This window comes from Vicugna pacos, chromosome 36 (genome assembly GCF_048564905.1).
Source record: "Vicugna pacos chromosome 36, VicPac4, whole genome shotgun sequence".
In the NCBI taxonomy this organism is placed as follows: domain Eukaryota; kingdom Metazoa; phylum Chordata; class Mammalia; order Artiodactyla; family Camelidae; genus Vicugna; species Vicugna pacos.
This window is the reverse complement of record NC_133022.1, coordinates 8730177-8789780: the sequence shown is the minus strand read 5'-3', so window position 1 is coordinate 8789780 and position 59604 is coordinate 8730177. Positions and strand designations below refer to the sequence as shown.

At 58.7% G+C, this 59604-nt stretch overlaps 1 protein-coding gene across 1 annotated transcript; it reads right to left on the bottom strand.

Annotated features, from left to right (window-relative positions):
* Positions 1-11415: 11415 nt before the first annotated feature.
* Positions 11416-40971, bottom strand: LOC140691686 (uncharacterized). The gene is made up of 22 exons (XM_072955537.1): positions 40968-40971; positions 35786-35859; positions 34076-34187; positions 33459-33532; positions 31749-31860; positions 31132-31205; positions 29422-29533; positions 28805-28878; positions 27095-27206; positions 26478-26551; positions 24768-24879; positions 24151-24224; positions 22441-22552; positions 21824-21897; positions 20114-20225; positions 19497-19570; positions 17806-17898; positions 15460-15571; positions 14843-14916; positions 13572-13646; positions 13120-13288; positions 11416-11572 (listed from the first exon to the last, which is right to left on the bottom strand). Exons 1-21 carry the CDS (start codon positions 40969-40971, stop codon positions 13145-13147), a joined length of 1878 nt encoding a protein of 625 aa, XP_072811638.1. The 3' UTR covers positions 11416-11572; positions 13120-13144.
* Between the last annotated feature and the right edge of the window lie 18633 nt (positions 40972-59604).

The window sequence follows — 59604 nt, the reverse complement described above, 5'->3', positions numbered from 1 at the left end:
GTAACTTATAAATGAAGACTAGGTGTATCAAAGGAAGTTCGGTTGGGGATTAACAGACACACGTTACTTCACATAAAACAGATAAACAAGGACCTACTGTAGAGCTCATGGAACTATATTCAGTTTCTTGCAATAACATATAATGGAAAAGGGCCTGAAAAGAAAATGTATATATGTATGTATACGTGTAACTGAATCACTCCACTGTACACCTGAAACTAACATTGTAAATCCACTACACTTCCATAAAAATAAATATAAATAAATAAAATTTGGGGTACTTAGATTATGTTACACCTCTGGGGCCATATCCTGGCCTCCATACTTGCTAACCCTATGACAGAGGGTAAGTTGCTTAACTTCTGTGCCTCATTCCCCCTCTTTTTTATTGACTTAGAGTCTATTTACAGTGCTGTGTTGGTTTCAGGCATACAGCATGTTGATTCAGTCACACATACACATATATATATACTCTTTTTCATTACAGGTTACTACAAGACACTGAATATAGTTCCCTGTGCTATGCAGCAGGACCTTGTTGTTAATCTATTCTGTACATAGTAGTTTGTATTGGTTAATCCCAAACTCCCAGTTATCCCTCTCTCCTCCCTCCCTTTTATTTCTCATGAAAATGGAGTCACAATAATACCTACATTATAAAGTTTTTAAAAAAGGATTTGTGTGATCATTTGCACAGGAAAAATAGTGCTCAGAAAAGTAACTGCAAACAGGGAGAACTTACACATTAAGTGTTGTCAGGTGTGATGCCCAAAGTCACAAATGTGGGTCTATTCAGGGATGTAAACTGGCTTGCTCTGGGCTCGCTAGTACCCTGTTCATCCCAGAACTCTTCCCTCTGGGTAAAACATCTCAACATGTTCAAGAAACAACAATGTGGGAGTTTTTGTTAAACTAGTGCAGGACGAAATATTTAGGAAGTGGGATACTGTGTTCTGGAAAGCTGCGTTTAAAATGTACATGAAGAATAAAATAAAATAAAATAAAATAAAATATAAAATAAAATAATATGCACATGGTTGAGAGCATGATCCAAAGCCCCCTTTCTTCCTCCCAGAGCTTGCTGGTCTCTCCCACCCAAGGCTGGGGCAGAGCTGGTCCACTGAGAGCTACACAGTTTGAAGGCACTGAAGCAACAGGTGTCAGGAGCTGAGACTTCCTGCACCCACCACTCTTGTGTGGGCTGGAGTTTATCCTGGGAGTCTGGAATTCTTTGCCGAGGGGTGCCAGTTCATGTGCCAATCATTTGCATTTTAGATTGTGCAGATGGTGACCAGAAGTATGTCGAGGTGAAGACTGGGACCGATGTTCAGCTATGACTTAGCTTATGGGCTGTTTGCCTTCCTCAGAAAGATTATAAAATAAATCATGCCTACCATCTACCCATGAAAAAAATGACACAGAAGGGCTGCTGCCTCAAAATGGTGTGTTTTCTCCCTTGAGATGAGCTTGACTGGTGATACCACCATGTGACACATGTCCTGTCTTTTCTTTTCTTTTTTCTTTTCTTTTCTTTCTTTCTTCCTTTCTTGAGTTATAGTCAGTTTGCAATGTTGTGTCAATTTTCAGTGTGGAGCACAATTGTTCAGTTAGACATGAACGTACGTATATTCATTGCTTTTGTTGTTGTTGTTCTATTTATTTATTTAGTGAGTTAGTTAGATACATGTCCTTAACTCTTCTTCAGATGAAAACAAACATACTTTACAGGTCTTTTCCCTCTTTCAATTGAAACCACTCTTCCACCACCATCCTTTGAGTCCCAGTCAGGCCAGCTCCACGTCTTCACAAGCACCTGCCCTCACTCTGCTCTTGGCAGCGGGATTCCCACGGGACACCTCCCAGTCTCCCCGAAACACTCCATCTATGGCCTGAGGGCTACTTCTCCTCTTGTTCAAAGAATGTCAGAAACATTTCAAGATTCAGTTAAAATTCTTCTGTTTTAAAAATCCTCCAGGGGCCAGTTATTCTGTTTTGAACTTGTGTACTTAATTCCTTTCCTACTGGCCCCTTGGTTTGTTTGAATTTTGCCTCCGACCTGTTTCCCAGGGGCTGTGGAAGTTATTGATCATTCTGGTCATGCCAAGCTGCTTTCTCTCATCTCACTAAAGTGTCAGTTTTCTGCCTCAAAAAATAAAATCAAAATAAAACACTGTTTTCTTCTCTTCTGTTAATTAATTTACTTCTCTTCAAATAGTAGCACAACCGAAGCTTCTACATTATGGTTAGTATCTTCCACATGAAAGATGATAGAGGGAAAAAAAGTGGAAAATAGAAAGGTAGTATGGTTTTAATAAAAAGTTTTAGAGACAAAGAGGAAAAGACAGGTAGAAAGAAGATGGAATAGCCTTAAAACTTCCCTACAAAATGGCCTTAATCACAAATAAATCAAAGTAAGGCTAATAATAGCTACCCCAAAACAGAGAGGAAACAAAACCTAAAACTCAGTATTATTCTCAAATTTAGTCATTGTTATCATCAAGCCACAGTAGAGTGGGAAATAAAATCCAGAATTCCTTTAAGCAATTAGTAGTATTTCCAATTAATACATGTATCAAAATAATGGAAATAGAAAATCTTTTTTTGGCATATACCACTGTAATAACTTTTGCAGGAAAAAAACCATCAATGGATGCCAAAGTTTGTGGCCAAAATTTCTGTATAATGGGGAAAAGGATATTTTCACATGTTTGTGTCTCCCCCCAAAATACTTCATAAATAGAAAAACTAATTTTGTAGTGAAGAAACCTGCTGGATATCATTTTAGTCAAGCTTTCATTTAACAGCACAGATAATGAGACATATCACTGTCACACACACCTCAGTATGAGGCACTGAGGAGGGCACAGAGCCACGTCTCTGGTGTTTTTGAAAAAAAAGGCAATTTAAACATAAAACTGAGGAATGTCAGACAAACCCAAATGAGGGAAAATACACAAAATGGCCTCTCTTCTTCCAAAGTGTCAAGTTCATGAAGGACAGGAGGGCTGGGAACTGCCCCAGATTGGAGGACACTGAGGACAGCTGATGACTAAACCCAGTGTGTGTCCCGGACCAGAGAAGGGACATTGGTGACTGAAGGGTGAAGCTCAAATAAAGCCTGTAGGTTAGTCAGTGACGTCTCGTTACTGTTAACTTCCTGGGTCTTGATGACTGTGCTATGACTTTATAAGACATTCGTCTTTGGAGAAGCTGCGTAAAGGCTAGATGGACAATATTTGTAATATTTTACCCTTTTTGAAAGTCTAAAATTATTTCAAAGTAAAATTAAAGTGTGAAATAATTTACAGTACAGGTGACCTCTAATTAAGAATGGAGGTTTAAAGATAAATTCAGGATCTCCAAATAAAACTTTTGGAAGTGGCCTCTTTCTTCTTTTATTAGTTACAAAGTTATAACAGACTTGTCCAGTCAGCAAAGAATGAACTCTCTGGGTGTGTATTTAACTAAAGAAGATTACATGGTTTATGGGGTGTCTCTGGAGCTGTAACGGTCTTGGATGACACTTGGTCAGCCTTCTATTTTTATTTTGAGGTTGTTTTGTTTTCTGCATCTAACACCAAATTAGAAGTTTAAAATTTCATTTTCATCCCAGAAGGAATGGCACACTGATGTGAGACCACTCACCTGTCCTTTTAATCTCTTCCTAAACTAGAAATACACACACACAACATATACCCTGAACATCCAGTTGCTTGGTATCCAAACTATATTTAGAAAGGTGTGACCCTAGAATTTTTTTCTCTCAGACTAACTTCAGAGGAAGATAACAGGCTATTTGTACTCAAAAGGACAATAAATATTTTTGAACATTGGTAATTACTTCCAGAACCTAAAATTTAAATTGTGAAAAATCCTACAATGTAGATACAACCAGTAGCTTAGCTTTTTATAAGTCATCTGTATCTAGGGAAACTCTCCAGGGTATTTCTTAAACCTGATGTTTAAAAATTTATCTATTTACTTTACAGTTGGAGCGCTGTGATTCGGATTTCGTAGGAGTGAGCACAAGGACCCTGCCGAGCGCCCCCTGGAGGACGGGTTTAGGATGGCCACGCGCTGTCCGGCCGTCCCTCCCGCAGGACGGGGCGTCTGTATCCCGCGTCTCTTCTCTTGCATTGAAGGCTTGTCATGTCAGTTTCGAAGTCTGATTGCTAAGAGCTCGACAGCTTCCCTTTGACATGGATCGCCCACTCGGCATCTAAGCCACCAGGTAGGAGAGCAGCTACCCGCGGGGGAGACTGTGTGGAGAAGCCCTGAGAATACGTGGAGAGGGACAGTGCGCCCACCCAGCCGACCTTCATATTGCGCCCACCAGAGTCTCGGGCACGTGGAAAAAGCCTTTTCGGGCTAGGGACTGGCTGCTGCCAGCTGAATGCCACCGTGTGACCCGAGCCAACCCTGGGAGCAGAAGCATCACTCAGCTGAGTCCTACCTAAAGTCCTGACCCATGGATCCTGAACACAGAGAGGATCATTGCTTTGGGATGCTTTAGCGTGTAGCCACAGGTACCCAGAACACACGGGTGTGAGGAATGCTCTTTGATGGGCGTTTAAGACTGTGCTTTCTGAACTAGTCTCACCTCACCTTTAGAAACTGAATCTCAAATACAAGTCTCAATACACCCAGGTTAAGACAGAGAAAGACAAACACTCTATGGCAAATACTATATGATATCACTTATATGTGGAATCTAAAAAATAATAGAAATGAAACTATATACAAAACAGAAAAAGACTCACATAGAAAACAAATTTATGGCTACCAGAAAGAGGGATGCAAATTGGTCATATGGGATTAACAGACACAAACTACCGAACATAAAATGGACAAGCAATAAGAATTTACTGTGCAGCATGGGGAATTATACCCAATATCTTGTAATAATCCATAATGAAATATAATCTGTAAGGAAAAAGCCAGCAAACAGAATCCCTATACTGTACACCTGACACTAACAAATATTGCAAATCAACTCTACTTCAATTTTTAAAAAAGGAATCATAATTTCCAGACTCCTTTGAAGGTCTCTGTATGTGGTCAAGTGACAAAAATTCCCTCAGAGATAGAAATGGAAACGCCGTTTGCACTCTCAGGAGAATGTCCTTAAACCATCTCTTCTCCCTTCTCTGCGAGGGGGTGTGTGTCGATGGGATTATTGGTGTCACAGCCTCATCAGGAGCCTTGAAGACAAGGACTTCGCCCTTAAGGTGTGAGAACTTAGTGCTGCCAGGATCACAAAACTTGGTGAGTTCAAGAAGCTAGTGCAAGACAGGAAGCTGGGTGCCCCAGAGCGCCAAATGTGTCTTCAGATGAATGAATGTCTGCAGAGAAGGCACAGGCGCTACCCCCGAGCTGATAGCATCACCTGGTCCCGTCCCGAATCCTCCTTTCCTCCATTTTCTTTTTCATTTTCCCCCTTCCCCTTGCCTCCCCCTTCCTGCTTCCTTCCTCCCCTCCCCCAGCCCATCCACAAGGACTGGCTGTTGACCCTGCTCAGGCCTGGGTGCGGGTGTGGGGGGGTGGTGGGGACCGGAGCCCCGCAGCGGCCCAGCAGTGCCCTCTGGCGAGACGGCTGCCTTGTGCTCTGTGAAAGGGCGGCCACAGGCTCCGCAGCCCAGCCGCACGGTTCTCCCCATCACTGATGGAGATGAAGGGGAAAGACAGTGTCCTTTGCCTGTGGTTGTTAGCTGAGGCCACCATCCAGGGATGCGAGAGGAGCTCTGCAGGCGAGGGTGGACTCCAACATGAAGCCAGCCCCCAGCTGTCAGGGGCTGCGGGCAGCGCGCACCTGTGACAAGGAGAAGCCGAGGGACAGCTGGCCCAGGCTGCAGGTTGAGGTGACTGTTGAAAAAAGCATTTAGATGCTGGATGGGGTGTCCATGCCCACCCCTGCCTTTGTGAATCGACTGCACTCTTCCCCAGCCTTCCTGCCCCCAAGGGTGTTGTTCAAAGCCGGAACCACCTGAGGTGGGGGTGAGTGGATTGTGCTGTCAGCTTAAGCGGAAGAGACAAAAGTTGAGGGTCCCCCACACCCTGCCCTTTTCAGGGAGTCAAATAGAAACTTTACTCCCTAGAGAGGACAATCTCTGTCCTCCAGAGATTTGGGGAAGCACCTCTAAAAAGGTGGGGGTGAGGCTCTCCTTCCTGATAACAAAGCTTCCTACTCTGCTGCGTCCTTCTCGGGCAGCAAAGGAGAGGGATCCTAAGCTTTTAGGTCACCCAGCGAACGGCTCCATAAAGTTCTCTGTCGCCAAATCCCATTCGGGACTGTGGAAGGACAGTCTCATTTGCTCCCAGCAATGGAGAAGCAGGCCTTGCTGCCACTGCTGCCGCCAGTTGGAGGCCCTCGGCTTCCTGGCAGCTGTGCTCCATCGTTGGTCATTTCTCTCTGCACCAGCCAACCCCTGGTACCAGGTGTTTCGAGTGCTTGGGAAGTTAAGAGTATTCAGGGACACACAGCAGTGACTAGGCACGTGGGCTTTGTAGGTGAGCTTTTTGGGTTCTGTTCTTAGTTCTTCACAGATGTATTAACGTAGCAGGTGGCTTAAACTCTGTGTCTATTTCTTTATCCCTGCTTGGTGGGGGCAGATTAATGATAGTCCCTGACTCTCAGGTTTGTTTTGAGGATTAAATGAGCCAATCTAAGAGATTTAGCAGTTCCTGGCACGTAGTAAATAATGGTCACTCAAACATTAGTAACCTTAGGAGCTTGACTGAGACAAGTTATAGCAAAAAGTCACGGTGCGTAACACTTCCATGTATAATTCCATTTCAGATTACTTTCAATGCTTAGTTTTAGAGACATTAAGGTGTGGCTGTACTTTAAAGAGTTAGGTTTCGTTTCTGAGAGTTTTTAATGTCTTTCTATGAAGTCAGTGGATGGGGGAGCATTTCCAAACAATGAGATTACCTGGGTAGTAAACAGAACAAAAACATTAGTGTTTCTCCTATGCTAGGTCCCTTCTACTTCACTCTTAAGGTCTGCATTGTGGTGAAGAATCATTTGTGCTGCCTGGTTCTAAAACAAATTGTAAGGAATGGTCATCTGAGAGGTTTGTAGTTAGTTCTGCTTTGCAGTGTCTAATTTTAATTTATTCTCATTCTAGGCTTTTGGTTACTCCCCTTCCACCCTATCCCTTAATTTTATTTTTTTGAAAGAGTCTGCATTTCAAGCTGCCAATGAGAGAATGTGATTACAGAAGGGAGGGCTCCTCATTCCAGGTAACTTACTCTGTAGCTGTCACTAGGAAAGCCATTCGGAGTCAGGCTCTGACATGAGAAGCCCTTGCTTACTCAGTAGTGAAATCATAAAGTTTAAATCAAAAGTAGCTTTATTTAGGTAGACACAAAATGTGAATGCCTTAACTTATAAAGCCAGCATTCTTTAGAGGTCCTAAAACTTGCATTACCTTTCCATTTAATTATGCTTTTTAAAAGCTGTTCTATGAGGAATAAACCTATTAAAATGAGAGATTTTGTTTTCATTAGGTCTTCATTTAGCCCTCAGTAAAAAGTAATGGGATGCAGAGTAATCAGTAAAATATATACATTACTTTCATTGAGTTTTATTCTGTATACTGTAAATATTTATGTAATTTTAAGTCCAGAGAAATAGTAACTAACTTTCAGTTTATAGTTTATTTTTCAATGTGAACACACAATAATTAGGATACAGCAGAATTTTGTGTCTTGCAAAACTTTGAACTATGTTTGTGTGTTTTTGACTTAGCTCATCAGAACAGCTGCTACCCTTGAAAGGAGCCTTCAGATGTATAATGGTGTCAACAACGAGTGTGTCTAATGGCAGCAGGCAGCAGAAAGCTCAGAGAGATTCCAGGACACTGTATCCATGAAAGGGGTTGGTAAATTTTGGCCCCATCCTGGTTTTGTAAACAGATGTATTGGGACACCCCTGTGCTCATTCTTTACCGTATTGCCCGTGGCTGCTGCCACAGCTACAAAGCTGGGTTGTTGCAACACAGACCGTGGGGCCCAATAAAGTAAAAAACATTTACCGTATGTTCCTTTACAGGAAACGTTTGCCAGCCCCTCGAAGTCCCTTCCTTAAAAATACACTTATGACCTCTTCATTATTTCTTAGCCCAATGGTTCCCAAACTGTCTTCTGCACAATATTGTCTAATTTAATAAGTGTTGTGGGGAAAAGATCCATGCTAACAGTAGTTTTCCCTTTGTAGTTTATTTTAAAATAAAATTTAAGACTACCAAACTCATTGCTATGGCTTTTATTTTTATGTGATAACCTACCTTTATGAAAAGATGTCCCAAGCCTGAGAGCACCAGGACATCGAGTGAGAGATCGCCCGATATATGAGCATGCGGTGCTCCACCTGTGCCTTGGTGCCCAGGCAGCACTCACACAGACACTGACGAGATGCTTGGTAGCATCTCTTTGATGATGGCTCATCCTCTGTGTCCTGTCTTATAATTTCAACACATTTGTGATACTCAATGTTTATTCTAAATTAACCTTGTTTTGTACCACAAACACATTGCCTATGGATGTGTTGCTGAAACAAGGAAGTCTTAAACAAGAAGTAGAATATTTTTTGTTATCAAATTGTGTCTGAATCAAGTGATCAAAAGGTCAGAATATTACAAAGTAAAGATGAGCACTGCAGCCTTCCATTTCAAAAAATTCAGGAAGTGAGATTTCCAGGACCAATTTTATGTCCAATTCCAACAAAATAACATTTAGTAAGAAACCACTAAGAAGAAAATATGATGAAAGTTATTTGTCTTTTGGATTTACATACATTGGAAATAGAGTTACACCTCATGCTCAGTGTGTGTTATGTAAGGAAATTTTATCGAAAAGCTCTTTGGCCCCTACTAAGCTTCGAAGACATTTGGAAACCAAACATGCTGCATATAAAGACAAAAACATAATCTTTTTCAAGCAACATCTTGATTCATCTGAAAACTATAAACCCCCAGCACCTAAAATTGTCGATACAGATCATGGAAGCACTAGAGAAGCATCATGCAGTGTCAACTACCATGCAGCCCCGAGCGGAGAGGCTCACACATCAGAGAATTGCTCACCAAGCCTTGTGCAAAAGACATCGTGATGCGGGTGTGTGACGGACAGTATAGTAAAAACAAATAGACGCGGTGCAGCTGTCAGACAGCACTGCTGTTGAATTAAGGATCTAGCTGCTGCCACTGAAGAAGGAAGGGCCTGTTTGTCGACAGAAAACTTGCAGCGCATTCTCACTGCAGCTACATGAACCAGCCAAAGTCTCAGGACGTGCTGTGCTGCTCATGCTTGTTCATTGCAGGTTTATCGAGTGCACTGAGGACGACCTGCTCTTACGTGGATCTTTGCAGGGAATGCCGTTGGTGAGGACATTCTCAACTGTGTCCACAGCTTTATGGAAAAATGTGAAATTGAATGGGGAAAATGTGCTGGTGTTTGTAGTGATGCTTCTAGGGTGATGGAAGGGAAAATTGCTGGGGCTGTCACCTGGATAAAATATGTGGCTCCCGAAAGCACCTGTTATACAGACATGCACTTGCAGTTAAAATAATACCTGCATCTCTGGAAAACGTGCTTGATCAGGCAGTCCAAATCATCAATGATATTAAAGCTCAGCCACATCGGTCCAGACTACTAACAATTTTATGTGAAGAATTGGGTGCCCAGCATACAGCACCTCTAAATACAGAGGTGAGGTGTCTTTCCCGATGTAAAGTTCTTGTAAGATTTTGTGAGCTTCGTCATGAACTATTGGTTTTTGTGGATTCTGCTTTTTGAAGATCTGATTAACAAATTCATAGTGGTTGCTAAGACTTGTATATCTTGCAGATATTTTTACTAAATTATATGAGGTTACTCTGTCAATGCAAGGGGGAAATGTGACAGATTTTACAGTATTTGATAAATTATCATCAAAAGAAAGCTGTTTTCCTACACTCAGTGACTAGTCCTATGGTTGATGGAGACACTCGCAGGGCTGCTGTGCAGCACCCCAGAGGTTTGTGTTCTGTTTTGTTAATATTTTCCTGTAACAAAGGATAAGAGTGCTTGGGTTAGAAATCCATCTACAGTAACTTAAACCAGCCTCATTAGTGGCATGGAAATTTGAGAGCCTGATTGATTTAACATCTGATTCCCAGGTGAAGCAAAATTTCACTGAACTTTCAGGAAATGATTTTTGGAGCACCCTGAGTCAGGAGCAGCCAAGCGTTGCAAGGCGTGCAGGTTGTGTACTGCTTCGTTTGCTACATGTACCTGTGTGAAGCAGGATTTTCCTATTATGCTGCAAAAAAAAAAAAAACACCCTGAAAAAACAGGAAAAGACTTGATGTGGACCTTACTTAGCAACACCACACTTAACATTAAGTGGATATGCCTCCTCATGTCCGCTTCCCCCTACCTGGTGTTTCATCACCTCCTGTCCCTCTCTAGGACTTAACCCCCACCTCTCTATCACTCACACCCTCTCTCTCCCTGCCTGTGTCTTTCTGTCTCTCCCCCAGGCCCTCCGGCCCTGAGCTCAGGTTCAGCCCTGTCCAGGGTCACAGGGCCCCAGCTCTCCCAGCCCTCCCACCCTCACGGCCAAGTTCGAGCCCTGGCCCTGCTCACAGAGGTGGAGCCGGTTACAGAGCTGCTCTCGCTGGCATTTACTGCTGCACCGCTGTTCCCCCCCTTCCCAGGCAGTGCAGTCTCACCTTGACCTGTTGGTGGCCCAGCCTGGACCCTAGAGCTGCTGCAGGGCTGGCCGCCTCCCCAACCTGGAAGGAGGGAGGGCCCCGTGGGCTCCAGGGACAGCTGGTGCAGAGTGGAGTGGACTCTTTTTATACCCAACACCACCTCCCTGGCAGTGGTGGTGCCCCACCCAGTGACCCTGCCCCGCCCACCTCAGAGTCAGGAGGCTGTGGGAGGATGAAGGGCACTCACGAGCTCACTGAGAGCACTGCCGCCCTCAGCCCCCCTCAGGGCCTGCCTGGAGCCGGGGCGGCCGGGCAGATGACACGCAGCGTGGGGACACGGGCCTGGTCAGTGCGGGGCCTCTCGCTGGATGCCCGTGGCCCCTTCTGCACCTCATCTGTTCCTCATCATGAGACACGGCCACTTCATTCTGATCATCTGGCTCACGACCAGATGCCCCTGTGACTGACAGGCCCACCTGCCCAGTGAGTGTTTGCAGACTGAAGCTGCACAGCCGTCACTGGATCAGACACAGGCTGTGCCCGCAGCCCAGAAGCAGCCCTGGGGCCCCTATGGTCACTGCTGCCCCACAGGGGTGACCTTGCATCCGCCCTGTCATCCTAGTTCCTGCTGGTTTGTGAATTGTGTGCCTGTGAATCACTGTGTGCCCTCGAGAGGGTGTGACCACTGGTCCTCCAGGAAACAGACACTGACACAGAGAACTGTGACAGATTCATTAGGGGTGACAATAGGAGACAATAGCAGAGGTGGCAGGATGGAGCAGGGAGACATTTAGGCCGTAATGCACCTCCGACATCGTCTCTAAACACATCGTTGCCACAGCTTGGGGTCCCCTTCAGCTTTCAAACTTACTGGGCTGTAAGGCAAAAAGAAATATTTATTTTAATAGGAACTTATTTTTTCCCGATTTTGTCTTCTCTAACGTATGCATGGCCTCTGACAGACACTGCAGTCTGTGGGTGCAGCTCCATGTCTATATATAATGGAAATAATTGATTTCACATCTCGGACACAGATCTGAAAATGTGCACATTCTCATTATTACATTTCCTTCTTTAACTTGTAGGACCAGAGGTTTAATAGAAGAAAGTGACCCTTCACCTTATCTCTAAAGCAGAGAATGGTAAGCTCTGGGCCTGAGCTCTTAGATCTTCAGTTTAATTTAATGTACTTCCCGAGGTCTCTTTTGATGATTCTGTGTGCAGACACTTTCTTTTAAACTATGAGAATGCTGAGTGAGAAATATGTCCCAGTCATATTGCAAAACAATGTGTGTGCTTCACCTGATCCTCCTGACAATGACATCAGGAGCCAGTGTTACCCCCGGCTCACAGACAACAAAGCTGAGACCCTGTGGGGGCCCCAATGGGTCTTGGTGTTGGGGGCTGAACTGCAGGATTTCAAACAAAGAATCAGAAATTGGATCTTCACACATAAACATAGAGATGCTAAGCTGGCAGTGGGCATGGTGACAGGAGGGAGCAGGGGTGTGGGGACAGGGTCTTGGAGGGGGTCCCCTGACCACTCCTGACTTCCCCTAAAGAGCCTGCCTCATGCTGAAGGGCAAGGCACCTGCTCAGCTGATCTGAATCCTGCCTGTACTTTTCAAATCACCAGGGCAGAAGAAAACTTTAGCCACACAAAATATTCTGAAAAAAACAAGCTAAATTTCACTTTCTCTGATATCCAGAGATTTCTTTCATCCAGATCTAGGACTTTCAGAAACCCAAGAGAACAATCATTTGTATATGACGTTGTGAACTGAGGGCTTTCTGGAGGCAGTGGGTTCTGACGGGGATATGTGCATGGCTGCACTGAGTCCCCTGCACACACACGTGGCTCTGAGTGGACCTCACATTGCATTCAGAAAGCCTGCCTGGACTGCCCTCCCAGCTGGGAGTGACCTTCCAGCTCCAACAAACCCTCACTGGGCACCTCAATTTCTTTCTTCCCCTTCACACCGTCCTATTCACTCCTGTGTGGCTCACGTGTCCCTCTTTTGCACTTTGGGGCTTTGTATTGGCACGTCTGTTATGGTGATGACAAGCTGAATGTCTCTCTCCCTCAACCCTCGAAGGAACACCCTGAGACCCCAAAAGTTAGTGGTGTGCTTCATCAAAAAAAAAGTACATCACATGGTCCAAGCCGGAGGCACATCTGCCAAACAGGGACTTAAAATTCATTTGATATTCTGTCAAAAGTCTCTTGTACTATACAAGAGACACCTGCTTCCCAGGATAGGATGGGGAAATGACAAAGCCCATCAAATGTGTGTGCTAGGAAACTACATGAACATTATAATGTCCCAAGATAGGTTTCCTCAGGCAACGCAAGGCCCTGGAGTGCAATCTCCCCTTCAGAAAAGACTCAACAATGGAAAAGGACAACATGCTCTCATCTTACCAAGTGGAGAAACTGGTGGCTCTGCCTATGCCTGAGGACCCAGAGGCCACGTGGGTGATCCAGGTGGAGGTGGCGAATAGCCCATGAAGGGTGACGTTGGGCCACTCATACAGGGGGAAACATGAGCTGGCCCTGAGTAAGAACGGGGCGCTTTGCCATCCACAGTGCCCTGTGGAACAGAAGAGAGATCTGCTGAATGACAGACAAAAGGATAAACACAGACAAAACCAGAAACATAATGCAGCACCTGTCAGCACCTGTCACCCTCACCTCCACCAGGTGGCCAGACAGCAGAGCACTACCACATGCTCCACCCAGCCTGGGTCGACAGAAGGACACAGGGATACGACACGGAGGCTGCACGTCACCAACAAATTCTGTAAGTTCATGCAGCCAAGGGTCCTAACCGATAAAAAACTCATAGAGGTTCCAGCAAATTGACTAATATTCACCTTATGAAAACGAAACTTCTCCATGGAGAACAAAATTTTAAGGAATCTTCCAAAGCTCCAACGACACGTAATGTTCTGCAGAACAAGAACACAGAGAAACAAAGAATGTTAAAACACATTCTCCACACGTGCAGAGTCACACCTGGGTTACTGCTCTGCCTGCAGCACCCTGCCAGGCCCTTTCTGCCCCCTCCTCATGTAGGGTCCTCCGCCACCCTGCAGGGGCTGCCCCTGGGTGCAAAGAGCCCTGGGGAGCTTGGCAGCCTGGAGTCCTATGGGGGAGCTGCTCAAGTGATCCTGAGGAGATAAGGCTGTCCTTAGGAGGTAGTCAGGCTCCGCTACAATCTCCGCTATCCCCAGGGATGTCTGGGTTTTAACTGTGCTACGAAGCACACACTACATGTGTCCTTTGGGAAATTGAAGAGGAAAGTCTTGATTTCACAACTGACACCAAAGGGACCCTACTAGCCCGTGCGAAAAATCCCGCGGCATCTCATGCTGAATCAGAAGATCAGCTCTGACAGCTCCCAGGGCAGGACCAACTCGGCGCAGGGTGGGGAGCACAACGGGAGGATGCTGCTGAGCGTCGCAATTCCCCTGCAGGGAAGTAGGCCTCTTCACTGTGTGCTATTTCCCTTCAAGCCTCTACATCCTACTACAAAAGCAACAACTCTGAGAGTCAGGCTTTTCTACCCAGAGTACAACTGGAGGCAGCGGGCCAGGCACATCTCCCTCCCGAGAAAAGACAGAGGTGGGTTGTGACATTTACCCCACCCAGGAAGACTCAAAGCTGCACAAAGCCCACGGAACAAAGCTGGAGGGAAACCTCTGCACTTTCCCAGTCATGAGGAATTGAACGGCCATGCAAAACAGGAGAATCACCTGGCATGAGCCGGGAAACCAAAGAAGGACAACAGGAATCTTGATAACTTAACCAGCAACAATCAGAAAAGAAAGTGTTAGGGAAGCAACAGAAAAGCGAGGAGACATAAGTGTGGAGCAAGGGCTCACACTGAAGACCCACATTCGACAAACAGACAAAGTCTACGATACTCAGCATGTAAGAACTCTGATGCTTCCTGAAGGCACCATCGAAGGTGATAGGGCTGAGGGGAGAAGACAACTGCGCCCGTGGGCAACAGTTTGAACTTCTAATGACAAAAAAACTTGTCTAAAAACACATGTCTACAGAAGAGGCTAATAAAACGGCAAGGGAAAAAAAACAACACATTCCCTAGAGAGACATCAAAAGGTATGAACACTCACTTTACCTGAGCCTCCACATCGGAATCAGGTGTCAGGAAGGGGCCAGGCCGAAGTTCAGACGTGTCAGTTCCTGCGTGGGCTGAAAACCACAAAAGGGAGGGAGGATTAAGCTCGCCTGCCAAGACTTTGCTGAAGCCACACAAAACCTGGCGAGCCTTCCTTCCCCGTATCCCACTCGTCCCCGCATCCGACCGAGTGGGAGACAGGTCTCGTGACCCTGAGCGAGACACCACAGGCCACGGGTTCAGGTGTCTCTTCCATAGCCGATCAACGGCCGTGGAAGGTCAGGGCTCCACACGCTGCACACAATGGCAGGGGTGGGCTTCTCCTTCGGGGAGCCCGGAACGTGCTCCCTGTTGAAGCCCCGTGTGCAGAACTGACACGCCTGCCTTCTGCCACAGGCCTCTTACTCCTTACCACTCTACAAGAGACACCTCCTCCCCAGGGCAGGGTGGGGGAGGGGAAGACGCGGTCCATCAATTGCGTCCGCTAAGGGACCAGGGGAGCACGGCCGACAGCCCAGTCAGGGTGGCCCATGGCCTGGGAGGGACCTGGAGAGCGATCTGCCCTTCTCCTGCAGTGACGCAAGGAACAAACAGAGGAATGGACGCTTTCGTCTTACCAAGTGGAGCATCCGGTACTGGTGAGCGAGGCTGCACAGGGCCCAAGGGGGGCCCAGGTGCTGGTGGCAACACGGGCCGGTCCCTGCAAACGCCGGGACGCTGCAAGGTAACCTGCAGGGCAGAAGGGAGAGCCGTGTCAGGCGACAGAAACGGAGCGACCACCGACAAAAGCCGAAACCCAACGCATCAGCTGTCGGCACCGGGCACCCTCCCCACACCCCGCCGGGTGCCCACCCAGCAGCACAGTGCCCCACGCTCCACCCAGCCCTCTGGGGCCTGCAGCCGGCAGCCCGGGCCGCGCAGCAGGACACGGGGGGACAACAATGGCGCCACACGACGCCGCCGCTGTCTCCAAGTGGACGAAGCCAAGGGTCCTGCCTGCGAGGATGCACACAGAGCTGCCAGCACTCTGACGAAAGCAGCGCCTTCCCAACAGGCAGCCCCTTTGGGCAGGACAGCCCTCCTCGCCACCACCCCAGCTCCACGGGAGCTGGCCCGGCGCGGACCAGGAACACGCAGAAGGGACGGACGGGAAAAGCTCGTCCTCCACACGTGCAATCAGAGCCGCACCTGGGTCACCGCTCTGCCTCCAGGACCCTGCCTGGCCCTCTCCTTCCCCCCAAACCAAGTAATCTCCTCCGACCTGCAGGGGCTTCCCCTGGGCGCAACGTGCACTGGGGAGCTGGGCACCCCGGAGTCCTGCGGGGGAGCTGCCCAAGTGCTCCTGAGGGGACAACGCTGCCCACAGGAGGTAGTCAGGCTCCGCTACAATCACCGCTATCCTCAGGGACGTCTGGGTTTTCAGTGCGCTACGAAGCGCGCACTACTTGTGTCCTTCGGCAAACTCAAGTGGGATGTCTGGATCCCACAACTGACACCAAAAGGACCCTACAGGCCCGTGCGCAAAATCCCGCGACGTGTCAGGCTGACGCACACGAGCAGCTCTGGCAGCTTCCGGGGCAGGCCCGACCCGGCGCAGGGGTGGGGAGCACGACGGCAGGACGCTGCTGCGCGTCGCAATTCCCCTGCAGGGAAGTAGGCCTCTTCACTGCGGGCTCTTTCCCTTCAAGCCTCTATTTCTTACTACAAAAGCAACATCTACCCAGAGTACAACTGGACGCAGCGGGCCAGGCACATCTCCGTCCCGAGAACAGACGGTCACGGGTTCTGACATTTACCCCACACCAAACAGGTAGACTCAAAGCTGCACAAAGCACACAGGACAAAGCTGGAGGGAGGGCTTTGCCCCTTTCTCAGTTACGAGCATTTCAATGGCCATGCTAAACAGGAGAATCACCTGGCCTCAGCAAGGAAACAAGTCAAACGAGTGACGACACAGGACTCTGCCTCAGTGACCCAGGAGCAACCCCAGGTGCAGGTCGGCAGGAAGGAGTCAGCAGAGCCAGGAGAAGCCAGTGTGGAGCGAGGGCTCACCCTCCGCACGCTATCTCGACAAACCCACAGCCAAAGTCTGCGGTCCTCGGCTTCTGAGCACTCCCTCATGGCTTCTGCAGGCACCAGCCAAGGTGACGGGCTCCAGGGACAAGCAGCCCACTGGCCCCTGGGGAGACTGAATTGGAAAGCGAACGACATGCCAGACCCGTCACAGGACACACAGTCTGGAGATGAGGGCGGGAATGGCTTCCGGGAAAACAGGAAGCTCACCTTTCCCAGGACGACGTCCAACGGAGCACGGCCACCCCACTTACCTGGGCCTCCGGGGCCGCCGCAGGCGGGCGGGAGCTGCCGGCCAATGCCGGGGCCGGGCCAGGTCCTACGTGGGCTGAAAACCACAGAAGGGAGGGAGGATTAGGCTCGCCTGCCAAGACTTTGCTGAAGCCACACAAAACCTGGCGAGCCTTCCTTCCCCGTATCCCACTCGTCCCCGCATCCGACCGAGTGGGAGACAGGTCTCGTGACCCTGAGCGAGACACCACAGGCCACGGGTTCAGGTGTCTCTTCCATAGCCGATCAACGGCCGTGGAAGGTCAGGCCTCCACACGCTGCACACAATGGCAGGGGTGGGCTTCTCCTTCGGGGAGCCCGGAACGTGCTCCCTGTTGAAGCCCCGTGTGCAGAACTGACACGCCTGCCTTCTGCCACAGGCCTCTTACTCCTTACCACTCTACAAGAGACACCTCCTCCCCAGGGCAGGGTGGGGGAGGGGAAGACGCGGTCCATCAATTGCGTCCGCTAAGGGACCAGGGGAGCACGGCCGACAGCCCAGTCAGGGTGGCCCATGGCCTGGGAGGGACCTGGAGAGCGATCTGCCCTTCTCCTGCAGTGACGCAAGGAACAAACAGAGGAATGGACGCTTTCGTCTTACCAAGTGGAGCATCCGGTACTGGTGAGCGAGGCTGCACAGGGCCCAAGGGGGGCCCAGGTGCTGGTGGCAACACGGGCCGGTCCCTGCAAACGCCGGGACGCTGCAAGGTAACCTGCAGGGCAGAAGGGAGAGCCGTGTCAGGCGACAGAAACGGAGCGACCACCGACAAAAGCCGAAACCCAACGCATCAGCTGTCGGCACCGGGCACCCTCCCCACACCCCGCCGGGTGCCCACCCAGCAGCACAGTGCCCCACGCTCCACCCAGCCCTCTGGGGCCTGCAGCCGGCAGCCCGGGCCGCGCAGCAGGACACGGGGGGACAACAATGGCGCCACACGACGCCGCCGCTGTCTCCAAGTGGACGAAGCCAAGGGTCCTGCCTGCGAGGATGCACACAGAGCTGCCAGCACTCTGACGAAAGCAGCGCCTTCCCAACAGGCAGCCCCTTTGGGCAGGACAGCCCTCCTCGCCACCACCCCAGCTCCACGGGAGCTGGCCCGGCGCGGACCAGGAACACGCAGAAGGGACGGACGGGAAAAGCTCGTCCTCCACACGTGCAATCAGAGCCGCACCTGGGTCACCGCTCTGCCTCCAGGACCCTGCCTGGCCCTCTCCTTCCCCCCAAACCAAGTAATCTCCTCCGACCTGCAGGGGCTTCCCCTGGGCGCAACGTGCACTGGGGAGCTGGGCACCCCGGAGTCCTGCGGGGGAGCTGCCCAAGTGCTCCTGAGGGGACAACGCTGCCCACAGGAGGTAGTCAGGCTCCGCTACAATCACCGCTATCCTCAGGGACGTCTGGGTTTTCAGTGCGCTACGAAGCGCGCACTACTTGTGTCCTTCGGCAAACTCAAGTGGGATGTCTGGATCCCACAACTGACACCAAAAGGACCCTACAGGCCCGTGCGCAAAATCCCGCGACGTGTCAGGCTGACGCACACGAGCAGCTCTGGCAGCTTCCGGGGCAGGCCCGACCCGGCGCATGGGTGGGGAGCACGACGGGAGGACGCTGCTGCGTGTCGCAATTCCCCTGCAGGGAAGTAGGCCTCTTCACTGCGGGCTCTTTCCCTTCAAGCCTCTATTTCTTACTACAAAAGCAACATCTACCCAGAGTACAACTGGACGCAGCGGGCCAGGCACATCTCCGTCCCGAGAACAGACGGTCACGGGTTCTGACATTTACCCCACACCAAACAGGTAGACTCAAAGCTGCACAAAGCACACAGGACAAAGCTGGAGGGAGGGCTTTGCCCCTTTCTCAGTTACGAGCATTTCAATGGCCATGCTAAACAGGAGAATCACCTGGCCTCAGCAAGGAAACAAGTCAAACGAGTGACGACACAGGACTCTGCCTCAGTGACCCAGGAGCAACCCCAGGTGCAGGTCGGCAGGAAGGAGTCAGCAGAGCCAGGAGAAGCCAGTGTGGAGCGAGGGCTCACCCTCCGCACGCTATCTCGACAAACCCACAGCCAAAGTCTGCGGTCCTCGGCTTCTGAGCACTCCCTCATGGCTTCTGCAGGCACCAGCCAAGGTGACGGGCTCCAGGGACAAGCAGCCCACTGGCCCCTGGGGAGACTGAATTGGAAAGCGAACGACATGCCAGACCCGTCACAGGACACACAGTCTGGAGATGAGGGCGGGAATGGCTTCCGGGAAAACAGGAAGCTCACCTTTCCCAGGACGACGTCCAACGGAGCACGGCCACCCCACTTACCTGGGCCTCCGGGGCCGCCGCAGGCGGGCGGGAGCTGCCGGCCAATGCCGGGGCCGGGCCAGGTCCTACGTGGGCTGAAAACCACAGAAGGGAGGGAGGATTAGGCTCGCCTGCCAAGACTTTGCTGAAGCCACACAAAACCTGGCGAGCCTTCCTTCCCCGTATCCCACTCGTCCCCGCATCCGACCGAGTGGGAGACAGGTCTCGTGACCCTGAGCGAGACACCACAGGCCACGGGTTCAGGTGTCTCTTCCATAGCCGATCAACGGCCGTGGAAGGTCAGGGCTCCACACGCTGCACACAATGGCAGGGGTGGGCTTCTCCTTCGGGGAGCCCAGAACGTGCTCCCTGTTGAAGCCCCGTGTGCAGAACTGACACGCCTGCCTTCTGCCACAGGCCTCTTACTCCTTACCACTCTACAAGAGACACCTCCTCCCCAGGGCAGGGTGGGGGAGGGGAAGACGCGGTCCATCAATTGCGTCCGCTAAGGGACCAGGGGAGCATGGCCGACAGCCCAGTCAGGGTGGCCCATGGCCTGGGAGGGACCTGGAGAGCGATCTGCCCTTCTCCTGCAGTGACGCAAGGAACAAACAGAGGAATGGACGCTTTCGTCTTACCAAGTGGAGCATCCGGTACTGGTGAGCGAGGCTGCACAGGGCCCAAGGGGGGCCCAGGTGCTGGTGGCAACACGGGCCGGTCCCTGCAAACGCCGGGACGCTGCAAGGTAACCTGCAGGGCAGAAGGGAGAGCCGTGTCAGGCGACAGAAACGGAGCGACCACCGACAAAAGCCGAAACCCAACGCATCAGCTGTCGGCACCGGGCACCCTCCCCACACCCCGCCGGGTGCCCACCCAGCAGCACAGTGCCCCACGCTCCACCCAGCCCTCTGGGGCCTGCAGCCGGCAGCCCGGGCCGCGCAGCAGGACACGGGGGGACAACAATGGCGCCACACGACGCCGCCGCTGTCTCCAAGTGGACGAAGCCAAGGGTCCTGCCTGCGAGGATGCACACAGAGCTGCCAGCACTCTGACGAAAGCAGCGCCTTCCCAACAGGCAGCCCCTTTGGGCAGGACAGCCCTCCTCGCCACCACCCCAGCTCCACGGGAGCTGGCCCGGCGCGGACCAGGAACACGCAGAAGGGACGGACGGGAAAAGCTCGTCCTCCACACGTGCAATCAGAGCCGCACCTGGGTCACCGCTCTGCCTCCAGGACCCTGCCTGGCCCTCTCCTTCCCCCCAAACCAAGTAATCTCCTCCGACCTGCAGGGGCTTCCCCTGGGCGCAACGTGCACTGGGGAGCTGGGCACCCCGGAGTCCTGCGGGGGAGCTGCCCAAGTGCTCCTGAGGGGACAACGCTGCCCACAGGAGGTAGTCAGGCTCCGCTACAATCACCGCTATCCTCAGGGACGTCTGGGTTTTCAGTGCGCTACGAAGCGCGCACTACTTGTGTCCTTCGGCAAACTCAAGTGGGATGTCTGGATCCCACAACTGACACCAAAAGGACCCTACAGGCCCGTGCGCAAAATCCCGCGACGTGTCAGGCTGACGCACACGAGCAGCTCTGGCAGCTTCCGGGGCAGGCCCGACCCGGCGCAGGGGTGGGGAGCACGACGGGAGGACGCTGCTGCGCGTCGCAATTCCCCTGCAGGGAAGTAGGCCTCTTCACTGCGGGCTCTTTCCCTTCAAGCCTCTATTTCTTACTACAAAAGCAACATCTACCCAGAGTACAACTGGACGCAGCGGGCCAGGCACATCTCCGTCCCGAGAACAGACGGTCACGGGTTCTGACATTTACCCCACACCAAACAGGTAGACTCAAAGCTGCACAAAGCACACAGGACAAAGCTGGAGGGAGGGCTTTGCCCCTTTCTCAGTTACGAGCATTTCAATGGCCATGCTAAACAGGAGAATCACCTGGCCTCAGCAAGGAAACAAGTCAAACGAGTGACGACACAGGACTCTGCCTCAGTGACCCAGGAGCAACCCCAGGTGCAGGTCGGCAGGAAGGAGTCAGCAGAGCCAGGAGAAGCCAGTGTGGAGCGAGGGCTCACCCTCCGCACGCTATCTCGACAAACCCACAGCCAAAGTCTGCGGTCCTCGGCTTCTGAGCACTCCCTCATGGCTTCTGCAGGCACCAGCCAAGGTGACGGGCTCCAGGGACAAGCAGCCCACTGGCCCCTGGGGAGACTGAATTGGAAAGCGAACGACATGCCAGACCCGTCACAGGACACACAGTCTGGAGATGAGGGCGGGAATGGCTTCCGGGAAAACAGGAAGCTCACCTTTCCCAGGACGACGTCCAACGGAGCACGGCCACCCCACTTACCTGGGCCTCCGGGGCCGCCGCAGGCGGGCGGGAGCTGCCGGCCAATGCCGGGGCCGGGCCAGGTCCTACGTGGGCTGAAAACCACAGAAGGGAGGGAGGATTAGGCTCGCCTGCCAAGACTTTGCTGAAGCCACACAAAACCTGGCGAGCCTTCCTTCCCCGTATCCCACTCGTCCCCGCATCCGACCGAGTGGGAGACAGGTCTCGTGACCCTGAGCGAGACACCACAGGCCACGGGTTCAGGTGTCTCTTCCATAGCCGATCAACGGCCGTGGAAGGTCAGGGCTCCACACGCTGCACACAATGGCAGGGGTGGGCTTCTCCTTCGGGGAGCCCGGAACGTGCTCCCTGTTGAAGCCCCGTGTGCAGAACTGACACGCCTGCCTTCTGCCACAGGCCTCTTACTCCTTACCACTCTACAAGAGACACCTCCTCCCCAGGGCAGGGTGGGGGAGGGGAAGACGCGGTCCATCAATTGCGTCCGCTAAGGGACCAGGGGAGCACGGCCGACAGCCCAGTCAGGGTGGCCCATGGCCTGGGAGGGACCTGGAGAGCGATCTGCCCTTCTCCTGCAGTGACGCAAGGAACAAACAGAGGAATGGACGCTTTCGTCTTACCAAGTGGAGCATCCGGTACTGGTGAGCGAGGCTGCACAGGGCCCAAGGGGGGCCCAGGTGCTGGTGGCAACACGGGCCGGTCCCTGCAAACGCCGGGACGCTGCAAGGTAACCTGCAGGGCAGAAGGGAGAGCCGTGTCAGGCGACAGAAACGGAGCGACCACCGACAAAAGCCGAAACCCAACGCATCAGCTGTCGGCACCGGGCACCCTCCCCACACCCCGCCGGGTGCCCACCCAGCAGCACAGTGCCCCACGCTCCACCCAGCCCTCTGGGGCCTGCAGCCGGCAGCCCGGGCCGCGCAGCAGGACACGGGGGGACAACAATGGCGCCACACGACGCCGCCGCTGTCTCCAAGTGGACGAAGCCAAGGGTCCTGCCTGCGAGGATGCACACAGAGCTGCCAGCACTCTGACGAAAGCAGCGCCTTCCCAACAGGCAGCCCCTTTGGGCAGGACAGCCCTCCTCGCCACCACCCCAGCTCCACGGGAGCTGGCCCGGCGCGGACCAGGAACACGCAGAAGGGACGGACGGGAAAAGCTCGTCCTCCACACGTGCAATCAGAGCCGCACCTGGGTCACCGCTCTGCCTCCAGGACCCTGCCTGGCCCTCTCCTTCCCCCCAAACCAAGTAATCTCCTCCGACCTGCAGGGGCTTCCCCTGGGCGCAACGTGCACTGGGGAGCTGGGCACCCCGGAGTCCTGCGGGGGAGCTGCCCAAGTGCTCCTGAGGGGACAACGCTGCCCACAGGAGGTAGTCAGGCTCCGCTACAATCACCGCTATCCTCAGGGACGTCTGGGTTTTCAGTGCGCTACGAAGCGCGCACTACTTGTGTCCTTCGGCAAACTCAAGTGGGATGTCTGGATCCCACAACTGACACCAAAAGGACCCTACAGGCCCGTGCGCAAAATCCCGCGACGTGTCAGGCTGACGCACACGAGCAGCTCTGGCAGCTTCCGGGGCAGGCCCGACCCGGCGCAGGGGTGGGGAGCACGACGGGAGGACGCTGCTGCGCGTCGCAATTCCCCTGCAGGGAAGTAGGCCTCTTCACTGCGGGCTCTTTCCCTTCAAGCCTCTATTTCTTACTACAAAAGCAACATCTACCCAGAGTACAACTGGACGCAGCGGGCCAGGCACATCTCCGTCCCGAGAACAGACGGTCACGGGTTCTGACATTTACCCCACACCAAACAGGTAGACTCAAAGCTGCACAAAGCACACAGGACAAAGCTGGAGGGAGGGCTTTGCCCCTTTCTCAGTTACGAGCATTTCAATGGCCATGCTAAACAGGAGAATCACCTGGCCTCAGCAAGGAAACAAGTCAAACGAGTGACGACACAGGACTCTGCCTCAGTGACCCAGGAGCAACCCCAGGTGCAGGTCGGCAGGAAGGAGTCAGCAGAGCCAGGAGAAGCCAGTGTGGAGCGAGGGCTCACCCTCCGCACGCTATCTCGACAAACCCACAGCCAAAGTCTGCGGTCCTCGGCTTCTGAGCACTCCCTCATGGCTTCTGCAGGCACCAGCCAAGGTGACGGGCTCCAGGGACAAGCAGCCCACTGGCCCCTGGGGAGACTGAATTGGAAAGCGAACGACATGCCAGACCCGTCACAGGACACACAGTCTGGAGATGAGGGCGGGAATGGCTTCCGGGAAAACAGGAAGCTCACCTTTCCCAGGACGACGTCCAACGGAGCACGGCCACCCCACTTACCTGGGCCTCCGGGGCCGCCGCAGGCGGGCGGGAGCTGCCGGCCAATGCCGGGGCCGGGCCAGGTCCTACGTGGGCTGAAAACCACAGAAGGGAGGGAGGATTAGGCTCGCCTGCCAAGACTTTGCTGAAGCCACACAAAACCTGGCGAGCCTTCCTTCCCCGTATCCCACTCGTCCCCGCATCCGACCGAGTGGGAGACAGGTCTCGTGACCCTGAGCGAGACACCACAGGCCACGGGTTCAGGTGTCTCTTCCATAGCCGATCAACGGCCGTGGAAGGTCAGGCCTCCACACGCTGCACACAATGGCAGGGGTGGGCTTCTCCTTCGGGGAGCCTGGAACGTGCTCCCTGTTGAAGCCCCGTGTGCAGAACTGACACGCCTGCCTTCTGCCACAGGCCTCTTACTCCTTACCACTCTACAAGAGACACCTCCTCCCCAGGGCAGGGTGGGGGAGGGGAAGACGCGGTCCATCAATTGCGTCCGCTAAGGGACCAGGGGAGCACGGCCGACAGCCCAGTCAGGGTGGCCCATGGCCTGGGAGGGACCTGGAGAGCGATCTGCCCTTCTCCTGCAGTGACGCAAGGAACAAACAGAGGAATGGACGCTTTCGTCTTACCAAGTGGAGCATCCGGTACTGGTGAGCGAGGCTGCACAGGGCCCAAGGGGGGCCCAGGTGCTGGTGGCAACACGGGCCGGTCCCTGCAAACGCCGGGACGCTGCAAGGTAACCTGCAGGGCAGAAGGGAGAGCCGTGTCAGGCGACAGAAACGGAGCGACCACCGACAAAAGCCGAAACCCAACGCATCAGCTGTCGGCACCGGGCACCCTCCCCACACCCCGCCGGGTGCCCACCCAGCAGCACAGTGCCCCACGCTCCACCCAGCCCTCTGGGGCCTGCAGCCGGCAGCCTGGGCCGCGCAGCAGGACACGGGGGGACAACAATGGCGCCACACGACGCCGCCGCTGTCTCCAAGTGGACGAAGCCAAGGGTCCTGCCTGCGAGGATGCACACAGAGCTGCCAGCACTCTGACGAAAGCAGCGCCTTCCCAACAGGCAGCCCCTTTGGGCAGGACAGCCCTCCTCGCCACCACCCCAGCTCCACGGGAGCTGGCCCGGCGCGGACCAGGAACACGCAGAAGGGACGGACGGGAAAAGCTCGTCCTCCACACGTGCAATCAGAGCCGCACCTGGGTCACCGCTCTGCCTCCAGGACCCTGCCTGGCCCTCTCCTTCCCCCCAAACCAAGTAATCTCCTCCGACCTGCAGGGGCTTCCCCTGGGCGCAACGTGCACTGGGGAGCTGGGCACCCCGGAGTCCTGCGGGGGAGCTGCCCAAGTGCTCCTGAGGGGACAACGCTGCCCACAGGAGGTAGTCAGGCTCCGCTACAATCACCGCTATCCTCAGGGACGTCTGGGTTTTCAGTGCGCTACGAAGCGCGCACTACTTGTGTCCTTCGGCAAACTCAAGTGGGATGTCTGGATCCCACAACTGACACCAAAAGGACCCTACAGGCCCGTGCGCAAAATCCCGCGACGTGTCAGGCTGACGCACACGAGCAGCTCTGGCAGCTTCCGGGGCAGGCCCGACCCGGCGCAGGGGTGGGGAGCACGACGGCAGGACGCTGCTGCGCGTCGCAATTCCCCTGCAGGGAAGTAGGCCTCTTCACTGCGGGCTCTTTCCCTTCAAGCCTCTATTTCTTACTACAAAAGCAACATCTACCCAGAGTACAACTGGACGCAGCGGGCCAGGCACATCTCCGTCCCGAGAACAGACGGTCACGGGTTCTGACATTTACCCCACACCAAACAGGTAGACTCAAAGCTGCACAAAGCACACAGGACAAAGCTGGAGGGAGGGCTTTGCCCCTTTCTCAGTTACGAGCATTTCAATGGCCATGCTAAACAGGAGAATCACCTGGCCTCAGCAAGGAAACAAGTCAAACGAGTGACGACACAGGACTCTGCCTCAGTGACCCAGGAGCAACCCCAGGTGCAGGTCGGCAGGAAGGAGTCAGCAGAGCCAGGAGAAGCCAGTGTGGAGCGAGGGCTCACCCTCCGCACGCTATCTCGACAAACCCACAGCCAAAGTCTGCGGTCCTCGGCTTCTGAGCACTCCCTCATGGCTTCTGCAGGCACCAGCCAAGGTGACGGGCTCCAGGGACAAGCAGCCCACTGGCCCCTGGGGAGACTGAATTGGAAAGCGAACGACATGCCAGACCCGTCACAGGACACACAGTCTGGAGATGAGGGCGGGAATGGCTTCCGGGAAAACAGGAAGCTCACCTTTCCCAGGACGACGTCCAACGGAGCACGGCCACCCCACTTACCTGGGCCTCCGGGGCCGCCGCAGGCGGGCGGGAGCTGCCGGCCAATGCCGGGGCCGGGCCAGGTCCTACGTGGGCTGAAAACCACAGAAGGGAGGGAGGATTAGGCTCGCCTGCCAAGACTTTGCTGAAGCCACACAAAACCTGGCGAGCCTTCCTTCCCCGTATCCCACTCGTCCCCGCATCCGACCGAGTGGGAGACAGGTCTCGTGACCCTGAGCGAGACACCACAGGCCACGGGTTCAGGTGTCTCTTCCATAGCCGATCAACGGCCGTGGAAGGTCAGGCCTCCACACGCTGCACACAATGGCAGGGGTGGGCTTCTCCTTCGGGGAGCCCGGAACGTGCTCCCTGTTGAAGCCCCGTGTGCAGAACTGACACGCCTGCCTTCTGCCACAGGCCTCTTACTCCTTACCACTCTACAAGAGACACCTCCTCCCCAGGGCAGGGTGGGGGAGGGGAAGACGCGGTCCATCAATTGCGTCCGCTAAGGGACCAGGGGAGCACGGCCGACAGCCCAGTCAGGGTGGCCCATGGCCTGGGAGGGACCTGGAGAGCGATCTGCCCTTCTCCTGCAGTGACGCAAGGAACAAACAGAGGAATGGACGCTTTCGTCTTACCAAGTGGAGCATCCGGTACTGGTGAGCGAGGCTGCACAGGGCCCAAGGGGGGCCCAGGTGCTGGTGGCAACACGGGCCGGTCCCTGCAAACGCCGGGACGCTGCAAGGTAACCTGCAGGGCAGAAGGGAGAGCCGTGTCAGGCGACAGAAACGGAGCGACCACCGACAAAAGCCGAAACCCAACGCATCAGCTGTCGGCACCGGGCACCCTCCCCACACCCCGCCGGGTGCCCACCCAGCAGCACAGTGCCCCACGCTCCACCCAGCCCTCTGGGGCCTGCAGCCGGCAGCCCGGGCCGCGCAGCAGGACACGGGGGGACAACAATGGCGCCACACGACGCCGCCGCTGTCTCCAAGTGGACGAAGCCAAGGGTCCTGCCTGCGAGGATGCACACAGAGCTGCCAGCACTCTGACGAAAGCAGCGCCTTCCCAACAGGCAGCCCCTTTGGGCACGACAGCCCTCCTCGCCACCACCCCAGCTCCACGGGAGCTGGCCCGGCGCGGACCAGGAACACGCAGAAGGGACGGACGGGAAAAGCTCGTCCTCCACACGTGCAATCAGAGCCGCACCTGGGTCACCGCTCTGCCTCCAGGACCCTGCCTGGCCCTCTCCTTCCCCCCAAACCAAGTAATCTCCTCCGACCTGCAGGGGCTTCCCCTGGGCGCAACGTGCACTGGGGAGCTGGGCACCCCGGAGTCCTGCGGGGGAGCTGCCCAAGTGCTCCTGAGGGGACAACGCTGCCCACAGGAGGTAGTCAGGCTCCGCTACAATCACCGCTATCCTCAGGGACGTCTGGGTTTTCAGTGCGCTACGAAGCGCGCACTACTTGTGTCCTTCGGCAAACTCAAGTGGGATGTCTGGATCCCACAACTGACACCAAAAGGACCCTACAGGCCCATGCGCAAAATCCCGCGACGTGTCAGGCTGACGCACACGAGCAGCTCTGGCAGCTTCCGGGGCAGGCCCGACCCGGCGCAGGGGTGGGGAGCACGACGGCAGGACGCTGCTGCGCGTCGCAATTCCCCTGCAGGGAAGTAGGCCTCTTCACTGCGGGCTCTTTCCCTTCAAGCCTCTATTTCTTACTACAAAAGCAACATCTACCCAGAGTACAACTGGACGCAGCGGGCCAGGCACATCTCCGTCCCGAGAACAGACGGTCACGGGTTCTGACATTTACCCCACACCAAACAGGTAGACTCAAAGCTGCACAAAGCACACAGGACAAAGCTGGAGGGAGGGCTTTGCCCCTTTCTCAGTTACGAGCATTTCAATGGCCATGCTAAACAGGAGAATCACCTGGCCTCAGCAAGGAAACAAGTCAAACGAGTGACGACACAGGACTCTGCCTCAGTGACCCAGGAGCAACCCCAGGTGCAGGTCGGCAGGAAGGAGTCAGCAGAGCCAGGAGAAGCCAGTGTGGAGCGAGGGCTCACCCTCCGCACGCTATCTCGACAAACCCACAGCCAAAGTCTGCGGTCCTCGGCTTCTGAGCACTCCCTCATGGCTTCTGCAGGCACCAGCCAAGGTGACGGGCTCCAGGGACAAGCAGCCCACTGGCCCCTGGGGAGACTGAATTGGAAAGCGAACGACATGCCAGACCCGTCACAGGACACACAGTCTGGAGATGAGGGCGGGAATGGCTTCCGGGAAAACAGGAAGCTCACCTTTCCCAGGACGACGTCCAACGGAGCACGGCCACCCCACTTACCTGGGCCTCCGGGGCCGCCGCAGGCGGGCGGGAGCTGCCGGCCAATGCCGGGGCCGGGCCAGGTCCTACGTGGGCTGAAAACCACAGAAGGGAGGGAGGATTAGGCTCGCCTGCCAAGACTTTGCTGAAGCCACACAAAACCTGGCGAGCCTTCCTTCCCCGTATCCCACTCGTCCCCGCATCCGACCGAGTGGGAGACAGGTCTCGTGACCCTGAGCGAGACACCACAGGCCACGGGTTCAGGTGTCTCTTCCATAGCCGATCAACGGCCGTGGAAGGTCAGGCCTCCACACGCTGCACACAATGGCAGGGGTGGGCTTCTCCTTCGGGGAGCCCGGAACGTGCTCCCTGTTGAAGCCCCGTGTGCAGAACTGACACGCCTGCCTTCTGCCACAGGCCTCTTACTCCTTACCACTCTACAAGAGACACCTCCTCCCCAGGGCAGGGTGGGGGAGGGGAAGACGCGGTCCATCAATTGCGTCCGCTAAGGGACCAGGGGAGCACGGCCGACAGCCCAGTCAGGGTGGCCCATGGCCTGGGAGGGACCTGGAGAGCGATCTGCCCTTCTCCTGCAGTGACGCAAGGAACAAACAGAGGAATGGACGCTTTCGTCTTACCAAGTGGAGCATCCGGTACTGGTGAGCGAGGCTGCACAGGGCCCAAGGGGGGCCCAGGTGCTGGTGGCAACACGGGCCGGTCCCTGCAAACGCCGGGACGCTGCAAGGTAACCTGCAGGGCAGAAGGGAGAGCCGTGTCAGGCGACAGAAACGGAGCGACCACCGACAAAAGCCGAAACCCAACGCATCAGCTGTCGGCACCGGGCACCCTCCCCACACCCCGCCGGGTGCCCACCCAGCAGCACAGTGCCCCACGCTCCACCCAGCCCTCTGGGGCCTGCAGCCGGCAGCCCGGGCCGCGCAGCAGGACACGGGGGGACAACAATGGCGCCACACGACGCCGCCGCTGTCTCCAAGTGGACGAAGCCAAGGGTCCTGCCTGCGAGGATGCACACAGAGCTGCCAGCACTCTGACAAAAGCAGCGCCTTCCCAACAGGCAGCCCCTTTGGGCAGGACAGCCCTCCTCGCCACCACCCCAGCTCCACGGGAGCTGGCCCGGCGCGGACCAGGAACACGCAGAAGGGACGGACGGGAAAAGCTCGTCCTCCACACGTGCAATCAGAGCCGCACCTGGGTCACCGCTCTGCCTCCAGGACCCTGCCTGGCCCTCTCCTTCCCCCCAAACCAAGTAATCTCCTCCGACCTGCAGGGGCTTCCCCTGGGCGCAACGTGCACTGGGGAGCTGGGCACCCCGGAGTCCTGCGGGGGAGCTGCCCAAGTGCTCCTGAGGGGACAACGCTGCCCACAGGAGGTAGTCAGGCTCCGCTACAATCACCGCTATCCTCAGGGACGTCTGGGTTTTCAGTGCGCTACGAAGCGCGCACTACTTGTGTCCTTCGGCAAACTCAAGTGGGATGTCTGGATCCCACAACTGACACCAAAAGGACCCTACAGGCCCGTGCGCAAAATCCCGCGACGTGTCAGGCTGACGCACACGAGCAGCTCTGGCAGCTTCCGGGGCAGGCCCGACCCGGCGCAGGGGTGGGGAGCACGACGGCAGGACGCTGCTGCGCGTCGCAATTCCCCTGCAGGGAAGTAGGCCTCTTCACTGCGGGCTCTTTCCCTTCAAGCCTCTATTTCTTACTACAAAAGCAACATCTACCCAGAGTACAACTGGACGCAGCGGGCCAGGCACATCTCCGTCCCGAGAACAGACGGTCACGGGTTCTGACATTTACCCCACACCAAACAGGTAGACTCAAAGCTGCACAAAGCACACAGGACAAAGCTGGAGGGAGGGCTTTGCCCCTTTCTCAGTTACGAGCATTTCAATGGCCATGCTAAACAGGAGAATCACCTGGCCTCAGCAAGGAAACAAGTCAAACGAGTGACGACACAGGACTCTGCCTCAGTGACCCAGGAGCAACCCCAGGTGCAGGTCGGCAGGAAGGAGTCAGCAGAGCCAGGAGAAGCCAGTGTGGAGCGAGGGCTCACCCTCCGCACGCTATCTCGACAAACCCACAGCCAAAGTCTGCGGTCCTCGGCTTCTGAGCACTCCCTCATGGCTTCTGCAGGCACCAGCCAAGGTGACGGGCTCCAGGGACAAGCAGCCCACTGGCCCCTGGGGAGACTGAATTGGAAAGCGAACGACATGCCAGACCCGTCACAGGACACACAGTCTGGAGATGAGGGCGGGAATGGCTTCCGGGAAAACAGGAAGCTCACCTTTCCCAGGACGACGTCCAACGGAGCACGGCCACCCCACTTACCTGGGCCTCCGGGGCCGCCGCAGGCGGGCGGGAGCTGCCGGCCAATGCCGGGGCCGGGCCAGGTCCTACGTGGGCTGAAAACCACAGAAGGGAGGGAGGATTAGGCTCGCCTGCCAAGACTTTGCTGAAGCCACACAAAACCTGGCGAGCCTTCCTTCCCCGTATCCCACTCGTCCCCGCATCCGACCGAGTGGGAGACAGGTCTCGTGACCCTGAGCGAGACACCACAGGCCACGGGTTCAGGTGTCTCTTCCATAGCCGATCAACGGCCGTGGAAGGTCAGGCCTCCACACGCTGCACACAATGGCAGGGGTGGGCTTCTCCTTCGGGGAGCCCGGAACGTGCTCCCTGTTGAAGCCCCGTGTGCAGAACTGACACGCCTGCCTTCTGCCACAGGCCTCTTACTCCTTACCACTCTACAAGAGACACCTCCTCCCCAGGGCAGGGTGGGGGAGGGGAAGACGCGGTCCATCAATTGCGTCCGCTAAGGGACCAGGGGAGCACGGCCGACAGCCCAGTCAGGGTGGCCCATGGCCTGGGAGGGACCTGGAGAGCGATCTGCCCTTCTCCTGCAGTGACGCAAGGAACAAACAGAGGAATGGACGCTTTCGTCTTACCAAGTGGAGCATCCGGTACTGGTGAGCGAGGCTGCACAGGGCCCAAGGGGGGCCCAGGTGCTGGTGGCAACACGGGCCGGTCCCTGCAAACGCCGGGACGCTGCAAGGTAACCTGCAGGGCAGAAGGGAGAGCCGTGTCAGGCGACAGAAACGGAGCGACCACCGACAAAAGCCGAAACCCAACGCATCAGCTGTCGGCACCGGGCACCCTCCCCACACCCCGCCGGGTGCCCACCCAGCAGCACAGTGCCCCACGCTCCACCCAGCCCTCTGGGGCCTGCAGCCGGCAGCCCGGGCCGCGCAGCAGGACACGGGGGGACAACAATGGCGCCACACGACGCCGCCGCTGTCTCCAAGTGGACGAAGCCAAGGGTCCTGCCTGCGAGGATGCACACAGAGCTGCCAGCACTCTGACGAAAGCAGCGCCTTCCCAACAGGCAGCCCCTTTGGGCAGGACAGCCCTCCTCGCCACCACCCCAGCTCCACGGGAGCTGGCCCGGCGCGGACCAGGAACACGCAGAAGGGACGGACGGGAAAAGCTCGTCCTCCACACGTGCAATCAGAGCCGCACCTGGGTCACCGCTCTGCCTCCAGGACCCTGCCTGGCCCTCTCCTTCCCCCCAAACCAAGTAATCTCCTCCGACCTGCAGGGGCTTCCCCTGGGCGCAACGTGCACTGGGGAGCTGGGCACCCCGGAGTCCTGCGGGGGAGCTGCCCAAGTGCTCCTGAGGGGACAACGCTGCCCACAGGAGGTAGTCAGGCTCCGCTACAATCACCGCTATCCTCAGGGACGTCTGGGTTTTCAGTGCGCTACGAAGCGCGCACTACTTGTGTCCTTCGGCAAACTCAAGTGGGATGTCTGGATCCCACAACTGACACCAAAAGGACCCTACAGGCCCGTGCGCAAAATCCCGCGACGTGTCAGGCTGACGCACACGAGCAGCTCTGGCAGCTTCCGGGGCAGGCCCGACCCGGCGCAGGGGTGGGGAGCACGACGGCAGGACGCTGCTGCGCGTCGCAATTCCCCTGCAGGGAAGTAGGCCTCTTCACTGCGGGCTCTTTCCCTTCAAGCCTCTATTTCTTACTACAAAAGCAACATCTACCCAGAGTACAACTGGACGCAGCGGGCCAGGCACATCTCCGTCCCGAGAACAGACGGTCACGGGTTCTGACATTTACCCCACACCAAACAGGTAGACTCAAAGCTGCACAAAGCACACAGGACAAAGCTGGAGGGAGGGCTTTGCCCCTTTCTCAGTTACGAGCATTTCAATGGCCATGCTAAACAGGAGAATCACCTGGCCTCAGCAAGGAAACAAGTCAAACGAGTGACGACACAGGACTCTGCCTCAGTGACCCAGGAGCAACCCCAGGTGCAGGTCGGCAGGAAGGAGTCAGCAGAGCCAGGAGAAGCCAGTGTGGAGCGAGGGCTCACCCTCCGCACGCTATCTCGACAAACCCACAGCCAAAGTCTGCGGTCCTCGGCTTCTGAGCACTCCCTCATGGCTTCTGCAGGCACCAGCCAAGGTGACGGGCTCCAGGGACAAGCAGCCCACTGGCCCCTGGGGAGACTGAATTGGAAAGCGAACGACATGCCAGACCCGTCACAGGACACACAGTCTGGAGATGAGGGCGGGAATGGCTTCCGGGAAAACAGGAAGCTCACCTTTCCCAGGACGACGTCCAACGGAGCACGGCCACCCCACTTACCTGGGCCTCCGGGGCCGCCGCAGGCGGGCGGGAGCTGCCGGCCAATGCCGGGGCCGGGCCAGGTCCTACGTGGGCTGAAAACCACAGAAGGGAGGGAGGATTAGGCTCGCCTGCCAAGACTTTGCTGAAGCCACACAAAACCTGGCGAGCCTTCCTTCCCCGTATCCCACTCGTCCCCGCATCCGACCGAGTGGGAGACAGGTCTCGTGACCCTGAGCGAGACACCACAGGCCACGGGTTCAGGTGTCTCTTCCATAGCCGATCAACGGCCGTGGAAGGTCAGGGCTCCACACGCTGCACACAATGGCAGGGGTGGGCTTCTCCTTCGGGGAGCCCGGAACGTGCTCCCTGTTGAAGCCCCGTGTGCAGAACTGACACGCCTGCCTTCTGCCACAGGCCTCTTACTCCTTACCACTCTACAAGAGACACCTCCTCCCCAGGGCAGGGTGGGGGAGGGGAAGACGCGGTCCATCAATTGCGTCCGCTAAGGGACCAGGGGAGCACGGCCGACAGCCCAGTCAGGGTGGCCCATGGCCTGGGAGGGACCTGGAGAGCGATCTGCCCTTCTCCTGCAGTGACGCAAGGAACAAACAGAGGAATGGACGCTTTCGTCTTACCAAGTGGAGCATCCGGTACTGGTGAGCGAGGCTGCACAGGGCCCAAGGGGGGCCCAGGTGCTGGTGGCAACACGGGCCGGTCCCTGCAAACGCCGGGACGCTGCAAGGTAACCTGCAGGGCAGAAGGGAGAGCCGTGTCAGGCGACAGAAACGGAGCGACCACCGACAAAAGCCGAAACCCAACGCATCAGCTGTCGGCACCGGGCACCCTCCCCACACCCCGCCGGGTGCCCACCCAGCAGCACAGTGCCCCACGCTCCACCCAGCCCTCTGGGGCCTGCAGCCGGCAGCCCGGGCCGCGCAGCAGGACACGGGGGGACAACAATGGCGCCACACGACGCCGCCGCTGTCTCCAAGTGGACGAAGCCAAGGGTCCTGCCTGCGAGGATGCACACAGAGCTGCCAGCACTCTGACGAAAGCAGCGCCTTCCCAACAGGCAGCCCCTTTGGGCAGGACAGCCCTCCTCGCCACCACCCCAGCTCCACGGGAGCTGGCCCGGCGCGGACCAGGAACACGCAGAAGGGACGGATGGGAAAAGCTCGTCCTCCACACGTGCAATCAGAGCCGCACCTGGGTCACCGCTCTGCCTCCAGGACCCTGCCTGGCCCTCTCCTTCCCCCCAAACCAAGTAATCTCCTCCGACCTGCAGGGGCTTCCCCTGGGCGCAACGTGCACTGGGGAGCTGGGCACCCCGGAGTCCTGCGGGGGAGCTGCCCAAGTGCTCCTGAGGGGACAACGCTGCCCACAGGAGGTAGTCAGGCTCCGCTACAATCACCGCTATCCTCAGGGACGTCTGGGTTTTCAGTGCGCTACGAAGCGCGCACTACTTGTGTCCTTCGGCAAACTCAAGTGGGATGTCTGGATCCCACAACTGACACCAAAAGGACCCTACAGGCCCGTGCGCAAAATCCCGCGACGTGTCAGGCTGACGCACACGAGCAGCTCTGGCAGCTTCCGGGGCAGGCCCGACCCGGCGCAGGGGTGGGGAGCACGACGGCAGGACGCTGCTGCGCGTCGCAATTCCCCTGCAGGGAAGTAGGCCTCTTCACTGCGGGCTCTTTCCCTTCAAGCCTCTATTTCTTACTACAAAAGCAACATCTACCCAGAGTACAACTGGACGCAGCGGGCCAGGCACATCTCCGTCCCGAGAACAGACGGTCACGGGTTCTGACATTTACCCCACACCAAACAGGTAGACTCAAAGCTGCACAAAGCACACAGGACAAAGCTGGAGGGAGGGCTTTGCCCCTTTCTCAGTTACGAGCATTTCAATGGCCATGCTAAACAGGAGAATCACCTGGCCTCAGCAAGGAAACAAGTCAAACGAGTGACGACACAGGACTCTGCCTCAGTGACCCAGGAGCAACCCCAGGTGCAGGTCGGCAGGAAGGAGTCAGCAGAGCCAGGAGAAGCCAGTGTGGAGCGAGGGCTCACCCTCCGCACGCTATCTCGACAAACCCACAGCCAAAGTCTGCGGTCCTCGGCTTCTGAGCACTCCCTCATGGCTTCTGCAGGCACCAGCCAAGGTGACGGGCTCCAGGGACAAGCAGCCCACTGGCCCCTGGGGAGACTGAATTGGAAAGCGAACGACATGCCAGACCCGTCACAGGACACACAGTCTGGAGATGAGGGCGGGAATGGCTTCCGGGAAAACAGGAAGCTCACCTTTCCCAGGACGACGTCCAACGGAGCACGGCCACCCCACTTACCTGGGCCTCCGGGGCCGCCGCAGGCGGGCGGGAGCTGCCGGCCAATGCCGGGGCCGGGCCAGGTCCTACGTGGGCTGAAAACCACAGAAGGGAGGGAGGATTAGGCTCGCCTGCCAAGACTTTGCTGAAGCCACACAAAACCTGGCGAGCCTTCCTTCCCCGTATCCCACTCGTCCCCGCATCCGACCGAGTGGGAGACAGGTCTCGTGACCCTGAGCGAGACACCACAGGCCACGGGTTCAGGTGTCTCTTCCATAGCCGATCAACGGCCGTGGAAGGTCAGGGCTCCACACGCTGCACACAATGGCAGGGGTGGGCTTCTCCTTCGGGGAGCCCGGAACGTGCTCCCTGTTGAAGCCCCGTGTGCAGAACTGACACGCCTGCCTTCTGCCACAGGCCTCTTACTCCTTACCACTCTACAAGAGACACCTCCTCCCCAGGGCAGGGTGGGGGAGGGGAAGACGCGGTCCATCAATTGCGTCCGCTAAGGGACCAGGGGAGCACGGCCGACAGCCCAGTCAGGGTGGCCCATGGCCTGGGAGGGACCTGGAGAGCGATCTGCCCTTCTCCTGCAGTGACGCAAGGAACAAACAGAGGAATGGACGCTTTCGTCTTACCAAGTGGAGCATCCGGTACTGGTGAGCGAGGCTGCACAGGGCCCAAGGGGGGCCCAGGTGCTGGTGGCAACACGGGCCGGTCCCTGCAAACGCCGGGACGCTGCAAGGTAACCTGCAGGGCAGAAGGGAGAGCCGTGTCAGGCGACAGAAACGGAGCGACCACCGACAAAAGCCGAAACCCAACGCATCAGCTGTCGGCACCGGGCACCCTCCCCACACCCCGCCGGGTGCCCACCCAGCAGCACAGTGCCCCACGCTCCACCCAGCCCTCTGGGGCCTGCAGCCGGCAGCCCGGGCCGCGCAGCAGGACACGGGGGGACAACAATGGCGCCACACGACGCCGCCGCTGTCTCCAAGTGGACGAAGCCAAGGGTCCTGCCTGCGAGGATGCACACAGAGCTGCCAGCACTCTGACGAAAGCAGCGCCTTCCCAACAGGCAGCCCCTTTGGGCACGACAGCCCTCCTCGCCACCACCCCAGCTCCACGGGAGCTGGCCCGGCGCGGACCAGGAACACGCAGAAGGGACGGACGGGAAAAGCTCGTCCTCCACACGTGCAATCAGAGCCGCACCTGGGTCACCGCTCTGCCTCCAGGACCCTGCCTGGCCCTCTCCTTCCCCCCAAACCAAGTAATCTCCTCCGACCTGCAGGGGCTTCCCCTGGGCGCAACGTGCACTGGGGAGCTGGGCACCCCGGAGTCCTGCGGGGGAGCTGCCCAAGTGCTCCTGAGGGGACAACGCTGCCCACAGGAGGTAGTCAGGCTCCGCTACAATCACCGCTATCCTCAGGGACGTCTGGGTTTTCAGTGCGCTACGAAGCGCGCACTACTTGTGTCCTTCGGCAAACTCAAGTGGGATGTCTGGATCCCACAACTGACACCAAAAGGACCCTACAGGCCCGTGCGCAAAATCCCGCGACGTGTCAGGCTGACGCACACGAGCAGCTCTGGCAGCTTCCGGGGCAGGCCCGACCCGGCGCAGGGGTGGGGAGCACGACGGCAGGACGCTGCTGCGCGTCGCAATTCCCCTGCAGGGAAGTAGGCCTCTTCACTGCGGGCTCTTTCCCTTCAAGCCTCTATTTCTTACTACAAAAGCAACATCTACCCAGAGTACAACTGGACGCAGCGGGCCAGGCACATCTCCGTCCCGAGAACAGACGGTCACGGGTTCTGACATTTACCCCACACCAAACAGGTAGACTCAAAGCTGCACAAAGCACACAGGACAAAGCTGGAGGGAGGGCTTTGCCCCTTTCTCAGTTACGAGCATTTCAATGGCCATGCTAAACAGGAGAATCACCTGGCCTCAGCAAGGAAACAAGTCAAACGAGTGACGACACAGGACTCTGCCTCAGTGACCCAGGAGCAACCCCAGGTGCAGGTCGGCAGGAAGGAGTCAGCAGAGCCAGGAGAAGCCAGTGTGGAGCGAGGGCTCACCCTCCGCACGCTATCTCGACAAACCCACAGCCAAAGTCTGCGGTCCTCGGCTTCTGAGCACTCCCTCATGGCTTCTGCAGGCACCAGCCAAGGTGACGGGCTCCAGGGACAAGCAGCCCACTGGCCCCTGGGGAGACTGAATTGGAAAGCGAACGACATGCCAGACCCGTCACAGGACACACAGTCTGGAGATGAGGGCGGGAATGGCTTCCGGGAAAACAGGAAGCTCACCTTTCCCAGGACGACGTCCAACGGAGCACGGCCACCCCACTTACCTGGGCCTCCGGGGCCGCCGCAGGCGGGCGGGAGCTGCCGGCCAATGCCGGGGCCGGGCCAGGTCCTACGTGGGCTGAAAACCACAGAAGGGAGGGAGGATTAGGCTCGCCTGCCAAGACTTTGCTGAAGCCACACAAAACCTGGCGAGCCTTCCTTCCCCGTATCCCACTCGTCCCCGCATCCGACCGAGTGGGAGACAGGTCTCGTGACCCTGAGCGAGACACCACAGGCCACGGGTTCAGGTGTCTCTTCCATAGCCGATCAACGGCCGTGGAAGGTCAGGGCTCCACACGCTGCACACAATGGCAGGGGTGGGCTTCTCCTTCGGGGAGCCCGGAACGTGCTCCCTGTTGAAGCCCCGTGTGCAGAACTGACACGCCTGCCTTCTGCCACAGGCCTCTTACTCCTTACCACTCTACAAGAGACACCTCCTCCCCAGGGCAGGGTGGGGGAGGGGAAGACGCGGTCCATCAATTGCGTCCGCTAAGGGACCAGGGGAGCACGGCCGACAGCCCAGTCAGGGTGGCCCATGGCCTGGGAGGGACCTGGAGAGCGATCTGCCCTTCTCCTGCAGTGACGCAAGGAACAAACAGAGGAATGGACGCTTTCGTCTTACCAAGTGGAGCATCCGGTACTGGTGAGCGAGGCTGCACAGGGCCCAAGGGGGGCCCAGGTGCTGGTGGCAACACGGGCCGGTCCCTGCAAACGCCGGGACGCTGCAAGGTAACCTGCAGGGCAGAAGGGAGAGCCGTGTCAGGCGACAGAAACGGAGCGACCACCGACAAAAGCCGAAACCCAACGCATCAGCTGTCGGCACCGGGCACCCTCCCCACACCCCGCCGGGTGCCCACCCAGCAGCACAGTGCCCCACGCTCCACCCAGCCCTCTGGGGCCTGCAGCCGGCAGCCCGGGCCGCGCAGCAGGACACGGGGGGACAACAATGGCGCCACACGACGCCGCCGCTGTCTCCAAGTGGACGAAGCCAAGGGTCCTGCCTGCGAGGATGCACACAGAGCTGCCAGCACTCTGACGAAAGCAGCGCCTTCCCAACAGGCAGCCCCTTTGGGCAGGACAGCCCTCCTCGCCACCACCCCAGCTCCACGGGAGCTGGCCCGGCGCGGACCAGGAACACGCAGAAGGGACGGACGGGAAAAGCTCGTCCTCCACACGTGCAATCAGAGCCGCACCTGGGTCACCGCTCTGCCTCCAGGACCCTGCCTGGCCCTCTCCTTCCCCCCAAACCAAGTAATCTCCTCCGACCTGCAGGGGCTTCCCCTGGGCGCAACGTGCACTGGGGAGCTGGGCACCCCGGAGTCCTGCGGGGGAGCTGCCCAAGTGCTCCTGAGGGGACAACGCTGCCCACAGGAGGTAGTCAGGCTCCGCTACAATCACCGCTATCCTCAGGGACGTCTGGGTTTTCAGTGCGCTACGAAGCGCGCACTACTTGTGTCCTTCGGCAAACTCAAGTGGGATGTCTGGATCCCACAACTGACACCAAAAGGACCCTACAGGCCCGTGCGCAAAATCCCGCGACGTGTCAGGCTGACGCACACGAGCAGCTCTGGCAGCTTCCGGGGCAGGCCCGACCCGGCGCAGGGGTGGGGAGCACGACGGCAGGACGCTGCTGCGCGTCGCAATTCCCCTGCAGGGAAGTAGGCCTCTTCACTGCGGGCTCTTTCCCTTCAAGCCTCTATTTCTTACTACAAAAGCAACATCTACCCAGAGTACAACTGGACGCAGCGGGCCAGGCACATCTCCGTCCCGAGAACAGACGGTCACGGGTTCTGACATTTACCCCACACCAAACAGGTAGACTCAAAGCTGCACAAAGCACACAGGACAAAGCTGGAGGGAGGGCTTTGCCCCTTTCTCAGTTACGAGCATTTCAATGGCCATGCTAAACAGGAGAATCACCTGGCCTCAGCAAGGAAACAAGTCAAACGAGTGACGACACAGGACTCTGCCTCAGTGACCCAGGAGCAACCCCAGGTGCAGGTCGGCAGGAAGGAGTCAGCAGAGCCAGGAGAAGCCAGTGTGGAGCGAGGGCTCACCCTCCGCACGCTATCTCGACAAACCCACAGCCAAAGTCTGCGGTCCTCGGCTTCTGAGCACTCCCTCATGGCTTCTGCAGGCACCAGCCAAGGTGACGGGCTCCAGGGACAAGCAGCCCACTGGCCCCTGGGGAGACTGAATTGGAAAGCGAACGACATGCCAGACCCGTCACAGGACACACAGTCTGGAGATGAGGGCGGGAATGGCTTCCGGGAAAACAGGAAGCTCACCTTTCCCAGGACGACGTCCAACGGAGCACGGCCACCCCACTTACCTGGGCCTCCGGGGCCGCCGCAGGCGGGCGGGAGCTGCCGGCCAATGCCGGGGCCGGGCCAGGTCCTACGTGGGCTGAAAACCACAGAAGGGAGGGAGGATTAGGCTCGCCTGCCAAGACTTTGCTGAAGCCACACAAAACCTGGCGAGCCTTCCTTCCCCGTATCCCACTCGTCCCCGCATCCGACCGAGTGGGAGACAGGTCTCGTGACCCTGAGCGAGACACCACAGGCCACGGGTTCAGGTGTCTCTTCCATAGCCGATCAACGGCCGTGGAAGGTCAGGCCTCCACACGCTGCACACAATGGCAGGGGTGGGCTTCTCCTTCGGGGAGCCCGGAACGTGCTCCCTGTTGAAGCCCCGTGTGCAGAACTGACACGCCTGCCTTCTGCCACAGGCCTCTTACTCCTTACCACTCTACAAGAGACACCTCCTCCCCAGGGCAGGGTGGGGGAGGGGAAGACGCGGTCCATCAATTGCGTCCGCTAAGGGACCAGGGGAGCACGGCCGACAGCCCAGTCAGGGTGGCCCATGGCCTGGGAGGGACCTGGAGAGCGATCTGCCCTTCTCCTGCAGTGACGCAAGGAACAAACAGAGGAATGGACGCTTTCGTCTTACCAAGTGGAGCATCCGGTACTGGTGAGCGAGGCTGCACAGGGCCCAAGGGGGGCCCAGGTGCTGGTGGCAACACGGGCCGGTCCCTGCAAACGCCGGGACGCTGCAAGGTAACCTGCAGGGCAGAAGGGAGAGCCGTGTCAGGCGACAGAAACGGAGCGACCACCGACAAAAGCCGAAACCCAACGCATCAGCTGTCGGCACCGGGCACCCTCCCCACACCCCGCCGGGTGCCCACCCAGCAGCACAGTGCCCCACGCTCCACCCAGCCCTCTGGGGCCTGCAGCCGGCAGCCCGGGCCGCGCAGCAGGACACGGGGGGACAACAATGGCGCCACACGACGCCGCCGCTGTCTCCAAGTGGACGAAGCCAAGGGTCCTGCCTGCGAGGATGCACACAGAGCTGCCAGCACTCTGACGAAAGCAGCGCCTTCCCAACAGGCAGCCCCTTTGGGCACGACAGCCCTCCTCGCCACCACCCCAGCTCCACGGGAGCTGGCCCGGCGCGGACCAGGAACACGCAGAAGGGACGGACGGGAAAAGCTCGTCCTCCACACGTGCAATCAGAGCCGCACCTGGGTCACCGCTCTGCCTCCAGGACCCTGCCTGGCCCTCTCCTTCCCCCCAAACCAAGTAATCTCCTCCGACCTGCAGGGGCTTCCCCTGGGCGCAACGTGCACTGGGGAGCTGGGCACCCCGGAGTCCTGCGGGGGAGCTGCCCAAGTGCTCCTGAGGGGACAACGCTGCCCACAGGAGGTAGTCAGGCTCCGCTACAATCACCGCTATCCTCAGGGACGTCTGGGTTTTCAGTGCGCTACGAAGCGCGCACTACTTGTGTCCTTCGGCAAACTCAAGTGGGATGTCTGGATCCCACAACTGACACCAAAAGGACCCTACAGGCCCGTGCGCAAAATCCCGCGACGTGTCAGGCTGACGCACACGAGCAGCTCTGGCAGCTTCCGGGGCAGGCCCGACCCGGCGCAGGGGTGGGGAGCACGACGGCAGGACGCTGCTGCGCGTCGCAATTCCCCTGCAGGGAAGTAGGCCTCTTCACTGCGGGCTCTTTCCCTTCAAGCCTCTATTTCTTACTACAAAAGCAACATCTACCCAGAGTACAACTGGACGCAGCGGGCCAGGCACATCTCCGTCCCGAGAACAGACGGTCACGGGTTCTGACATTTACCCCACACCAAACAGGTAGACTCAAAGCTGCACAAAGCACACAGGACAAAGCTGGAGGGAGGGCTTTGCCCCTTTCTCAGTTACGAGCATTTCAATGGCCATGCTAAACAGGAGAATCACCTGGCCTCAGCAAGGAAACAAGTCAAACGAGTGACGACACAGGACTCTGCCTCAGTGACCCAGGAGCAACCCCAGGTGCAGGTCGGCAGGAAGGAGTCAGCAGAGCCAGGAGAAGCCAGTGTGGAGCGAGGGCTCACCCTCCGCACGCTATCTCGACAAACCCACAGCCAAAGTCTGCGGTCCTCGGCTTCTGAGCACTCCCTCATGGCTTCTGCAGGCACCAGCCAAGGTGACGGGCTCCAGGGACAAGCAGCCCACTGGCCCCTGGGGAGACTGAATTGGAAAGCGAACGACATGCCAGACCCGTCACAGGACACACAGTCTGGAGATGAGGGCGGGAATGGCTTCCGGGAAAACAGGAAGCTCACCTTTCCCAGGACGACGTCCAACGGAGCACGGCCACCCCACTTACCTGGGCCTCCGGGGCCGCCGCAGGCGGGCGGGAGCTGCCGGCCAATGCCGGGGCCGGGCCAGGTCCTACGTGGGCTGAAAACCACAGAAGGGAGGGAGGATTAGGCTCGCCTGCCAAGACTTTGCTGAAGCCACACAAAACCTGGCGAGCCTTCCTTCCCCGTATCCCACTCGTCCCCGCATCCGACCGAGTGGGAGACAGGTCTCGTGACCCTGAGCGAGACACCACAGGCCACGGGTTCAGGTGTCTCTTCCATAGCCGATCAACGGCCGTGGAAGGTCAGGCCTCCACACGCTGCACACAATGGCAGGGGTGGGCTTCTCCTTCGGGGAGCCCGGAACGTGCTCCCTGTTGAAGCCCCGTGTGCAGAACTGACACGCCTGCCTTCTGCCACAGGCCTCTTACTCCTTACCACTCTACAAGAGACACCTCCTCCCCAGGGCAGGGTGGGGGAGGGGAAGACGCGGTCCATCAATTGCGTCCGCTAAGGGACCAGGGGAGCACGGCCGACAGCCCAGTCAGGGTGGCCCATGGCCTGGGAGGGACCTGGAGAGCGATCTGCCCTTCTCCTGCAGTGACGCAAGGAACAAACAGAGGAATGGACGCTTTCATCTTACCAAGTGGAGCATCCGGTACTGGTGAGCGAGGCTGCACAGGGCCCAAGGGGGGCCCAGGTGCTGGTGGCAACACGGGCCGGTCCCTGCAAACGCCGGGACGCTGCAAGGTAACCTGCAGGGCAGAAGGGAGAGCCGTGTCAGGCGACAGAAACGGAGCGACCACCGACAAAAGCCGAAACCCAACGCATCAGCTGTCGGCACCGGGCACCCTCCCCACACCCCGCCGGGTGCCCACCCAGCAGCACAGTGCCCCACGCTCCACCCAGCCCTCTGGGGCCTGCAGCCGGCAGCCCGGGCCGCGCAGCAGGACACGGGGGGACAACAATGGCGCCACACGACGCCGCCGCTGTCTCCAAGTGGACGAAGCCAAGGGTCCTGCCTGCGAGGATGCACACAGAGCTGCCAGCACTCTGACGAAAGCAGCGCCTTCCCAACAGGCAGCCCCTTTGGGCAGGACAGCCCTCCTCGCCACCACCCCAGCTCCACGGGAGCTGGCCCGGCGCGGACCAGGAACACGCAGAAGGGACGGACGGGAAAAGCTCGTCCTCCACACGTGCAATCAGAGCCGCACCTGGGTCACCGCTCTGCCTCCAGGACCCTGCCTGGCCCTCTCCTTCCCCCCAAACCAAGTAATCTCCTCCGACCTGCAGGGGCTTCCCCTGGGCGCAACGTGCACTGGGGAGCTGGGCACCCCGGAGTCCTGCGGGGGAGCTGCCCAAGTGCTCCTGAGGGGACAACGCTGCCCACAGGAGGTAGTCAGGCTCCGCTACAATCACCGCTATCCTCAGGGACGTCTGGGTTTTCAGTGCGCTACGAAGCGCGCACTACTTGTGTCCTTCGGCAAACTCAAGTGGGATGTCTGGATCCCACAACTGACACCAAAAGGACCCTACAGGCCCGTGCGCAAAATCCCGCGACGTGTCAGGCTGACGCACACGAGCAGCTCTGGCAGCTTCCGGGGCAGGCCCGACCCGGCGCAGGGGTGGGGAGCACGACGGCAGGACGCTGCTGCGCGTCGCAATTCCCCTGCAGGGAAGTAGGCCTCTTCACTGCGGGCTCTTTCCCTTCAAGCCTCTATTTCTTACTACAAAAGCAACATCTACCCAGAGTACAACTGGACGCAGCGGGCCAGGCACATCTCCGTCCCGAGAACAGACGGTCACGGGTTCTGACATTTACCCCACACCAAACAGGTAGACTCAAAGCTGCACAAAGCACACAGGACAAAGCTGGAGGGAGGGCTTTGCCCCTTTCTCCGTTACGAGCATTTCAATGGCCATGCTAAACAGGAGAATCACCTGGCCTCAGCAAGGAAACAAGTCAAACGAGTGACGACACAGGACTCTGCCTCAGTGACCCAGGAGCAACCCCAGGTGCAGGTCGGCAGGAAGGAGTCAGCAGAGCCAGGAGAAGCCAGTGTGGAGCGAGGGCTCACCCTCCGCACGCTATCTCGACAAACCCACAGCCAAAGTCTGCGGTCCTCGGCTTCTGAGCACTCCCTCATGGCTTCTGCAGGCACCAGCCAAGGTGACGGGCTCCAGGGACAAGCAGCCCACTGGCCCCTGGGGAGACTGAATTGGAAAGCGAACGACATGCCAGACCCGTCACAGGACACACAGTCTGGAGATGAGGGCGGGAATGGCTTCCGGGAAAACAGGAAGCTCACCTTTCCCAGGACGACGTCCAACGGAGCACGGCCACCCCACTTACCTGGGCCTCCGGGGCCGCCGCAGGCGGGCGGGAGCTGCCGGCCAATGCCGGGGCCGGGCCAGGTCCTACGTGGGCTGAAAACCACAGAAGGGAGGGAGGATTAGGCTCGCCTGCCAAGACTTTGCTGAAGCCACACAAAACCTGGCGAGCCTTCCTTCCCCGTATCCCACTCGTCCCCGCATCCGACCGAGTGGGAGACAGGTCTCGTGACCCTGAGCGAGACACCACAGGCCACGGGTTCAGGTGTCTCTTCCATAGCCGATCAACGGCCGTGGAAGGTCAGGCCTCCACACGCTGCACACAATGGCAGGGGTGGGCTTCTCCTTCGGGGAGCCCGGAACGTGCTCCCTGTTGAAGCCCCGTGTGCAGAACTGACACGCCTGCCTTCTGCCACAGGCCTCTTACTCCTTACCACTCTACAAGAGACACCTCCTCCCCAGGGCAGGGTGGGGGAGGGGAAGACGCGGTCCATCAATTGCGTCCGCTAAGGGACCAGGGGAGCACGGCCGACAGCCCAGTCAGGGTGGCCCATGGCCTGGGAGGGACCTGGAGAGCGATCTGCCCTTCTCCTGCAGTGACGCAAGGAACAAACAGAGGAATGGACGCTTTCGTCTTACCAAGTGGAGCATCCGGTACTGGTGAGCGAGGCTGCACAGGGCCCAAGGGGGGCCCAGGTGCTGGTGGCAACACGGGCCGGTCCCTGCAAACGCCGGGACGCTGCAAGGTAACCTGCAGGGCAGAAGGGAGAGCCGTGTCAGGCGACAGAAACGGAGCGACCACCGACAAAAGCCGAAACCCAACGCATCAGCTGTCGGCACCGGGCACCCTCCCCACACCCCGCCGGGTGCCCACCCAGCAGCACAGTGCCCCACGCTCCACCCAGCCCTCTGGGGCCTGCAGCCGGCAGCCCGGGCCGCGCAGCAGGACACGGGGGGACAACAATGGCGCCACACGACGCCGCCGCTGTCTCCAAGTGGACGAAGCCAAGGGTCCTGCCTGCGAGGATGCACACAGAGCTGCCAGCACTCTGACGAAAGCAGCGCCTTCCCAACAGGCAGCCCCTTTGGGCAGGACAGCCCTCCTCGCCACCACCCCAGCTCCACGGGAGCTGGCCCGGCGCGGACCAGGAACACGCAGAAGGGACGGACGGGAAAAGCTCGTCCTCCACACGTGCAATCAGAGCCGCACCTGGGTCACCGCTCTGCCTCCAGGACCCTGCCTGGCCCTCTCCTTCCCCCCAAACCAAGTAATCTCCTCCGACCTGCAGGGGCTTCCCCTGGGCGCAACGTGCACTGGGGAGCTGGGCACCCCGGAGTCCTGCGGGGGAGCTGCCCAAGTGCTCCTGAGGGGACAACGCTGCCCACAGGAGGTAGTCAGGCTCCGCTACAATCACCGCTATCCTCAGGGACGTCTGGGTTTTCAGTGCGCTACGAAGCGCGCACTACTTGTGTCCTTCGGCAAACTCAAGTGGGATGTCTGGATCCCACAACTGACACCAAAAGGACCCTACAGGCCCGTGCGCAAAATCCCGCGACGTGTCAGGCTGACGCACACGAGCAGCTCTGGCAGCTTCCGGGGCAGGCCCGACCCGGCGCAGGGGTGGGGAGCACGACGGCAGGACGCTGCTGCGCGTCGCAATTCCCCTGCAGGGAAGTAGGCCTCTTCACTGCGGGCTCTTTCCCTTCAAGCCTCTATTTCTTACTACAAAAGCAACATCTACCCAGAGTACAACTGGACGCAGCGGGCCAGGCACATCTCCGTCCCGAGAACAGACGGTCACGGGTTCTGACATTTACCCCACACCAAACAGGTAGACTCAAAGCTGCACAAAGCACACAGGACAAAGCTGGAGGGAGGGCTTTGCCCCTTTCTCAGTTACGAGCATTTCAATGGCCATGCTAAACAGGAGAATCACCTGGCCTCAGCAAGGAAACAAGTCAAACGAGTGACGACACAGGACTCTGCCTCAGTGACCCAGGAGCAACCCCAGGTGCAGGTCGGCAGGAAGGAGTCAGCAGAGCCAGGAGAAGCCAGTGTGGAGCGAGGGCTCACCCTCCGCACGCTATCTCGACAAACCCACAGCCAAAGTCTGCGGTCCTCGGCTTCTGAGCACTCCCTCATGGCTTCTGCAGGCACCAGCCAAGGTGACGGGCTCCAGGGACAAGCAGCCCACTGGCCCCTGGGGAGACTGAATTGGAAAGCGAACGACATGCCAGACCCGTCACAGGACACACAGTCTGGAGATGAGGGCGGGAATGGCTTCCGGGAAAACAGGAAGCTCACCTTTCCCAGGACGACGTCCAACGGAGCACGGCCACCCCACTTACCTGGGCCTCCGGGGCCGCCGCAGGCGGGCGGGAGCTGCCGGCCAATGCCGGGGCCGGGCCAGGTCCTACGTGGGCTGAAAACCACAGAAGGGAGGGAGGATTAGGCTCGCCTGCCAAGACTTTGCTGAAGCCACACAAAACCTGGCGAGCCTTCCTTCCCCGTATCCCACTCGTCCCCGCATCCGACCGAGTGGGAGACAGGTCTCGTGACCCTGAGCGAGACACCACAGGCCACGGGTTCAGGTGTCTCTTCCATAGCCGATCAACGGCCGTGGAAGGTCAGGGCTCCACACGCTGCACACAATGGCAGGGGTGGGCTTCTCCTTCGGGGAGCCCGGAACGTGCTCCCTGTTGAAGCCCCGTGTGCAGAACTGACACGCCTGCCTTCTGCCACAGGCCTCTTACTCCTTACCACTCTACAAGAGACACCTCCTCCCCAGGGCAGGGTGGGGGAGGGGAAGACGCGGTCCATCAATTGCGTCCGCTAAGGGACCAGGGGAGCACGGCCGACAGCCCAGTCAGGGTGGCCCATGGCCTGGGAGGGACCTGGAGAGCGATCTGCCCTTCTCCTGCAGTGACGCAAGGAACAAACAGAGGAATGGACGCTTTCGTCTTACCAAGTGGAGCATCCGGTACTGGTGAGCGAGGCTGCACAGGGCCCAAGGGGGGCCCAGGTGCTGGTGGCAACACGGGCCGGTCCCTGCAAACGCCGGGACGCTGCAAGGTAACCTGCAGGGCAGAAGGGAGAGCCGTGTCAGGCGACAGAAACGGAGCGACCACCGACAAAAGCCGAAACCCAACGCATCAGCTGTCGGCACCGGGCACCCTCCCCACACCCCGCCGGGTGCCCACCCAGCAGCACAGTGCCCCACGCTCCACCCAGCCCTCTGGGGCCTGCAGCCGGCAGCCCGGGCCGCGCAGCAGGACACGGGGGGACAACAATGGCGCCACACGACGCCGCCGCTGTCTCCAAGTGGACGAAGCCAAGGGTCCTGCCTGCGAGGATGCACACAGAGCTGCCAGCACTCTGACGAAAGCAGCGCCTTCCCAACAGGCAGCCCCTTTGGGCAGGACAGCCCTCCTCGCCACCACCCCAGCTCCACGGGAGCTGGCCCGGCGCGGACCAGGAACACGCAGAAGGGACGGACGGGAAAAGCTCGTCCTCCACACGTGCAATCAGAGCCGCACCTGGGTCACCGCTCTGCCTCCAGGACCCTGCCTGGCCCTCTCCTTCCCCCCAAACCAAGTAATCTCCTCCGACCTGCAGGGGCTTCCCCTGGGCGCAACGTGCACTGGGGAGCTGGGCACCCCGGAGTCCTGCGGGGGAGCTGCCCAAGTGCTCCTGAGGGGACAACGCTGCCCACAGGAGGTAGTCAGGCTCCGCTACAATCACCGCTATCCTCAGGGACGTCTGGGTTTTCAGTGCGCTACGAAGCGCGCACTACTTGTGTCCTTCGGCAAACTCAAGTGGGATGTCTGGATCCCACAACTGACACCAAAAGGACCCTACAGGCCCGTGCGCAAAATCCCGCGACGTGTCAGGCTGACGCACACGAGCAGCTCTGGCAGCTTCCGGGGCAGGCCCGACCCGGCGCAGGGGTGGGGAGCACGACGGCAGGACGCTGCTGCGCGTCGCAATTCCCCTGCAGGGAAGTAGGCCTCTTCACTGCGGGCTCTTTCCCTTCAAGCCTCTATTTCTTACTACAAAAGCAACATCTACCCAGAGTACAACTGGACGCAGCGGGCCAGGCACATCTCCGTCCCGAGAACAGACGGTCACGGGTTCTGACATTTACCCCACACCAAACAGGTAGACTCAAAGCTGCACAAAGCACACAGGACAAAGCTGGAGGGAGGGCTTTGCCCCTTTCTCAGTTACGAGCATTTCAATGGCCATGCTAAACAGGAGAATCACCTGGCCTCAGCAAGGAAACAAGTCAAACGAGTGACGACACAGGACTCTGCCTCAGTGACCCAGGAGCAACCCCAGGTGCAGGTCGGCAGGAAGGAGTCAGCAGAGCCAGGAGAAGCCAGTGTGGAGCGAGGGCTCACCCTCCGCACGCTATCTCGACAAACCCACAGCCAAAGTCTGCGGTCCTCGGCTTCTGAGCACTCCCTCATGGCTTCTGCAGGCACCAGCCAAGGTGACGGGCTCCAGGGACAAGCAGCCCACTGGCCCCTGGGGAGACTGAATTGGAAAGCGAACGACATGCCAGACCCGTCACAGGACACACAGTCTGGAGATGAGGGCGGGAATGGCTTCCGGGAAAACAGGAAGCTCACCTTTCCCAGGACGACGTCCAACGGAGCACGGCCACCCCACTTACCTGGGCCTCCGGGGCCGCCGCAGGCGGGCGGGAGCTGCCGGCCAATGCCGGGGCCGGGCCAGGTCCTACGTGGGCTGAAAACCACAGAAGGGAGGGAGGATTAGGCTCGCCTGCCAAGACTTTGCTGAAGCCACACAAAACCTGGCGAGCCTTCCTTCCCCGTATCCCACTCGTCCCCGCATCCGACCGAGTGGGAGACAGGTCTCGTGACCCTGAGCGAGACACCACAGGCCACGGGTTCAGGTGTCTCTTCCATAGCCGATCAACGGCCGTGGAAGGTCAGGGCTCCACACGCTGCACACAATGGCAGGGGTGGGCTTCTCCTTCGGGGAGCCCGGAACGTGCTCCCTGTTGAAGCCCCGTGTGCAGAACTGACACGCCTGCCTTCTGCCACAGGCCTCTTACTCCTTACCACTCTACAAGAGACACCTCCTCCCCAGGGCAGGGTGGGGGAGGGGAAGACGCGGTCCATCAATTGCGTCCGCTAAGGGACCAGGGGAGCACGGCCGACAGCCCAGTCAGGGTGGCCCATGGCCTGGGAGGGACCTGGAGAGCGATCTGCCCTTCTCCTGCAGTGACGCAAGGAACAAACAGAGGAATGGACGCTTTCGTCTTACCAAGTGGAGCATCCGGTACTGGTGAGCGAGGCTGCACAGGGCCCAAGGGGGGCCCAGGTGCTGGTGGCAACACGGGCCGGTCCCTGCAAACGCCGGGACGCTGCAAGGTAACCTGCAGGGCAGAAGGGAGAGCCGTGTCAGGCGACAGAAACGGAGCGACCACCGACAAAAGCCGAAACCCAACGCATCAGCTGTCGGCACCGGGCACCCTCCCCACACCCCGCCGGGTGCCCACCCAGCAGCACAGTGCCCCACGCTCCACCCAGCCCTCTGGGGCCTGCAGCCGGCAGCCCGGGCCGCGCAGCAGGACACGGGGGGACAACAATGGCGCCACACGACGCCGCCGCTGTCTCCAAGTGGACGAAGCCAAGGGTCCTGCCTGCGAGGATGCACACAGAGCTGCCAGCACTCTGACGAAAGCAGCGCCTTCCCAACAGGCAGCCCCTTTGGGCAGGACAGCCCTCCTCGCCACCACCCCAGCTCCACGGGAGCTGGCCCGGCGCGGACCAGGAACACGCAGAAGGGACGGACGGGAAAAGCTCGTCCTCCACACGTGCAATCAGAGCCGCACCTGGGTCACCGCTCTGCCTCCAGGACCCTGCCTGGCCCTCTCCTTCCCCCCAAACCAAGTAATCTCCTCCGACCTGCAGGGGCTTCCCCTGGGCGCAACGTGCACTGGGGAGCTGGGCACCCCGGAGTCCTGCGGGGGAGCTGCCCAAGTGCTCCTGAGGGGACAACGCTGCCCACAGGAGGTAGTCAGGCTCCGCTACAATCACCGCTATCCTCAGGGACGTCTGGGTTTTCAGTGCGCTACGAAGCGCGCACTACTTGTGTCCTTCGGCAAACTCAAGTGGGATGTCTGGATCCCACAACTGACACCAAAAGGACCCTACAGGCCCGTGCGCAAAATCCCGCGACGTGTCAGGCTGACGCACACGAGCAGCTCTGGCAGCTTCCGGGGCAGGCCCGACCCGGCGCAGGGGTGGGGAGCACGACGGCAGGACGCTGCTGCGCGTCGCAATTCCCCTGCAGGGAAGTAGGCCTCTTCACTGCGGGCTCTTTCCCTTCAAGCCTCTATTTCTTACTACAAAAGCAACATCTACCCAGAGTACAACTGGACGCAGCGGGCCAGGCACATCTCCGTCCCGAGAACAGACGGTCACGGGTTCTGACATTTACCCCACACCAAACAGGTAGACTCAAAGCTGCACAAAGCACACAGGACAAAGCTGGAGGGAGGGCTTTGCCCCTTTCTCAGTTACGAGCATTTCAATGGCCATGCTAAACAGGAGAATCACCTGGCCTCAGCAAGGAAACAAGTCAAACGAGTGACGACACAGGACTCTGCCTCAGTGACCCAGGAGCAACCCCAGGTGCAGGTCGGCAGGAAGGAGTCAGCAGAGCCAGGAGAAGCCAGTGTGGAGCGAGGGCTCACCCTCCGCACGCTATCTCGACAAACCCACAGCCAAAGTCTGCGGTCCTCGGCTTCTGAGCACTCCCTCATGGCTTCTGCAGGCACCAGCCAAGGTGACGGGCTCCAGGGACAAGCAGCCCACTGGCCCCTGGGGAGACTGAATTGGAAAGCGAACGACATGCCAGACCCGTCACAGGACACACAGTCTGGAGATGAGGGCGGGAATGGCTTCCGGGAAAACAGGAAGCTCACCTTTCCCAGGACGACGTCCAACGGAGCACGGCCACCCCACTTACCTGGGCCTCCGGGGCCGCCGCAGGCGGGCGGGAGCTGCCGGCCAATGCCGGGGCCGGGCCAGGTCCTACGTGGGCTGAAAACCACAGAAGGGAGGGAGGATTAGGCTCGCCTGCCAAGACTTTGCTGAAGCCACACAAAACCTGGCGAGCCTTCCTTCCCCGTATCCCACTCGTCCCCGCATCCGACCGAGTGGGAGACAGGTCTCGTGACCCTGAGCGAGACACCACAGGCCACGGGTTCAGGTGTCTCTTCCATAGCCGATCAACGGCCGTGGAAGGTCAGGGCTCCACACGCTGCACACAATGGCAGGGGTGGGCTTCTCCTTCGGGGAGCCCGGAACGTGCTCCCTGTTGAAGCCCCGTGTGCAGAACTGACACGCCTGCCTTCTGCCACAGGCCTCTTACTCCTTACCACTCTACAAGAGACACCTCCTCCCCAGGGCAGGGTGGGGGAGGGGAAGACGCGGTCCATCAATTGCGTCCGCTAAGGGACCAGGGGAGCACGGCCGACAGCCCAGTCAGGGTGGCCCATGGCCTGGGAGGGACCTGGAGAGCGATCTGCCCTTCTCCTGCAGTGACGCAAGGAACAAACAGAGGAATGGACGCTTTCGTCTTACCAAGTGGAGCATCCGGTACTGGTGAGCGAGGCTGCACAGGGCCCAAGGGGGGCCCAGGTGCTGGTGGCAACACGGGCCGGTCCCTGCAAACGCCGGGACGCTGCAAGGTAACCTGCAGGGCAGAAGGGAGAGCCGTGTCAGGCGACAGAAACGGAGCGACCACCGACAAAAGCCGAAACCCAACGCATCAGCTGTCGGCACCGGGCACCCTCCCCACACCCCGCCGGGTGCCCACCCAGCAGCACAGTGCCCCACGCTCCACCCAGCCCTCTGGGGCCTGCAGCCGGCAGCCCGGGCCGCGCAGCAGGACACGGGGGGACAACAATGGCGCCACACGACGCCGCCGCTGTCTCCAAGTGGACGAAGCCAAGGGTCCTGCCTGCGAGGATGCACACAGAGCTGCCAGCACTCTGACGAAAGCAGCGCCTTCCCAACAGGCAGCCCCTTTGGGCAGGACAGCCCTCCTCGCCACCACCCCAGCTCCACGGGAGCTGGCCCGGCGCGGACCAGGAACACGCAGAAGGGACGGACGGGAAAAGCTCGTCCTCCACACGTGCAATCAGAGCCGCACCTGGGTCACCGCTCTGCCTCCAGGACCCTGCCTGGCCCTCTCCTTCCCCCCAAACCAAGTAATCTCCTCCGACCTGCAGGGGCTTCCCCTGGGCGCAACGTGCACTGGGGAGCTGGGCACCCCGGAGTCCTGCGGGGGAGCTGCCCAAGTGCTCCTGAGGGGACAACGCTGCCCACAGGAGGTAGTCAGGCTCCGCTACAATCACCGCTATCCTCAGGGACGTCTGGGTTTTCAGTGCGCTACGAAGCGCGCACTACTTGTGTCCTTCGGCAAACTCAAGTGGGATGTCTGGATCCCACAACTGACACCAAAAGGACCCTACAGGCCCGTGCGCAAAATCCCGCGACGTGTCAGGCTGACGCACACGAGCAGCTCTGGCAGCTTCCGGGGCAGGCCCGACCCGGCGCAGGGGTGGGGAGCACGACGGCAGGACGCTGCTGCGCGTCGCAATTCCCCTGCAGGGAAGTAGGCCTCTTCACTGCGGGCTCTTTCCCTTCAAGCCTCTATTTCTTACTACAAAAGCAACATCTACCCAGAGTACAACTGGACGCAGCGGGCCAGGCACATCTCCGTCCCGAGAACAGACGGTCACGGGTTCTGACATTTACCCCACACCAAACAGGTAGACTCAAAGCTGCACAAAGCACACAGGACAAAGCTGGAGGGAGGGCTTTGCCCCTTTCTCCGTTACGAGCATTTCAATGGCCATGCTAAACAGGAGAATCACCTGGCCTCAGCAAGGAAACAAGTCAAACGAGTGACGACACAGGACTCTGCCTCAGTGACCCAGGAGCAACCCCAGGTGCAGGTCGGCAGGAAGGAGTCAGCAGAGCCAGGAGAAGCCAGTGTGGAGCGAGGGCTCACCCTCCGCACGCTATCTCGACAAACCCACAGCCAAAGTCTGCGGTCCTCGGCTTCTGAGCACTCCCTCATGGCTTCTGCAGGCACCAGCCAAGGTGACGGGCTCCAGGGACAAGCAGCCCACTGGCCCCTGGGGAGACTGAATTGGAAAGCGAACGACATGCCAGACCCGTCACAGGACACACAGTCTGGAGATGAGGGCGGGAATGGCTTCCGGGAAAACAGGAAGCTCACCTTTCCCAGGACGACGTCCAACGGAGCACGGCCACCCCACTTACCTGGGCCTCCGGGGCCGCCGCAGGCGGGCGGGAGCTGCCGGCCAATGCCGGGGCCGGGCCAGGTCCTACGTGGGCTGAAAACCACAGAAGGGAGGGAGGATTAGGCTCGCCTGCCAAGACTTTGCTGAAGCCACACAAAACCTGGCGAGCCTTCCTTCCCCGTATCCCACTCGTCCCCGCATCCGACCGAGTGGGAGACAGGTCTCGTGACCCTGAGCGAGACACCACAGGCCACGGGTTCAGGTGTCTCTTCCATAGCCGATCAACGGCCGTGGAAGGTCAGGGCTCCACACGCTGCACACAATGGCAGGGGTGGGCTTCTCCTTCGGGGAGCCCGGAACGTGCTCCCTGTTGAAGCCCCGTGTGCAGAACTGACACGCCTGCCTTCTGCCACAGGCCTCTTACTCCTTACCACTCTACAAGAGACACCTCCTCCCCAGGGCAGGGTGGGGGAGGGGAAGACGCGGTCCATCAATTGCGTCCGCTAAGGGACCAGGGGAGCACGGCCGACAGCCCAGTCAGGGTGGCCCATGGCCTGGGAGGGACCTGGAGAGCGATCTGCCCTTCTCCTGCAGTGACGCAAGGAACAAACAGAGGAATGGACGCTTTCGTCTTACCAAGTGGAGCATCCGGTACTGGTGAGCGAGGCTGCACAGGGCCCAAGGGGGGCCCAGGTGCTGGTGGCAACACGGGCCGGTCCCTGCAAACGCCGGGACGCTGCAAGGTAACCTGCAGGGCAGAAGGGAGAGCCGTGTCAGGCGACAGAAACGGAGCGACCACCGACAAAAGCCGAAACCCAACGCATCAGCTGTCGGCACCGGGCACCCTCCCCACACCCCGCCGGGTGCCCACCCAGCAGCACAGTGCCCCACGCTCCACCCAGCCCTCTGGGGCCTGCAGCCGGCAGCCCGGGCCGCGCAGCAGGACACGGGGGGACAACAATGGCGCCACACGACGCCGCCGCTGTCTCCAAGTGGACGAAGCCAAGGGTCCTGCCTGCGAGGATGCACACAGAGCTGCCAGCACTCTGACGAAAGCAGCGCCTTCCCAACAGGCAGCCCCTTTGGGCAGGACAGCCCTCCTCGCCACCACCCCAGCTCCACGGGAGCTGGCCCGGCGCGGACCAGGAACACGCAGAAGGGACGGACGGGAAAAGCTCGTCCTCCACACGTGCAATCAGAGCCGCACCTGGGTCACCGCTCTGCCTCCAGGACCCTGCCTGGCCCTCTCCTTCCCCCCAAACCAAGTAATCTCCTCCGACCTGCAGGGGCTTCCCCTGGGCGCAACGTGCACTGGGGAGCTGGGCACCCCGGAGTCCTGCGGGGGAGCTGCCCAAGTGCTCCTGAGGGGACAACGCTGCCCACAGGAGGTAGTCAGGCTCCGCTACAATCACCGCTATCCTCAGGGACGTCTGGGTTTTCAGTGCGCTACGAAGCGCGCACTACTTGTGTCCTTCGGCAAACTCAAGTGGGATGTCTGGATCCCACAACTGACACCAAAAGGACCCTACAGGCCCGTGCGCAAAATCCCGCGACGTGTCAGGCTGACGCACACGAGCAGCTCTGGCAGCTTCCGGGGCAGGCCCGACCCGGCGCAGGGGTGGGGAGCACGACGGCAGGACGCTGCTGCGCGTCGCAATTCCCCTGCAGGGAAGTAGGCCTCTTCACTGCGGGCTCTTTCCCTTCAAGCCTCTATTTCTTACTACAAAAGCAACATCTACCCAGAGTACAACTGGACGCAGCGGGCCAGGCACATCTCCGTCCCGAGAACAGACGGTCACGGGTTCTGACATTTACCCCACACCAAACAGGTAGACTCAAAGCTGCACAAAGCACACAGGACAAAGCTGGAGGGAGGGCTTTGCCCCTTTCTCAGTTACGAGCATTTCAATGGCCATGCTAAACAGGAGAATCACCTGGCCTCAGCAAGGAAACAAGTCAAACGAGTGACGACACAGGACTCTGCCTCAGTGACCCAGGAGCAACCCCAGGTGCAGGTCGGCAGGAAGGAGTCAGCAGAGCCAGGAGAAGCCAGTGTGGAGCGAGGGCTCACCCTCCGCACGCTATCTCGACAAACCCACAGCCAAAGTCTGCGGTCCTCGGCTTCTGAGCACTCCCTCATGGCTTCTGCAGGCACCAGCCAAGGTGACGGGCTCCAGGGACAAGCAGCCCACTGGCCCCTGGGGAGACTGAATTGGAAAGCGAACGACATGCCAGACCCGTCACAGGACACACAGTCTGGAGATGAGGGCGGGAATGGCTTCCGGGAAAACAGGAAGCTCACCTTTCCCAGGACGACGTCCAACGGAGCACGGCCACCCCACTTACCTGGGCCTCCGGGGCCGCCGCAGGCGGGCGGGAGCTGCCGGCCAATGCCGGGGCCGGGCCAGGTCCTACGTGGGCTGAAAACCACAGAAGGGAGGGAGGATTAGGCTCGCCTGCCAAGACTTTGCTGAAGCCACACAAAACCTGGCGAGCCTTCCTTCCCCGTATCCCACTCGTCCCCGCATCCGACCGAGTGGGAGACAGGTCTCGTGACCCTGAGCGAGACACCACAGGCCACGGGTTCAGGTGTCTCTTCCATAGCCGATCAACGGCCGTGGAAGGTCAGGGCTCCACACGCTGCACACAATGGCAGGGGTGGGCTTCTCCTTCGGGGAGCCCGGAACGTGCTCCCTGTTGAAGCCCCGTGTGCAGAACTGACACGCCTGCCTTCTGCCACAGGCCTCTTACTCCTTACCACTCTACAAGAGACACCTCCTCCCCAGGGCAGGGTGGGGGAGGGGAAGACGCGGTCCATCAATTGCGTCCGCTAAGGGACCAGGGGAGCACGGCCGACAGCCCAGTCAGGGTGGCCCATGGCCTGGGAGGGACCTGGAGAGCGATCTGCCCTTCTCCTGCAGTGACGCAAGGAACAAACAGAGGAATGGACGCTTTCGTCTTACCAAGTGGAGCATCCGGTACTGGTGAGCGAGGCTGCACAGGGCCCAAGGGGGGCCCAGGTGCTGGTGGCAACACGGGCCGGTCCCTGCAAACGCCGGGACGCTGCAAGGTAACCTGCAGGGCAGAAGGGAGAGCCGTGTCAGGCGACAGAAACGGAGCGACCACCGACAAAAGCCGAAACCCAACGCATCAGCTGTCGGCACCGGGCACCCTCCCCACACCCCGCCGGGTGCCCACCCAGCAGCACAGTGCCCCACGCTCCACCCAGCCCTCTGGGGCCTGCAGCCGGCAGCCCGGGCCGCGCAGCAGGACACGGGGGGACAACAATGGCGCCACACGACGCCGCCGCTGTCTCCAAGTGGACGAAGCCAAGGGTCCTGCCTGCGAGGATGCACACAGAGCTGCCAGCACTCTGACGAAAGCAGCGCCTTCCCAACAGGCAGCCCCTTTGGGCAGGACAGCCCTCCTCGCCACCACCCCAGCTCCACGGGAGCTGGCCCGGCGCGGACCAGGAACACGCAGAAGGGACGGACGGGAAAAGCTCGTCCTCCACACGTGCAATCAGAGCCGCACCTGGGTCACCGCTCTGCCTCCAGGACCCTGCCTGGCCCTCTCCTTCCCCCCAAACCAAGTAATCTCCTCCGACCTGCAGGGGCTTCCCCTGGGCGCAACGTGCACTGGGGAGCTGGGCACCCCGGAGTCCTGCGGGGGAGCTGCCCAAGTGCTCCTGAGGGGACAACGCTGCCCACAGGAGGTAGTCAGGCTCCGCTACAATCACCGCTATCCTCAGGGACGTCTGGGTTTTCAGTGCGCTACGAAGCGCGCACTACTTGTGTCCTTCGGCAAACTCAAGTGGGATGTCTGGATCCCACAACTGACACCAAAAGGACCCTACAGGCCCGTGCGCAAAATCCCGCGACGTGTCAGGCTGACGCACACGAGCAGCTCTGGCAGCTTCCGGGGCAGGCCCAACCCGGCGCAGGGGTGGGGAGCACGACGGCAGGACGCTGCTGCGCGTCGCAATTCCCCTGCAGGGAAGTAGGCCTCTTCACTGCGGGCTCTTTCCCTTCAAGCCTCTATTTCTTACTACAAAAGCAACATCTACCCAGAGTACAACTGGACGCAGCGGGCCAGGCACATCTCCGTCCCGAGAACAGACGGTCACGGGTTCTGACATTTACCCCACACCAAACAGGTAGACTCAAAGCTGCACAAAGCACACAGGACAAAGCTGGAGGGAGGGCTTTGCCCCTTTCTCCGTTACGAGCATTTCAATGGCCATGCTAAACAGGAGAATCACCTGGCCTCAGCAAGGAAACAAGTCAAACGAGTGACGACACAGGACTCTGCCTCAGTGACCCAGGAGCAACCCCAGGTGCAGGTCGGCAGGAAGGAGTCAGCAGAGCCAGGAGAAGCCAGTGTGGAGCGAGGGCTCACCCTCCGCACGCTATCTCGACAAACCCACAGCCAAAGTCTGCGGTCCTCGGCTTCTGAGCACTCCCTCATGGCTTCTGCAGGCACCAGCCAAGGTGACGGGCTCCAGGGACAAGCAGCCCACTGGCCCCTGGGGAGACTGAATTGGAAAGCGAACGACATGCCAGACCCGTCACAGGACACACAGTCTGGAGATGAGGGCGGGAATGGCTTCCGGGAAAACAGGAAGCTCACCTTTCCCAGGACGACGTCCAACGGAGCACGGCCACCCCACTTACCTGGGCCTCCGGGGCCGCCGCAGGCGGGCGGGAGCTGCCGGCCAATGCCGGGGCCGGGCCAGGTCCTACGTGGGCTGAAAACCACAGAAGGGAGGGAGGATTAGGCTCGCCTGCCAAGACTTTGCTGAAGCCACACAAAACCTGGCGAGCCTTCCTTCCCCGTATCCCACTCGTCCCCGCATCCGACCGAGTGGGAGACAGGTCTCGTGACCCTGAGCGAGACACCACAGGCCACGGGTTCAGGTGTCTCTTCCATAGCCGATCAACGGCCGTGGAAGGTCAGGGCTCCACACGCTGCACACAATGGCAGGGGTGGGCTTCTCCTTCGGGGAGCCCGGAACGTGCTCCCTGTTGAAGCCCCGTGTGCAGAACTGACACGCCTGCCTTCTGCCACAGGCCTCTTACTCCTTACCACTCTACAAGAGACACCTCCTCCCCAGGGCAGGGTGGGGGAGGGGAAGACGCGGTCCATCAATTGCGTCCGCTAAGGGACCAGGGGAGCACGGCCGACAGCCCAGTCAGGGTGGCCCATGGCCTGGGAGGGACCTG

Bases quoted from the DNA above. Each gene is read 5' to 3' on its own strand.
- LOC140691686 (XM_072955537.1), bottom strand. The intron at 24,225-24,767 runs GTAAGACGAAAG...TGTGGTTTTCAG, and splicing joins AGTACCGGATGCTCCACTTG to CCCACGTAGGACCTGGCCCG. The intron at 21,898-22,440 runs GTAAGACGAAAG...TGTGGTTTTCAG, and splicing joins AGTACCGGATGCTCCACTTG to CCCACGTAGGACCTGGCCCG.